Below are 69,920 nucleotides of genomic sequence, written 5' to 3' on the forward strand. Positions count from 1 at the left end.
GACACACCCACATATAATCAATGCATAACTGGACAATGACACAGCGAAGCATTCATCAATATGCTGCAGGTAGAAATGGGAAGGTCCCGGACTTCGTTTTCCTGGCACATGTGGTGGATTTCACGTCGGCGGTCCACGTCCCTTTCATTTTCCGGTCGTTCTCATCGATGCCATACACAATGAGACTCTTCATAGTAGGGTTTTTGCCTGGGGGATTTGTGATGATGCTAGCTATGTGGGCATGGGCTAAAGCTTTTTTGGTCAGTTTTTACAACCTCAGAGGTCGCTTGCACCAGACATGGGCTGTGCCTAGATATGGCTTTCAGGTCAGATTATGTTAACTCTTTGCTAATCACAACCCTCATTTTGTTGAAAATATAAGAACCCCCACATCCTGAAATCGTACATCACAGTATATAATATCTTGGGTCATTTTCACCAATTACTAATTGGTTTTAGACTAAATACTCTAATTTTTATCATGTTTAGCTGAAACCTGTGTTACATTTTTTTTTTTTTTTGCCGAAGCATCGGGCATATGAAAGTGTACATCGCAATATATAAACTGTGCATCACAATATATATAAAATTTTGTGTGTTGTGTAATAGCTGTTGATTGATTTTGAATTAGTTGTTCTAATAACTTGTGTTATATATATATATTTTAATAAACCAACAGTTTAATGAATTTTTTTTTTGTCATACTATGCAGTACTTTTTACCATTTGCTCTAAACGGCATCAATAAGCAAATAGAGCAGGCTATTCTTAGAGCTGACAAGATGGGGGTCAAGGTCATCAGCCTTGCTGCATTAAATAAGGTTGGTAACTTGGTATCCGTTTCTTCTTCTATTAATCAATATATTTTTTTTTTTGTGATATGCTTAAAATAAAATATTCTCCTTTCTTTTTATTTGAGTGACACATATACTATATATATATATATTTAATCCGGTTCTGGTGATTCTGATTTTGGTTGTTGGGCGTCCTAATAAATATTCTGAACATGAAATTTTGGTTGTTGTTCGATCATTTAAAAATCAATAATGAAAATAGAGACCTTTCATCTTAATTACAAAGAAAGACTCAGCTAGCCCAGCTGCTACGCGTAATCAATATGCATGTGATCTATGATTCTATATATCATATATGATCTGTCAAACACCCTCACCAATCAGCATTTAATAATCAGAGGAATGCTTTCATACTAAAAAGGCCTAGCTATGTTTATGTGGCACGATTAAGTGCAAGAAAAATTTAGTTAAAAGATAATGTCATGTTTAATTAAGAAATAAAAAATTACGTGTCATTTTTAATTTAGTTGTTCTACTACAAAATACTGTCACGTGTCATTTTTAGAGAGCTTAATTTCCAATGGGGTTGTGATCGAGGGCCTTGAGGCATGAGAGAGGGAAAATTAAAACTCTTGTTAGTGAAATGTATCTCTCCTGTGACTTGAGCATGCATTTTGTGTGTGACCCTATGCCACTGGTTTCATCAATAACTTGAGTATTTGCATCTCATACGCACTCTCGATCAGCATTATTTTTTTATTGTTATATTTGTTATTTTGCAAAACTTAAGGTCATTCATATATGTTCTTGACCTGAATTAGCTAGAGAGGTTATACCCTCCCACAGATTGTGGGCAATGTATCTGTTGTCTTGGAAGGCTTGGGACTAAGGTCCCCATTTCACCAAAAGAACAAAGATTGTGGGCAAGGCAGTGGGGAAATATTTTAAAGTTTTTTTTTTTTTTTTTTTGAGAAATATAAAACTAGAAAACTTAGGGATGTTGGGTATAAATTTAAAAACTGATTTCTGTTTTCTAAAAAAATGAATATAATTTAAAAACATAATTTTTGTTTAGTAGGATCGATATTTTCTAAAACTAAGAATCTCAAAACAACCCTTTTCATAAAATTCCAAAACATTATTTTTAAAGTTTTGAGAATTAAAGAAGCTCTCATCAATGAAAAAAGTTTGCTACAAAACAAAAACAGTTTTTAGAATTAATATCAATGCAGTTTTCAACTTTTGAAAAATTCAATCTGATGGGCATGCAGAACGAAGGATTGAATGGGGGTGGAACCCTGTTTGTGAACAAGCATCCAGACCTTAAAGTTCGAGTTGTCCATGGGAACACTTTAACTGCTGCTGTTATTCTCAATGAGATCCCAAAGGATGTCCAAGAGGTGTTCCTAACCGGAGCTACATCCAAGCTTGGAAGGGCCATCGCCCTCTACCTCTGCCGGAGGAGAGTACGAGTCCTCGTAAGTACATATTTTTCATTTTCAATTCACCACTTTAACAATGATGATTATAACCGATTATATTAATATGATATAGGAGGTCATATTTAATCGTCACATACTATAGTGGTAATGAAGCTATATATAAATTTATTCATTGCTATAGTTTTTGATGGGTTAATTATCAACGGATAAATGCTGCAGATGTTGACTCTATCAACAGAAAGATTTCAAAAAATTCAGAAGGAAGCACCAGCAGATTGTCAAAACTACCTTGTCCAAGTCACAAAGTACCAAGCCGCCCGAAATTGCAAGGTATGCCATTAGTTTCTGCGACTACTTAATTTAATTTAGACCATGGACCCCGGTAACTATGTACCTTGTCCTTAAACTTAAAGTAACATCTAATTAGCACATATAGTTTGTGCAAGTTTTGGTCTAATTAATACATGAGATCACGGCTATTTATAAGGCAATTGTTTGCTAGCTAAAAAAGGCAAGCACATGAGCTTTTTTTTTTTTTTTGATGAGCCAATTAAATATGTATTATTAATTTATTAGTACCTTATGGTAGACATGGATTGTCGGCAAATGGATCACACCGAGAGAGCAACGCTGGGCCCCAAGGGGAGCACATTTTCATCAGTTTGTTGTGCCACCCATCTTTCATTTTAGAAGAGACTGCACTTATGGTGATCTTGCAGCCATGAAATTACCTGATGACGTCCAAGGGCTTGGATCCTGTGAGGTAATTAAGCTCTTTTCTTAAGCTTGGTTTATAGTGTTAATTTAATATATACTGTGATGATTATCTAATATGAACTTAATATATACTACTAATTCGTCCATTTCTTAACTGTTTATTTTTAGGATATGATGATTATCTAACATGATATTAAAGCTTAGGTTGTAGGAGGTTGGGATCAAATTGAAACCTCCATTATTCATTCATCACTTATTTATTAATTTGTGTGGTGTGGTGTGGTTGTACGTTTATGTTTATCTGTTTGTAATTTTCCTGCTTAATTCCCCATGCATGATGAGATTGCATGTTAGGGAGATTGTTTACTTGATATATATATTGGAATAATATTAAGCACTAATTATTATCCTATGGCGCATGACTTATATACTTGCTTACTAGTTATAAATAAATGAGGTTTTAATTAAATAGATTCATATAAAAACAAATGAAGATCTGTCTCATTAGTTAAGATCTAGAATTTGTGATAAATAGTTGATAAATCGAATATTATTGTATATGCTATTGGTCTATTGCGCGCTTAGCAGATTTTTTTATTTTGGGATCTGGTGATTGTCTGACGTGTGGCTCTAATTAGTAATTTTCTAAATAAAAATCATATGCTATTCATGGTATATAGTATTATACATATTATATATTACATATATGGTACCCATCAATTATATAATCTAAGTAAATAAATTGTTTTATGATTAACTTCTGGTACTGTTGGAACATATATGCAGTACACCATGGACAGAGGAGTAGTGCATGCATGCCATGCTGGTGGCGTAGTTCATCTCCTAGAAGGTTGGACTCACCATGAAGTTGGGGCTATTGATGTTGACAGAATCGACCTAGTGTGGAATGCTGCTCTAAAACACGGTTTAAAGCCAGTTTCATCAATTACCACAAGTTAATTCACTGCGACATGCGACATATCTGGGACTGAGAGAAAGTGAATTGTATTGAAGCTCCTTTTGATTAATCGTGTGATATATATCAAGTACTACTGCATATTTATTTATACCTCAATGAAGCAAAGCGACCATTTATTCATATGTTGTGACAGATATATATTGGCTTTATTTTATTGTTTTAATTTTAGTTTATTATGGTTCCTACAAAATCCATTTTCCAATTTAAGTAAACAAAAATTTGTTACTGGCCAGTGGTATTGTGTCCCCACTTGGAGAAATCAGGCACTGCCTAGTGGTATTGTGATTTTGAGTTCTTCGACCGCTTTTACTGTCAAGAATATTTGGAATTTTGTTCCTGTTAAGCTTACGCGTTAGAATTCATTCTTCGACGATAGAAGCTGCTTGGCATCGTCCATGGCGATGAGGAGTGTCCACTGCAATTTCTTTCTGATGTGACTGGTGCTTTTACTGAGAATCTTCTCGATTTGATGTCTGGTACGAAAAGGACCAAAGTATGATAGTTTGGCTTAATTCCACAATCTCCGAGAGCTCTCACGAGTTTCGGCTGACGCTTGAGAAGAGGTTCGCTGGTGTTTCTTGCACCAATATTCATGCATACAGTGGCAGAATTCCTCCAGCCAAACTCACAGCTTATGGTTGTTACATCAGCTGCACCACCTCTTTCTAACTATATATTGGCTTGCTGATTGGTGCCAGCCAACTCCCATATCACTCCTGATCTGCAGAACTTGAGCGTTCACTGATCGAGGTTATGAAGATTTTGACAAATTGCTTGTTGGGAATGGTTAAGGTCTGTCTATTTCTCATTCTGGTTCCAATACTTTCCTTACTGAGATAATGCTCAATTTAAATTGCATGGCATCTTACATGTTGCTCATGCCTCGCATAATCTTTTGTCTGTCCATATATTTATCACTGATAATGATTGTTCTTCCACGTTTAATAGACGTTGTTAGGAAATCGATCAAGGACTTCGCTACCGGGAGGATGCTCTTCCATGGCCCAACTAGGAATGGACTATATCCTTTTCCTTGTTCTAAAGTTCCAAATTTCACTACTGCTGCATCAACCTTCATTCCTTCAGCTTTTCTAGTGACCAGAGCTGATTCCTCTACTTAGCACAGAAGGCTTGGACACTCTTCCCTTTCAGTTCTCAGACATATATTATTCATCACAATAAATTGCCTCTTACTGGTTCTTTTCTTTGTTCATATCCTTGTTCAAATTGTACCTTAGGGAAGTCAACTAGACTACGTACCTTTTCAAAGAGTAGAACATACTGTTTCTACTTCTCTTGCTGTGATTCACAGTGATGTATGGGGACCATAACCTGTACTTTCAGTTTCTAGCTATAAGTTCTATGTCATTTTCATTGATAATTGTATAAAGTATACGTGTTGGTTTTTCTTATTAAATACAAATCTGATGTGTTTTTTAATTTGTTTTCAAGATTTCAAATATAAAATTGAATATTTGTTTGACTCTAAAATCAAAGTTCTTAGAACAGACCCAAGGGGAGAATATCTTAGTTCTAAATTTCAATCATTTCTAATTAATGACTGTGGAATTACACATTAACTTAGTTGTCCACTTACAGAAAACAAAATGGTTGTGCTGAATGCAAACACAGACACATTGTTGAAATGTCTAGGACTTCGTTGCTCACTGCCTCCAATCCATATTCTTATTGGGTTGAGGCATTTCAAACTGTTGTCTACCTTATCAACAGGCTGCCCTCTTGCTCTACGTACTGTCTCTCTATGGCAATTGTTGTTTCATAAACCTCCCAATTATGTTTCTCTTAAAACCTTTGGTTGTGCTTGCTTTCCTTGGCTTAAACCTTATGTTACTCACAAACTTGAACCCAAAAGTAAGCCTTAATTGTGTCTTCCTGGGCTATAGCCTTAATTAATCGCAGTGGTTATAGGTGTCTAGAACTGGTGCAGTTATGAAGGCACTAAGTTTTCTGGAGCATTGGGATAGGAAGCATTGATTCAATACCTTTCACGTTTCAAGGCGTATATTAAATATGGGCGCATTGTTTTAGAAGTTATCTTGGGTTACTAAAGTTCCTATAATGGTGGGTTGACAAATACAATGTATGAGGGAGGAATTTTAGTCTATTAATATCTATAAGCCTAGACTTTTAAGGGGGTTTTTTGATAATTGAAATTAAATAACATATGAAGAGTTGTTCTCTTTCATGTTGCTCTTAGTCTGGGTATTTTGAGAATTAACAGATTTTGAGCTCTATCTTGTTGTTTTCCCTATTTTTGGAAATTCTTAGACTAAACGGGAATTGGAAAAAAAAAACTCGAAATACTTGTCTCCTTTCATCATTGTTCAACACCGCTACATCAATTGGTATCAGAGCGGGATTTCGATCGGCCGCCTAATTAAACCAAAAATCCTGGTGAACATATTCTCTATTTATCCTTGTATTATGGCACCAAGGGGAGGAGGACGTGGTAATCGGCGTGTTTCTATTGACGGGGTGTATGAACGTGAGGAAGCTGATAGAGTTGCTGATCATCTGGAGGAACGATTTCAATGATTTGAGAATTGATTTGACGCATTAGCCCAACAACTCATTTCTTTGATGCTTGAACAACCCCGCACAAATCAACCAAATCCACAAGTGGAAGAGGAAGATGGAAGCTTTGGTGGAGAGGATGAAAATCTAGTAAACCAAATCCACAAGGGGGTGGCAATTGTACCACTCCAGCCAACAAGCAATATCTAGTAAACCTCCCATGAACTCTCAACCAATGCATACAGCTCCTGCTAGTACGTACTAGTGAGGGTACACTACGTTGTTGTAAATGAGGAGAACAAGGGCATATAATGACTGATTGTAAGAAAGGAGATCGGTTTGGCAAGGGGTTATTTGTTCGAAGTGAAGAAATTCCCCCCGTTGAACAATATGATTTTGTGCAAGACCCCAAATTTGATGATTTCTAAGAAGAACATGTTCATGGTGATGAAGGTTTTTGCTAGTTGTTCGAAGAACATGTCTAGCACCACGAGCAACTGAGGAAGATACATGGCTTCGTAATAATATTTTCCAGTCAACCTGCAATATTGGCGGCAAGGTGTGCCGGCTTATGATTGATTTTGTTGAAAATTAATGCACATTATTGGAAAATACTACAAAATTCTAGAGACTTCCTCAAAGCCCATACAAATTAAAGATAGAATATTCCACATAGTTCTACATAATTCTAAAAGGCTAGAAGATAGCTTGATAAGAAGAAAGAGTATTCTAGATAAATCTATTAGTAACTATCTTAACTAGAGAAGTCTACATAATTCTACATAAAAGAAGAGTCTAGAATATTAAGTTTATATAAGAATGTACTATAACATAATTAAAAGTGTAGTATACTCTAGAACCTACTAGTAGCATGTGGCTAATAGATGTTCTAGAGAAGTCAAGAGGGTTCATCTACTCTCTATATATATAGCATGTACCCATATCTAAATGTAAGCAAGAGGCAATACTAAAAGCCACTAGTCCTAAAGTCCTATTGTCCTAGACATCTACATCTCCACTTGTATCCTCCTTTGTTCATCAATAAAAGATACTTTGTTTTATAGTTCAAACACTTCTCATATCAAGCATAGATAGCTAATAGAAGCTTACACAAGCCATTAGCTACGAGTGTCCTAAACACCCTCTAAATTTCTAACAGTGGTATCAGAGCTTTCTTATTGGGCGTAGGGTCATCCTAATTTACCACCATGTCTAATAACTCTAGCCAAAACTCTGTCCCTCTTCCAATATTCTCTGGTGAAAACTATGATTTTTGAAGCATCAAGATGAGAACCTATTTTATGTCTCAAGACTTATGGGACATTGTTATTAGTGGGTTCTCTGTTCCAGAAAGACCCACCGCTGAGCAACGAAAGCAGGCGAAGAAGGACGAGCAGAGAGACGCAAAGGCTCTTTATGCTCTACAACAAGCTTTGGATGACACGATATTTCCAAGGATCATGGGAGCTACAACTTCAAAGGAGGCTTGAGATACTTTGAAAGAAGAGTTTTAAGGAAATGAAAAGGTACGCAGTGTCAAACTACAAACTCTAAGAAGAGATTTAGAAAATCTTAAAATGAAAGATTCTGAGACCGCTAAAGATTACTATTCCAAAGTAAATGAAATAGTAAATCAATTGAGAGCTTATGGTGAAAAGATAACTGATACAAAAATTGTAGAAAAAATACTTATTAGTCTTACTGATAAGTATGACCCTATAGTCACTGCCATTGAAGAGTCAAAAGATATAACGGCTCTTTCAGTGACATAACTAATGGGTTCTCTAGAAGCATATGAACAAAGACTGAGTAGGCGAAATGAAAGTTCACTAGAAAGTGTCTTCCAGTCAAAAGTCAATTTAAGGTCTCAGAAATCTAGAGGAAACTGGAAATCAAAAGAAAATTCTAGACGAGGAGATAAACCCAATAACTGGAAAAATAAAAATGAAAATATGGAGAAGAAAAACTTCCCTTCATGTGGAACATGTAAAAAGACAAGCCACCTAGAAAAAAATTGTTGGTTTCGAGGAAAACCAAAATGCCGAAACTGCAAAAAGTTTGGACATATGGAAAAAGACTGTCAGCTTAAGAAGAATTATCAAGCCAATTATACAGAAGAAAAGAAGCAAGATGAAGAGCTTTTCTATGCTTGTCAAGTAGCAACTGAGGTGAACAACAGGAAATGGTACATCGACAGTGGCTGCAGCAACCACATGACAGGAGACAAAAGCATCTTCTCCGAAATAGATACATCCATAAAATCCTAAGTTAAATTGGGAAATGGCGTACTGGTGGAGACGAAAGGAAAAGGTACGATCTCTATCCATACAAACAAAGGAGCTAAATTAATTCATGATGTTCTTTTAGTTCCTAACTTGGAGCATAATCTATTGAGTGTTGGCCAAATGATTGAAAATTGATACTCTCTACACTTTTCTAGAGATTCCTGCACAATATATGACAAAAAAGATGAAAATCATATTATAGCTAAAATAATGATGGAAAATAGAAATTTTCCCATCCATTGGCAATATGTCAAAAATATGGCCATGAAAGTAGAACTAGAAGATTCATGGGTTTGGCATAAAAGATTTGGCCACTTCAACTTTCATGGACTACAATTACTTCACCAGAAAAATATGATGAAAGATCTGCCAAGCATAAAGGAGAGTGGTGATGTCTGCAAAGGCTGTCAACTTGGCAAACAACATCGACAAACATTTCCATCCGAAAAGGCTTGGAGAGCAAAAGCCTTGTTGGAGCTCATGCATACAGATGTCTGTGGACCAATGAGGACCCCATCTCTCGATCAAAGTAGGTACTTCATTCTTTTCATTGATGACTATTCTAGAATGACATGGGTTTATTTTCTACGTGAAAGATCAGAAGTCTTCTAAAGTTTTTAAGAAGTTCAAGGCTCATGTCGAAAAACAAAGTGGTCAATACATCAAAGCTCTTAGAAGCGATAGAGGTAAAGAGTACACCTCAAAAGAATTCAACAAGTTCTGCGAAGATGAAGGAGTAGAGCACCAATTGACAGTGGGCTATGCTCCTAAACAAAATGGAGTCTCGGAAAGGAAAAATAGAACTATAATGGAGATGGCTAGATCAATGCTATTTGAAAAAGGACTACCAAAGATATTTTGGGCTGAAGCAGTATACACAGCAGTATACTTGCTAAATAGATGTCCAACAAAAGCTCTACAAGACAAGACTCTTATTGAGGCGTGGAGTAACCATAAGCCATCAACAAAGCATCTCAAAGTTTTTGGATGTGTATGCTATGTGCACATTCCAGCTCCAAAAAGACATAAGCTAGAAGAAAAATCAGAAATTGGCATATTTATGGGATATAGTTCCCAATCTGAAGGCTATCGCGTCTACAATCCAAGAACTAAGAAGCTCGTGATCAGCCGAGATGTTGAGTTTAATGAATCTGCATCCTAGAATTGGGATGAAGGAAAAATAAAGAAGAAAGGTGTTGTCCTGTCAGGAGAACCAGAGACAACCCCAACACAACAGCCTGAAGAAGACACACATGAAAGAGAAATTTCAGAAACGCCAGGTACGCCTCCTGCATCTTCTTTAACTCCTCTATCAATAGAAGATGAATCTTCCTTTGAGTCATCACCTAGAAGAGTAAAATCACTCAGAGATATATATGAAACATGCAATTTCATAACTTTAGAACCTGAAAGTTTTGAAGTTGCAGTAAAACAAGAAGTATGGAGGAAGGCTATGGAAGAAGAAATTAAAACAATTAAGAAAAATGAAACATGAGAGCTTGTAGAATGCCCACCAAATAAAGAAATAATTGGCGTGAAATGGGTTTATAAGATCAAAATTAATCCTGATGGCTCAATACAAAAACATAAAGCAAGATTAGTAGCTAAAGACTACTCACAACAGCCATGCATGAATAGACTATAATGAAACTTTTGCGCCAGTGGCAAGACTTGATACAACAAGAGCACTTATAGCTCTTGCAGCTCAAAAGAAGTGGAAACTCTACCAACTGGATGTAAAATCAGCATTTCTAAATGGAGAGCTCGAAGAAAAAATCTATGTGGAGCAACCACAAGGATTCATCGAGGAAGGAGGAGAAGACAAAGTCCTAAGACTAAAGAAAGCCTTATATGGACTTAAACAAGCACCAAGAGCGTGGAACAGCCGCATCGACAAATACTTCATCAATGCTGGATTCAAGAGAAGCAAAAGCGAGCCAACACTCTATACCAAAACTCAAGGTAACTCCATTCTTATTGTCTCTTTATATGTTGATGATCTTATCTATACAGGAGACAATGAAAAATTAATTCAAGAATTTAAAGAAGATATGATGAAGACATTTGAGATGAGTGACCTCGGTAAATTACACTATTTTCTTGGCATTGAGATAAGCCAAGAAGAAAATGGAATCTTCGTATGTCAAAAGAAGTATACTGAAAATCTCTTGAAGAAGTTCAAGATGTCTGGGTGCAAGACTGTGGCTACACCGCTCATCACCAAAGAAAAGCTAAGAAATGACTATGGATTCGGAAAAGCGGAGGCATCAAAGTACAGAAGTCTCATTGGAAGCCTACTTTATCTAACAACAACTCGACCAGACATTATGTACGCGACCAGCCTACTTTCAAGGTTTATGCAAACTCCAAGTTAGATACACTATGGAGCAGCAAAAAAAATATTAAGGTACTTGCAAGGAACTATTGATTATGGTATATGGTATAGACCTTCTACAGATACAAGGCTATTTGGATTCATAGATAGCGACTGGGCTGGAGCGGACGACTTCAAAAGTACATCAGGCTATGCATTCACAATTGGGTTTGGCATATTCTCATGGTCTTCAAGAAAACAAGAGACAGTAGCACAATCATCAGCCGAAGCGGAGTATGTGTCAGCGTCAAGTTCAGCCTGCCAAGCTATATGGCTGAGAAGAATATTTGAAGACATGGGAGAACAACAAAATGAAGCTACTAAAATATTTTGTGACAACAAGTCTGCTATAGCGATGGCAAAAAATCCAGTGTTTCATGGTAGGACAAAACACATTGCCATTAAGCATCATTTTCTAGGTGAAGTCTCAGCAAACAAGGAGATAGAACTCAAGTATTGCAAGACGGAGAAGCAAATAGCAGACATCTTCACCAAGGCACTTCCAAGACCAAGATTTGAAATGCTACGAAGCATGCTTGGAGTATCCCAAATGTGCATTAAGGAGGAGTGTTGAAAATTAATGCACATTATTGGAAAATACTACAAAATTCTAGAGACTTCCTCAAAGCCCATACAAATTAAAGCTAGAATATTCCACATAGTTCTACATAATTTTAAAAGGCTAGAAGATAGCTTGATAAGAAGAAAGAGTATTCTAGATAAATCTATTAGTAACTATCTTAACTAGAGAAGTCTACATAATTCTACATAAAAGAAGAGTCTAGAATATTAAGCTTATATAAGAATGTACTATAACATAATTAAAAGTGTAGTATACTCTAGAACCTACTAGTAGCATGTGGCTAATAGATGTTCTAGAGAAGTCAAGAGGGTTCATCTACTCTTTATATATATAGCATGTACCCATATCTAAATGTAAGCAAGAGGCAATACTAAAAGCCACTAGTCCTAAAGTCCTATTGTCCTAGACATCTACATCTCCACTTGTATCCTCCTTTGTTCATCAATAAAAGATACTTTGTTTTATAGTTTAAACACTTCTCATATCAAGCATAGATAGCTAATAGAAGCTTACACAAGCCAATAGCTACGAGTATCCTAAACACCCTCTAAATTTCTAACAGATTCAAGTAGCTGTGAAAATGTGGTGGCAGAAGAGGCTGTTCAGATATTGGGGTTAGCTACAGAGAAACACCCACACCCCTACAAACTATCCTGGCTGAAGAAAGGCATTGATCGAGGTGACAATATTAAAGCGTTGTTTTGTTTCTTTCTCTATTGGTTCCAAATATAAGGATCAGGCGTGGTGCGATGTCATTGCTATGGATGCATGCCACCTTTTATTGGAGAGGGCGTGGCATTTTGATTCAGGTGCATGTGATGCATGATGGCAAAAGGAATACCTACAGTTTTTTGATTGACAACACTAGGATTGTGTTGTTTCCTAGTAAAGAGGCCGTTCCTAAACTTACAATTGTGGAAAGTAATAATATGTTAGCAAGAAAAGAATTTGGAGAAGAGATGAAAAACAATGGCTTGGTTTACTTGTTGATTGAGAAATAATGTGAGCAGGAGCATGCCATCCCAAAGACAGCCTGAATCTTGATTGAAGAATTCAATGACGTCTTTCCAAATGAGTTGTCGGGCATACTGCCACCACTTTGAGACATACAACACCAGATTGACATCGTTCTTGGATCAATTTTGTCTAATCGACCCCATTATCGCATGAGCCTCAAGGAGCATGAGGAATTACGCCGTCAAGTCGAGGAGCTGCTATATAAGGGCCAAATCCAGGAAAGTCTAAGTCATTGCGCGGTACTAGCTCTACTCACGCCAAAAAAGGATGGAACCTGGAGGATGTGAGTTGACAGCCGGGCAATTAATAAGATCACCATTCTCTACAGATTTCCTATTCCTTAAATTTTGGGTAGGGTCATTACATTAATACAAAAGGTATGTGTTACGTTAAAAACTAGAAAATTAAACGAAGTGAAACAATAGCCTACAATATCCAAGGAAGAAAATGGACGGTATGCCTCAACATGAAATGACTCGATCTCCACCAACGCTAGTACCATGGGGGGAACAATTTAAGACAAAATAGAGAAATTGTGAGATAAACTCAGTGAATGGACAATTTTATAGAAACGAAAATAAATGTTATTTATCTTTTCATAAATATTATAGAATCACGTTTAGCTCTAAGACCTCCCGTCACTCTTTGAAATCCCCCAGTTTTAAAACTATCTTACGATCTTTAAGAAATTTACAAAATTATTTAAACTCAACAAACTAAATAAAACAGTGTATAACTTCTCAAGAAAACAACTTTCTAAAATAAAAGAGTCATAAAAACATCGTAACGGAAACCTTGATAGAACTCAAAATAATTCCTCACTTAAATTCATATTTAAATAACTTTTGAAGACAACAATTTAATTCCACCTTGCTTATACTCTGAAAACCTGGCCATATACCTATGCAGAATTCCTGCATCGCACAGACAGACAGTATGCTGGCCATACACACGCGAAAAGTAAAATCCATACACGTGCAGGCAATCCTGGTCTGACGTGCACTCAGAGTAGCCCCCAAAGGGCTAAGCATCCCAACATATGGCCCAAAAGCCTAAATGTGTGCCATGATGGGTCTCAAAGACCTATCCAATTTGATAATCTGAAGGGTACTGCAAAGGGTGGATTTTGAAAGACAACAACAATTCAACAAATAACATAACTTTTACTTAGAATGTCAACTAGCTCCCCAAACCTTTTTCGAAACTTTTCAAAATGAAATAATCAATCAATATAAATCCCAATTCCACCTTTCTCACAATAGGCCCAAAATAAAATAAGTTATAAATCCCAATTCCATCTAGTGTAAGGACAACTTAGGAATTTCTTGAATGGACATGTGAGATCAGGCTAAGCTCTAGAATTCAGGTAGGGGGATCTGAGGAACCTTTGACTGTAAATTTGATTGTATTGAATCTTTGTTGAAAAATGCGATATATGTGTTAATACATGATTTATATGAATTATCAGAATTACTTGAGTATGATATGAATTAGTTAATTATTATATATAATTATGTGCATTTATTTGAATGTGAAACATAATTCATTGAGAATTGAAGTTACGGTGGTGAGAAGGGATTGAGGATTTAAATTCTGTTATTTAAAATTCGTAGTGTGCGCGGGGAGTGAAGCTCCTTCAATAGAGATTGATAAAACGATCTAACCTCCCCAAAACGCATTGGACCTTCGGCAGAGACCGAAGTTAGGATATCTTGCACTTTAGCTACGGTTAAAGTGAAGATGTGCATTGCAATTTATATTTCAATATGCATCAAGTGTTAATTCGTATAATAGAACATTTGGGGCCACAGTGGTAAAATGCATGGTATGTGCAAGCCTGTTTGTTTTATTATATGGATTAACTTTTTATCCATATTATGAGGCTTAAATCGAGGAAGTGTAGCATAACATTTATGCATTAATAAAATTATTATATTATATATTATCTCCTCTATGTTATATGTTTCAATGAGCTTCAGTATAATTGCATGATAAGGTTGAATGTCCCTACTGAGTCGTTGGTTTAAGCTCACCCCTTCATAGACTTTGCAGATACTATAGCGAGAGTTAGTGCGAAACTGACCGGGAGTAATTATGATAATTGAGCGTGAACCAAGTTGGAGCTTAATTATTTGAAGATTTTGAGACTGTGAGTGTTGTATTGTACAGAAGTATGACTTACGTTGTAAATTAAGCTTGAATCCAGTTTGTAGTATAATAATAGTACGAAGTTTATTTCCATTTATTTTATTTTCCTTCGAGAGTTGAATCACACTATAATTCTATAATTAGAGTGTGATTCACACCTTAATTCTAAATTAACTCTTAATCCGGTGGCGGGCTTTATATCACACCTTAAAAGGATTTTAGGCCAACGGCTCCTTCGTGGTTTTAGCAAATCCGGTGGCGGGCTTAAGCTAATAATGGTATATTTTCAATCCTCTTAACATTCTCTAGCTATTGGTGATGTCCTTGGAGCTTAATTGTTGCAGGATTGAATAGCGCAATTTGGGTCTCATGGCCACCGTGATCTTCGCCTCTGGTGGTGGTTCGTGGGACATGTCTTTCCTATTATTTTTAATGCCTCAGTTTAATTGATGGATTTGATCTCTCCCTGAATTCGAAACCTAGAGAATTGCTAAAGATCTTGTGATAACCGATCCCGGCAGCCATCGTGCGTGGTGGCCAACCCAATTTTCAGCTATTTAATTTCTGGCCTATCAATATATTTGTGAACTTTGGAAATAAATTGTGACACACTGTTATTGTGGACATGTTGCAATGGCTCAAAGATTTTTGTCCAGAACCCATTCAGTTGTTGAACCTTAATTCGAAATCGAAACTGTAATGATCAGTAGACAATTCTCAAGAAAGGTAAAAGCCAGTTTGAATGTTTAAATTGAGTTCTGTAGTGATCAGATTGTATTGATTATGGAAATTATTAGACCTCAGTTAGGTCATTATGGTAGTTTGGTCATTTCATGTATTCTAACAGAAACTTGTATCATTATTTAACGAAGAGTTTAATCCTACCCTAGATCCTTCACTACAAGAAAAACCTTAATATATATCAGTGATTAACCGATATCTATTTAGGTTTCCAACCGATATATTGAGTGCTGATATCTATTCTCTCATATTACATATCGGTTATGCACTGATGTCTATACTATATTAGATATCGTATTTGTTTGATAATCTGATATGATATACCACTATCGTTATCAGATATTAATCATTTCTGATATCTTAAAAACTGCATTCCGATATGTAAGATACTTATGATATCATTAGTAATTTTGAAACCGATATAAAAAATGTATTTAATATCGTCTTGGTACTTAAAATCAGATATAAAATGAGTATAACATATCGGTTTTGTAATTAACATTAGATATAAATGGTGTATCACATATCAATTTGATACTTTAAATCTAATATAAAAAGTGTATAACATATCGATCTGTACTTAAAATTGGATATAAAAGGTGTATAACATATTGGTTTGGTATTTAAAATCTGATATAAAAGTATGCTTTAGATATCGATTTTTTGTTTTTTAAATGATGTTGAAACTTCATTCATTATCGTTGCATTTTTACATAATCTGATATGCAATAGCTTCTTATATTGATAAAAATTAATTGGTAAATATGTATCCACACAACAATTACTAAGCTTCTAAAGTAATCCAACTTAAATTCTTCCATTCATATAAATGAATCAAACATCCAAACTCAGTAATGAAGTTAACAAAATAAGATTACAAATCCATATAAAAATATAGATAGCCCTCATCATGTATACCCCAAAATCACTATCCTATCTCCATAACCTTCACAAAATCCATCTCTATCTGGCTAGATCCTAATTAAACACATGCCAACATGTACAAAAATAATGAAGGCATGACAGTGCAATTCAGCTAGGCCTAAATTCTGCCTATACAAAAGATTTAAATGTGAACTAACTAGTATATATCTTCATATCTAAAACAAAATGCTCAAAAAGGTACCAAAAACATGCATGTTAGTCTAAATAAAATTCATGGAAACATAATCTCCCCATTCAACCCGGACTTCATCTATTTGTTCCTGTGTGTAACTGCTTCTCTTGTTCTTCAGGTGACTCCACTGAAAACAAGAAAGAAAAGTGCATTAATTAATAAGATTGCAGCAAGGATCCCAAAGTATTAAAAAGTGTATTCAGCAAGGATCCCAAAGGGCATTAAGAAAATATAGGCCAAAAGCATTAATAAGATTGCATCAAGTATTGAATTTAGATGGCTGCACATATATATATATATGATTCAGATGGCTTTCAGATGGCCTACATTTCGTGCATTCAGCAAGGGCTTTCAAATGGCTGCACATATATATGATTCAAAAAACATAGAGCCTCACTACCCTCCTAACCCTTACGTACAACCACCTATATATTCTCCATTTCTGGTTGCTTATCCCCTCCTCACCTATGATGGATACTTGGTTTCAGACTACAAGATAACCACTTACTTCTTACCCAAATTCATCTCTCCATCCCACAGACAGACACACAAATTTGAAGGCAAACTGAAGAATCAATCCCAGAAAGACCTGTGCATGGAATTACAGAAGTGCCTCCAAGAAGACGTCAATGATTAAGTGGCCCAGAAATGTATCTTTTATTTTCTTGTTTCAGTTACACTACATTTTTGGCCTCTGTAGTTTTACCAGATTGCCACTTAAAAGAAAGAGGGGAGAGAGAGAGGTGCAAGAGATTAAGAAATAGATAAAAGTTTAAACAGTACACCCATCACTCTTAACTCAAACTGCAGAATATTGAATGTAATAGCAATCCATCACATATAGTTCAAAAGAAAGTGAATTATGCAAGCAATGATGTTAGGAGTTAATGGTATACCAGCTGAAGCAGCTCCCTAACTTTCTTCACACGTTTTTGTTTCAACTTCGCCTCTTCCTGCTCCAAAATACATCAACAAATAAGAGAACAAGATTAAAAGCTACCTAGAACTTTGTTGTAATCAATCTTACAAATCCTAATGCATCAAAAGTAGCTCATAGGATGAAATAAATCACCTTATAGAGACAAAATACGAAATTCCAAAAGCATTCTGATATAGTGCAAGAAAACTCATACCTATCAGACACAAAATTTGAAAAATTTAAGTTTGCAGACAAATAATCACTACAACAAATCTGGGCAACACTCACCATTTTTTTCCTACATCTATTGCTCCATTAGCAACTAAATTGAGTTGGCTAGACCAATTGCCACTATACAGTCACTAAAATGTTGATGGTTGTACAGAATGGGGTGGCTATTGGTCTTCGATCAGCACCCCAAAAAATAGTATGGTTGGCTAACTTCATCAAACCTGACATTGATGTAGACAGCTAGCAAGCCAACTAATGTGGCAGTCCAATGCTAAGTGAATCAAACCATTACTGTTTTGTGGAAGCGTTAGTGGCTGAATCGAGTCACCTTAGAGAATGGTTTCTGAAGTAGTTGCACAATTCATTACTAATGTGGCTTAGGAACTGCATTTTGCAATGGATCTAGCTACTAATATTTGCAAGCCTCACCCTCATTTTATAGTTGCATAAAAGCTGCCTTTTGCAATGGATTCAACCACTAATATATAAGAGCCTTACTTTCATTTTATAGTTGCATGAAAACATATATTGGAATAGAAATTAATTTGAAATTTATGAATTTGTAAATTAAGCACGTTCTGCAGTACATGATGTAGAGCATCTCTTTTATGCTATTCTTGGAAAATACAGTATTTACTGCATGATTTTCAACCTGTATCATGTGCATTTCCAAAGGATTGGATGCATATATACTAAGAACACTTGACACACAAGCAAGTTTACAAACAAAATTGGAAATTAAAATGGAACCAATTGTACCAGATAACCAAATTGAAGCCAACTGCATATTTATATATTGTAAGTCAACCATCACATACCATAAAATACTTTTAAGTGTTCCAAACTTGTTGACCAAAACATACTAGACCTATCAGCCTGCCATCTCCATTACATCACATATTAAAAATCATTCCCCTAAACAAAAGGTCCAAACGGAACCAAGTAGACAGATCAAAACATTGAACACATCATCTTTAACCAAACTTGCTGTTATATATATACCAAGACCATCACCTTCACCTAAGTATAAAGCAGCAAGTTCACTCAATTTCACCTCAAGGGGACTATGTTCACTGAACTAAAATACCAATCAAAATACTAGAAATAGCTTTCTTACTATGATCATATCACCCTGCTCATGGATTAGCTGACATCTCTTCTCCATTGTCAGAAGTGGTCCTCATTTCAAATGTAAATTAACTGTATACAAGCTGCTGTGATAATTAGCATATAACAAATACAGAAATCTGCAAGAGAACCAAAAAATCATATTTCAGAGTTAGAAACATGCCATTATTAAAGTTAGAATTAATAGAAGTGAAAACATACCTTTTGATCATTACCATAAAAAATGGATGGAAAATCATCAACAGCCTCTCATGCTAGTCCTAGATCTTCAACCTTATTTCATAGTTTTGATTCAATCTATATGAATAAGGAAAACATTCAATCTAAAAACAGAAAAGTAATAAAGCATAACAGGGTTAACATGCAAAGTAGACCTTGTAAGTACATTAAAACATATATAGAATCAATTATAACACCTAAATTCTCAAATTACTTACACAATAATAAAGAAAATCATTGGACACCTAGAATTAATTATAAAGGACTAGTTAACTACGTCAACATTCCAACTAATTGGACACATTAGATGAAAATCGATAAGATAATAGAGGAAGAAGACAAACATACAAAATGCAAAAGCATGAAGCATGTAAACAGAAAATTAAACTACCTGGGAGGTCCCAAGCCTCACACTTTCTGAGATAAACAACTGCTACAACTTTTGACATGAAACTAACCAGAAACCCTTCAACATAGATAACACTTTCTTCATATGTAGGATGAAATTTGAATTCTGGAGGAAGATTCTCCTGCATTGAATTTTTATTAGTTTGATCGATTAGAATCTCAAACCAAGTACTGAATCGTTAAATAAATTGGGCAAAGCAGCACCTCCAGATCAAAAAAATAAATAACCAAATAATCAATTTATAATCAAAGAACAAGAAGCATCAGCCTGACAGAATACCTACAAAAGTCAACCAGAACAAGTGAGAAATACAGTTGAAAACTTGAAAAAGCATACCCCACAAGATAAAGTCCCAACATTTATCCTTATTAACATGTTGTTGGGTAAAATAATTTTATTATTCTTCTAATTTGCACGCAGAATATAATGGTTTTTTCCTAACAGTATACATACAGATCATAAATAATGATGGTATATATGCATATCACACAACTCTTGTTATGATTTCCCCTAGCAACTGCCCTTGCATACATGTGCATTCCAGCCTATGTGAACAAGAAAGAGTAGTTAGAAAAAGGAAATTAATCACATTAGTGCAGACGAATGGCGTACTTTATCATAATATTGAAGGTTCAAAGCTAAACACATGAAAACCTATGAGTGGAAAAACTGAAATCAAGCGGACCTACTAAATGTCTGAATTGCAGGAACATGTAAGATTTCAACGTAGAAAACTAATCAGAGATACTAAGATTGCGCAAGGAATAAAATCAGTGGGCAGACTAATGAAAGTATTCACCTCACAAGGAAAATCACATAAACACATTTAATTGTATAATGACTATGAGTCCTTCACCATGTGAAGATGTAGCAAAGCCCAAAAAGGTTATATGCGAGTATAATAAAGTGTTGAGTGCATCTGAACTTAAAATCATATCTTCAGGCATTGCATAGATATATCAAGAATCATGAAGCATTGAACTGAAAATTAACTTACTGTATTTGAGCCAACAAGCTATACAGCTTTTTTATCAGCATCATCATCATCATCACAGATATAGTTAACAATGTCCTGCTAACATTGATTTCAGGAAAAAAAAATGTCAGTGATAAAGGTATTATAGAAAATGTACCACAGATTTCTTAGCGAGCTACCCCATATCTTAAAACTTTCATCAAACATTTAAGTCAGTATAAAAACTATAAGATTCTGAAGTGGTTATGGGTTAGAAAGGAAAAGGAAAAAACTAAGATAATGTCTCTCAATCAAGAATGTATCCACCCATAAAACATGGGCCAATCTGGGGAAGAGTGGGAAAATTAGCAGCTAACATAGCACCATCAGAATCTACAACAGGTGTCACTACACATCACTTGTAAATCAAATACTGATACAAAAATAATAATAAAAAAGATTAGAGATTTGCAAAGAAGAAATTAACTTGTAACATGAACATATACCCTTTTTCAGAAAACAAAACATCCCATCATAAATCTAACATCCAGGCATTAAGCGAAAAAAAAAAACTGCAAAGAACAAAAGTTACCTTTTCCTGCGTTTGGGCATTAAGGCTTCCAGGGCATCTTCGATTCTTTGGGAGAGGAAATCGAGAGGTAGGGACGATAGAGAGGGAGCTGAGCGAGTGGATGAGTGAATTTGGGGGTTTTGCAATTTTGGATGAGTGAATCGTGTTTAGGAGGAAGAGAAAAGAGAGACAGAGAGATCGAAGGAGAGTTTGGTTGATCTGAGTTTGGTCTCAATGATGGGTGATAGATCTCGTATCATTGGTCCTGAGGTCTCGTCGTTGCCTTCCATCAGTGAGAGAAAGTGAAACCCTAGAATTTGGGGGTTTTGCAATTTTGGATGAGTGAATCGTGTTTAGGAGGAAGAGAAAAGAGAGATAGAGAGATCGAAGGAGAGTTTGGTCGATCTGAGTTTGGTCTCAATGAGCGAGGGTGAGAGGGAAGGAGCTGAGTTTGGTCTGATGGAGTCTGAGAGAATGTGCCTGCGAGTGAAGAGTTGTCAAGCCTTTGGGAATTTTTGAGAAGCAGGATCGATGAGGTAGAGACCTCATGGATTCTGGTCTGGGGATTCAGTGAGGGTTTGTGGTTGAGTGAGAGTGTTAAGGGATAAATGGGGTATGAAGTTAGAAGGTACGTGGGAAAAAAATAAACTTAAGTGAGTGAACAGTAACGAGCGCTTTTTTCTTTATATTAGTTTAGGGTTTAGATATCAGATATGACAATTAGATATCAGTTTTTTACATAATAGTAATTTATACCCAAAATTTTAGATATCAGATTTGGAATATGACGATATATAAATGTGTTTAAATATCAATTTTAAAAAACTAAAAATCTAACTGATATTAAAAATTTTTACAATATCGATTACGTTAAAACTGATATCTATGTAGTGATGTCTATTTAAGGTTTTTCTTGTAGTGCTTATTTTGGTCTAGGGGCATTTAGGTCATTTTATTTCTTTATTCAAAATTCGTAGAATTAATTCCCAATTCTTAAACTGAGCAGTGTTTTCGTAATACGTCAATGAAGCTTTGTCGCTAGGCTTCATTTAGTAACGAACAAGTGTTGAATCCTGAGACTCGAAACATTAATCCTAGGAAGGATCGGGTATAGCTCGACGTATAATGTGAGTTGGCCTTTTTTTTGGTGAACGTTTTAAAGGATCGGGTATACTTACTTTATATTCAATCATGAAAAAGGATAAATGTTTTAGGATTATTGTTTTGGGAAAGCATGATTTACTCTACTGAAATGGTTTCGGGGAAATTATGATCGAAATTTATCTTGCACACTTGACTTTTATACTGATACCTCGTTAAAGGAAATTGAATTCATGATCTTTTGTACTATATATGCTAAATTAATAGAGTGGAAAGCATCTGAGAGTTACCATTAAATTCCATTTGTTGCATATATAAGTCCATTTTATCAAGAGCTTGGTGGTGAGAGATAATTAAATTTAATGTTTTGATACAAATTTATTCGAAAATTAAGTTGCATTAACTCATCCACATCTAGCGTTGAGTAATTACTGGTCACACACTTAAGTGACTCAAAGGACCAACTGGCGGAAGCTAGGCACGTGGATTCACACCTTAATTGGTTTTCAAACTAGACAACAAGGTATGAATTCTCCATGACTCTTTTTATTATTTTGTATCATATATAAACCCGAAGTATGATCATATAAATTTTAGTATCCGCTATGTTTGTATGATTGTTTCCTAACAGTTTTGGCAGGAAAAAGTTCATTCAATTCTCCATCTTCCATTATGGACCCTCCTAAGGAAACTCATTCCTTCAATATTAAGAATCTCATTTTTGATTTCACGTGAGCCCCAATCGTTGTTCATTCCCTCATGTTCATTTTGGACCCTCTTAAACCCTTCAACCCTAAACCCTCAACACAAGAATAAGCAAAAATGGCCGGGAATCATTCCCTTATTCTCATTCATGATTAGTAAACAAGTAATGATAGGGTACTATATATCTTCAGAAAAAATTTTCGTTATAGGGATAACTGCTGACTTGGTATCTAAGAGAGAAAAACTTCTTTAAAATTGGAGAAGTATTTATGTGATAAGGTATAAAAACATAGATGTCATGATGTTATTAAATTAAGATACCAAGTAATACTTCTCTATTGTAACGAAGTTTTTCTCAACCATCTCCGGGTATCAGTGGTATGAAAATTAATATTTTTTAAAAAAATAGTAACTAATGAAATACCTTAGATAAAATTAATAGTGCCTAATTTTAAACACCCTACTCACTAAAAAAATTTGTCTAAACCCCCACCCATCTAGAAACTCTTTCAAAACCCCCTAAAATTTATAATCCTAAATTACCCTTCTGACGCATGCTGACGCGCGCTGACGCATGCTGACGTCACTATAACTGTATTTTGGTGAAACTGTTTTTTTTTTTTTTTTGGAATTGAAGTTTTTGCTAAAACTCAATATTTCACTAAAACTAAAATCAAACACTGAAATTGAATTTCATTACACTAAAACTGAATTTCAAAAATTCAGTTACACTAAAACTGAATTTCAAGAATTCAATTACACTGAAACTGAATTTCAGAAATTCAGTTACACTAAATTGAAGAATTCAGTTATGAATTCACTTACTGAAACTGAATTAAATGATGAAACAATTACACCTCGACTAAAATGCAATTACACCTTAATTAAAAAACAATTACACCTTTACTAAAACAATTGCAATTCACTAAAACAGTTACATCTTTACTGAATTCTGTTTCACTAAAAAGAACACAGCAACCTTATCAAAAAAAAAAAACAACAATACAACAAGCATTGAGATGATAGGAGTAGCCAACAATACAACGTCGTCCGATCACCTCACGCGCGACGAGTACACGACAGTCGCCACTGCCTCGATCTGTTTCAACCTGCAAATTTGATTCATCATATTTCAGAACCATAATTTCATTCAAAATTCATTTAAAACTCATGTTTCACGAACTGAAACTGTTTCACGAACTGAAACTGTTTCACTGAAACTGTTTCACGAACTGAAATTGTTTCATCAATAAATGTTTAAATGCTCCTTAGCCATCAATAAAAAGATGGCTAAGGAGCATTTAAATAACATTTTAATCTTTAATTAAATAAGCATGACATTTACTGCACCACCACCACCACAATCAACCAACCTGCAACAATTACCATACCAACAAACTTTCACACCCAGCTCTAAAGACCAACAAACTTTCACACCTAGCTCTAAAGACCAAAAGAATCTACCAACAGACATTTCCCCATTCGTTTAGTATGCAACAAAGAGCAGGAGGGGTAAAAAACGAAGAAAACTGAAGTCAAACTTTGACCTTATGGAAGTCAGTGATCAGCATTGATTCCAAATATACGAACCTTGTGCATGTTTGGAAACTTTGCTACTACCAGCACAAAAACTGCAAGTGTGTTAAAGAACAGCATTGGATTTTGATAGTCTGTTGTGTGAGAGGCTATCAAATACCTGCCAAATGATGGATGGGTAAGAAAAATGAACAAAACCAGGTCTTAATCGCCACCACTTGCGGCGGAGCCGCCGCAGTGGCTGTGAGGTATCAATTTGGGGTTTTTTGATTCATTAACAATTGGACTAATCCAAACACATAGAATTGAAGAGCACAACGAGAAGAAGAAGATGGCTACCTGACTCGACGGAAATGGTCGCCGGAACATAGAGATCGCCGACAATGATGTCGCCGGCTTCTCTCCTTCGAAACGGCGGGCCTAGGGGTCGTCCAAATCTTCTGATGGCACCAGTGGACTCGGGACGACGAGAGGAAGCCATCCATGGCGGTCCGGCACCTCGTCGTCGCCGGAACTGGCAGATCTCCGGCGGGGAGCTCGGGTCTGCCTAGACCCGATCCGGTGTCGACGTTCAGTTTCGCGGAGAGTGGAGGGCAGGGAGAGGATGAGGGGGGAGAGGTGAGCGTGATGGGACTGGTATCGCTGGCAACCGTCGCCGGACGGCGGCGCACGAGAGAGAGAGAGAGAGAGAGAGAGAGAGAGAGAGAGAGAGAGAGAGAGAGAGAGAGAGAGAGATAGATAGAGCACGCACAGAGAGAGAAATTTCAGAAATGTGGGCTTGATATTTTTTTCGAGGGTTATAATTGGAAAAAAAATGGTAAAACTGGAAAATTAAAAGATGGGGAGTCAAACTTGACTGGGTATTAGTTGACTAGGGGGTTTAGAAAAATATTAAGTGTAAGATTGGGGGTTATAGGAGAGGTAGATTTTGGGTGGAGGTTATGAAAGATTTTATCTCTAACTAGGGGGTTTATAATTATTAACATTAAAATTAATATTGTAAGGAAATTAATATTTTTTTAAAATTATAGCTAATGAAATACTTTAGATAAAATTATATAAATAAACTCGATACAGCTCAAATTCGTATTGAGTTCCATTTTTTTTGGCTCGTATAAGATATAAGATATAAGCTAAGCCAAGCTCAAACTCGAAAAATTTAAAATAAGCCAAGCTTGAGTACGGTGGTATTCGATTTGGCTCAGCTCGTTTACACTACCACATTTTGGATACCACTTGCATCCAAGTTGGCTATGCCCCATCATGTAGCGTAATGACATCATAACTATTATATCTGACGAGATTTAATTTAATTTGTTATTTATTAATTTATCTTTCTTTTTTTTTTTTGCGATAAAAGGCTGTAATCTTATTAATTTATCTTGAATTAATCAACTGTAATTAATACATTAGTAATTGATGCACTGTAATTAATGCACCAAGTACCAAAAGATGTTACTCGTAGGCTCTAGGAATTTGTAAACATGCTAGATGTAGTTTACCAAAAGTTGACCAAAAAAATAAAGGTGACTTCTATTTAAATCCTTTAATTTTATAATTTATTAACTAAAACCTTATAATTTTAAAAGTTTGACTAAATTCCAATACTATTGTAACTATTACATATTACATAATATTGTTCCATAAATTTCTATTTTTTTTTTTCACACATACTAAGTGTCAAGCTTTTGGTGGTCATTTTCGAGTATTTGGTAGTGCATTTTTACTTTTTTCTCAAACTCTTGTTTGTCGGCTTTATATTAGGTTTTAACTCAGTTTCTACAAATCTTATTATCTACCTTAAGAAAGTATGAGGTGAACCCATACTCTTATACACTCAAAAAATAAAAAAAATAATAACATATTTCTTTAACAAGGCAACGATCAAAGGGTTTTGTTTAAAAAAAAAACAAACAAGAGCTTTATTTAGAAAAAATAAAGCCATAAGATTTTTGTTCAAATAAGAAAAATAAGAAATGTAAAAAGGAATAAACTCTAAGGGCTCATCTGGTAACATTTTACAGAACAATTTTCTAAAAACTGTATTGTAAAATGAAAATGACAAATTAAATTTTGCATTCTCAAAATATGAGAAGGCGTCTGGTAGCATAATTGAAAAACAATTATATAAAACAAAAATAATGAAAACACATTTGATATTAATCAATTATTACAACCAAATAATTATATTCACAAAAGATATTAATTATAAATTATTACTAACCAATTTCATAAAATATATAATTAAAAAAAAAAAAAGATAAGTTTCATAAAACCCAACCCACCTCGGCCGGCGCGACTACCTTGGAGGTGGAAGAGTTGTTGGTGACCGTATTATTAATGAAGATAAAACTGCAAACACTTATGATCTAGTTGAACGGATGTATTTTCCTTATGTAAGGTTTGTTAAGGCTTGTGAGCTTCCTGTCATGGAATGTTATGACGAGTTTTGATCCGTTTATTGAAGTGAGAATTGGAAACTATAGAGGGATTATAAAGTAAATATTTTGAAAAATGGGTGAGGTAGGCAGCGGCAGGGGGTAAGGCTGCCGCCGAAGGTGGGTCTGGCTAGGTGAGGAGGAGGTGCATATCACATGTTTTTTCATTTTTTTTCAGTTGTAAATTTTTTTTTATTTGTATGTGTGTTCACTATATTTTCTAAATTGACTGAAAACATCATTTAGTCGTTTTCTGAATTTACACTGTAAACTATAAATTATATTTTGTGTTTTTCAAAAACCGTTTTCTCAATACGGTAACCAAATATATTTTTATTATTTTTAAAATTTATAAAATGAAAAATCCTTTTGTAAAACGTTATCAAATGCACCCTAATTTTCTGAAGAAATAATCATGCTAGATAGCCTAGAAGTAACCCACCACACACCGTTTGGCCGTTTCTAAAGGAAGCGCCAGCAGATACAAAAGTCTTTCTGGTTGCCACACGTCGCAGTTTCTTTCCCCAACGAGCCCACAACGACACGCCGAGGCTCTCACTATCAGACACCTGTTCACAACCATCCCAACCGCCACAAAACAAGGCCAACCCCTTCAGTCCCTCACCAGGAGAGAGTGTCTTCCGTGACTTGCCCAAGAACTCAAGCATTTTGACCGTTTTTGTTCCCCAACGACGAAAACCAGAGAAAGGAATTATGGCGAGGAGGGTTTTGTTAGGAGTCCAAAAGAAAAGACCCATTCGGCGTAACAAGAAGAAGCTGCTGAAGAAAGTCATAGACTATCTCATCTCTGACTCTTACATGTTTGCTCCTCTAATCTCTCTCCCACCTTCTGGTTTTAGCTCACCCATGAAGTCACCTGCTTCTGTTACAGGTTTACTTTCTTTTTTATTTTTTTCAACCCTTTTAATTTCTGGGTTTTCTTCCAATTTTACTGTTTTTACAGCTTCGTTATCATATTTATGTTGATGGGTTCTGAAGGATTTGACTCAATAGAGTGGTTTTTATAGGCTTAGGAGTGGAAGGGAAGCAACCCATTAAAGAAAACAAGAGGTTGCTCAAGAAGGTTGGGGACTATCTCAAGTCTGACTCTTACATGTATGCTTCTTTGCTTGTTCCACCTCAATCAATCAGTAGCCCTCCCAAAGGTACTGTTCCTCCTACTACGTTTTTTCGTTTTTCAACGTTTGCACCATCATATTCTTGGCAGTTCTATACGGGTCTTTTGAATTGTTAGTCCCTATGTTTGCCTAATTTTGGTGTCATGCTTTCTCTTAACTTTTATTGATGCTCTGTTATGAAACCTTACATGGACACCTTTGCTCATAATATTTACTGTCATGGTGGCAATTGCACAATGCCCATAAATAAAATATCTCAGCTTAGTTTCTCTCCCTCTATGCTCACTGCTCAAGCGTTGGTACCATTATCCTTCCACATTTTGCATTTTATTTTCCTTGAACACTCTGCACAATCAAAATTTAATAGAATGCATGGCAAAATTTCTAAATTAAAGTGAAGAGAAGAAGGATGTTTCATAATTTTGCTATGTCTTATGTGTATTGATGCTTAAATCCTTTAGCCATGTTTCCAACTGTTCCAAAGACTGTTGAAAAGGAAAATAGGGGTCTGTGAGCTATGCATAAGATTAAAGCATATTGACATTTTGATCCCATGAATATATAAGTAAGAGATCTAGTCGGTGAAATAGATGAGAAATTAGATTTTCAGAAGTATGGATTGTATTTGGCATTTGAAAATTTTATAAGTTGCACAGAAGTGAGATGTGAAAGGAAACAAGGTGTAGTGAGTTAAGCACATCAATTAACTGTTTCCCATTACATCAAGAAGTTGTTGGTTTTTTGAATCACTGATTATGAATTATACAGTCAAAAGTAGTGACTGGTGGGCATTTGTAATGCTTATCATGTGCAACGATGCAAAAGATAAATCTCAGCTGTGCTCTAAAAGCTGGAGAAATGAGTAGAAAATGTAGGAGGAGGCATGGATAACCCATAATAAACTAGTAGTGATCACTTTATTTCTAAAATACAAATTCTATAACACAATCAATTAAACATTTGAGTGGGAGGGTTGCTCTGCCAATTAAGGTCTTCTGTCGCCAAATGCAATGATGCTTATTAATTAATTACATAAGTTGTGGTGAAATCTTTATACCAAATACTTCTGCAAACTCAACACTGATATGCAATATTATATGCTGCTAAACAATGTCGTTATTCAGAATGTGGGCAAAGAGATTTCTCTTCTATTGCATTGGAAAAGGGCTGGTGGAAGTGTTGATTTGGTCTTTATAAATTAGTTGGCATTGGACAGCAACTTAGAGTTCCATTGTGAAGCTACAAGACATAAATTTATTATCAGGAAAGGAAATATGACTATGAAATCTAGAAAATGAAAATAAAGGGTTATGGATCCGACATTCCAAATTGGTTGTGTTCTAGGCAATAATTGATATCTCTGTCAAAAATACAAATGCGCAATCATATATGCAATTCGGTGGGTTCTTGGACCTGGTAATGTTTGTTTTCGAATATCATGTTTTTGTACTGAAAAATCTATTTGAGATCCAAAGCATCGATGTTGCTATTTAATGCCAGATATCACCAGTACGTTCCTACCAAAAGGCACCACAATATGGAAGTATGTTACTTTGTGTTGCTAAATTTATGGTACTAGCGTTGCTGTTAATTCTATTGCTTGGATGAGTGGTGCAGTCATAATGTTCAGTACTATGAAGTGAAGCTTTGTTATTTTACCACCAAGTTGTAGAAGGGAAAAAAAAAATGATCACCAAGTTCTTGTTTCTACCTAAGTTGGGTCATCTAGGAGGGGAATTTTCTGTATCTAAGTATGCTGTACCATTTACTTAATAAAATGAAAGATGTCCAGCAATCTCTTTTTCTTTTCTTAATAAAAGAAGATATGCGTGCATATATGTGTGTAATTGAGGTTGGAAAATATACATCTGCAAAATTGATTTGGTGTCCACATGTATTTAGAATGCTACTATAACAGATGTCCACTACTCAATGTTTGCTTTTCTTGTGCTTTATTTTGTTCTTTTCACTGTTTTCGCCCCTTTATTTTGTAGTTCTTATGGGTTCTCTGTGTTATTGACTTGGTAAATCACAATTAGGGTCGTTATGAAATTTTTCAGTTTTTACACTAATTTTCTTAATTTTCTTGTTCCAATGTATGGAATTTCAGGGTCTTCACAGTACCTTGAGAGGGTCACCAGCATGGCAGTTCTCAAAAGAAAATTAATTTTGAAAGACAACAAACCAAATGAACAGTTGGCAAATGTAGTAACAGAGGATCAAGCCTCAAAAGGCTATCTTCCTGAGAAAATCATTTCAGAGCAAGAATCTTTAGTGCACGAGGAAACAGTGAAGCATGTGGTTCACCATTGCTGTCGCTCATCATTGATGTCAGGTCACATCTTTTAGCACATGATATGCTGATAGTCCCTCAGGCAGTTCATTCATTTTTGTAACTCTTTGTTTTTTTTATGGATTTTATAACTATTTTAGCTACGGAACATTGCTGCAATTTGGAAGGCTAGGAGCTAGATTTTCAGGTTTCTGTATCTGTCATAGCTTTGTATGTTTTCTTATGTCAAGGATCACATGTCAAGTAAATTTAATCTCACAGTGAATATTATGAACTCTGATTTTTGAGTCTTTCTATAATTTGTAATCGAGGAGTTTGTATTAGGTTGTTAGTTTATCAATGGTGTGCATTGATCTGACATTACACTGTATAATGTGTCACTGGAATCTCTGGAAAAGATGGGCCACTAGAATGATGTTTCAATGAGTTCTGAATCATTTTTTAGTGTTCTCGAGACTACATGGTATTCACATGATCTGTGAGGTGCTTGTTTTCTTCTGTGGTACAGGGAAAAGAATGCTTCGCTCGCAGCTAAGGAAGCTTGTTGACTGAAAGGATGAGGCATGCACTTAATAGTAATGCACACAAACCGTTGTTATACCGTATACGTGGTTTGATTAGACTTTGTCATGTTTACTGGTGTATGTTTGAATGAAATAATAATGACACTGTTGGCATGAACTTATATGATGAGTGTTTACAATTAGGGAATTTCCATACTTCAAGTTACTGTAGAGGAAGTGAACTTTTGCATGACCTCATGCGCGGTGGAAGAACAATGTCTTTATCATCCAGACTAATATATATATGATTAGACTTAAAGCATGTTGATCATTCGACTGTTACAAGCTTGTATGATGCTGTTATGTAAGCCTATATTGTCGGAACCGATGTGGGATCCTATGATATTTATGCAGAAAATGGTACTAGCTTGTCAGGGATTGAATATCTTTTTCTTTTCTTTTTTTTTTCTTTTTCTTTTTCTTTTTTTAATTTTGAATGTAACATTTATCTTTTTGTTGAGTTTTTGTTCGACTTGAAATAATGGTCAGATAATTTGTAAGTTACCTATCTGTGCAAGTCTAGTTTTGATTTCTTACTTCGCATAAATTAATTTGAGCTTTAGGGTTGTTTTATTGAGTATTAGAGCATGAGCTGAAGTTCTTGATGTCATAACCAGATTGTATTATCACTTAAGTAGAGTTGTCTCATGCTTGTGAAAAGAGCAACAGTTTGTTCTCCGTCCAAATAACCATTTCAAATGGGGAGAGCTAATTGAATACAGACCATAAAAATGGGTTGGCCCTCCATACAGGGAGCCACACCACAACCCATCCGTCTAGGTAAATGAGTCGTATTCGTACCTCTATAAGGGATGTGACTATATATAGATCGAATAACAGACACTTCATTTAATTCATTTAATAGAGGAAGCTTTCATTTTAACGGGACACAGACTCGCTCGGCTTGAACTCAAATCGTGAATTCTTATTTGCTAATGTGTTTCACATTAGCCTCAATGATAAGTTAGGCGTTCATGAAAATATTATTGCAGTGTCGGAAACAACATCAATAGCATAAAATTTGTAGTTCCGTAAAACCTATTAAAATTTATAGTAAATTAGATACAAATACCAAATCACTAATAAATTTGGTAAGGACATTGGGATACTAACTTAGCCTAAAGGATAATCCTTGCACACTGCATCAGTGAGCAGAAATTAGGCTGCCGAACACTCGGCAAGTGCATTTATATATTTGAGATGTATCTGTATTTTTTGAACTGCATTTGCTCGACAGGTGCATCTGTATGTTGAAGTGCATCTACATTTTCTTAGTTGCATCTGCTCGGCAAGTATTAAAGTACATCTGCATTTTTTGAGTTGTATCAACACTTTTTGAGCTGCATATGCACAAATTTTGCATATGCACCAATTTTCGCAGATGCACTTGCCGAGCGCTTGGTCTTTTTACCTAGTGCTCGACAAAAGTTTTTAGCCTAGAACTCAGGTGATTAAGCCAATTATCTTTTTTAACAACATTTTTAGTGATCGAGCCCTAGAATCTAATGCACCCTAAAATTTAAGGATGGAGCATCCTAGGCATTTCAAGAAATACAATTATATGAATGTGATTGCGCCATCATGACTTTTAATATGATACCATGTTACCATAGAAAGGAATAGAAGGGGGTTTAGACGGCTTACTTTGTCGGTTTAAACTTTACTTGCTCCAGCAGGCCCTCCCCCTTATTTTCTTTGTGGAAAACGGGGGACTTTCAGCGTAGTATCGATAAGTAGGCGGCTACTCTATAAGGAAATAATCAAAGTTTATATGTTGTGCATGTTTGACGTTCTCATAGATCTTAATGACTCTTGCATGGGTAACAGTTGTCTTAGCTTAGCACTAGGGAACATATAAGTTAACTGATTAGGGGAGGCCTAAGAAGCTCTTAGTTTATGTCTTAGGAGAACAATTGCGAGAAAGTAACTAATCAAACCTTTTTAGCAGTCAAACTTTAATACATTGTGTTTGAATTAATTGTCATTAGCCTTGGATGGTTAGAATATGCATATCTGATGTGAAACTGAAAACTTATATTGCAAGATAGGATAATAGGTGTGTGCGTGTGAGGATGTGTGCATGAGTTCCATCTTTCTAAACCCCTCCCATTTAGTTATTCTTTTGATTATTTGAACTGATTTGTTGTTTATTAACCATTCCTTGTGGGACCGACCTTGTGCTTGTATGCTTTGCTACTGATGCGATTTGTGCACTTGCGAGTATACTTGAAATGAAATATATGTTTATTATGTTATAAGAAAACATTCAACAATATCAAATCATAAATTAAGTTGACTGATCAGCTTGTGCACTTACTTTATTGAATAAACTTGCTCAACATTGGTTTTCACTTTCCTTGTCATTGTTTTCTCCTAGGAAGAGTCTTGATTGCTTACCATGACCTCCCTATATCCCAAATGTGCTCATTTGATCGTAAAATCTTGCAAGTTTTTCTTTTTCATATCAGTTGGAGTGGGATAGATGTGTTTCAAATCCTTTCATGAAAATTTCATACAATTGAATTGAAACCAAATGTATGAAGATCTCATACATTTGGTTTCAATTCAATTGTCATGTTTTAGTTCTAAATTTCAATAAAACAATGAAGCACAAGTGTTTGGAAGTAAGATATTTGATTTCTAAGTTCTCTTTGTTATGTCAATTGTCATGGTTTTAATTTCCTCAAAGATTCCTCTATCCTTCTGTCAAACCATATGGCTGCTTTATGTTCCAGTTTTGTTACGTACGAATTTTGTTCATTTTGATTGGTCTGCAATTGTTACATACAGTCATTTTAACATGCCTATTCAGCTCTTTGGGTTACTGTTCATTAAAGGGCATTTCAGACTTTTCTGCATGCCTATTTCTTCTCTAACTATATTCTTCTACAAAACCTAAGTAAAAAGAGTACATAAATGAGTATATTTATGGACTTATCAAATACCCACAACTTAGATTTTGCTAGTACTCGAGCAAAACAAAACGAAAAATAAAAACAAAATAACAAAGACTCAACGCAAACAAGCGATTGACTAACTTCCCAATATTGATCTCAGAGATAATCACAAACCGTTAGCTAACTTCCAAGAAATAAGCAACAATAACTCAAGACATTATCAAAGGATTAACCAATCTTGAATTGAAAAACTTGGATGTAGTGTGTGAAATAGCCAACATTAATACAACCCACGACTTAAGCTTCACAGAAGTTAAATAACCAAATAAGAACAAGCTTCAACTTCAAATCTCATCAAGGATATTCACTCCAATAAAAGCACTCGAAATTTGACTAGTTATTGTCACTCATAAATATGTGAGAGGAATCAAAGCAATAGGATATACTCACATAATTGAAATAAAGACACATGACAAATATAAAAGATCTCATGAAAAGATATAGCATACTAGAAAACATTTAAACCATCCGACCATAGTACTTCCACACCTATTCTCCACATAAGGAACCACACTTCTCCTTTGATCAAGTAGGACTTTCACTAAATTTGTAATGGGGCTTAGGGTGATGGGTGAAACAAGAAAAAGATATGGATGAACAAATTTTAAGGAATTCATAGAGCTTTCCATGAAAATTATAACATCTTGCACTCTGATACTGTCTTGAATCTTTTTTTTTTTTTTTTTTTTCTAACTCCATTAGTTGTCTAATCAACCCATGTAACAAGTGTTAGGCCAATAACTCTCAAGCTAGATAGCTTTAGGGTATTAAGTGTAAAACACTCATCGGGCTTAAAAACTCGAGTTGAAAAGGCTTCGAAATTAGTTTTATTTTTTTATTTTTTTTAGATAGTATCCTTTACTTTCCACATGATTGAATAATTTGTGCAATTTTTCCTTAACAACGAAAATACTCTACAAAACTCCTTAGAAGGGTGTATGATAAACATATGATAGATTAAGGTGAGGAGAATTGGGTAAAGAATGAAAAAGGCTTACATAAAAGGCACAAGGGGGTTAACTAGGGATAAAAGTGATATGTGTTGGCTAGAAGGGCTCAAATGAAAAAAACAAGGCCTATATCACTTCCTTGGATCCATGTGGTTCATGAAATATGCCTCAAATAGATAATGAAAGTAGTTCTAGCAAACAATTTAAACATCCTCAAGTACTTGACCAAAACAAAGAATAATGAGATCACAACGACTTGTAGACAAGAAAATTATCGAATAGTATATAACACTCAAGAACGAAAGGCATAGGCTCAAAAGCTTACATAATAAGGGTTATATAAGTCTACACTAGCCTTATTTGGGAATTTAAATCATATGAACTCCCCAATCGAACATCATATTAATATGGCTATGTGCAAAAATATTTACCAAGTTAAATCACAAAATTATGGTTAACACAAAGATAATGTGAAGAATTAATGTCATGCTCACAATTCCTTGAAAGTTAATTGCAAATAAAATTCAATCGCATCATAGAATTGGGAAGTGACTGCCACAAACAATTAAAAACAAGACTCAAAGTAAAAGAAAATACGTTTGGGTTTTATGACATTTTTCAGATTTTTTTTTTTTTTTATAGAGGAAAACAAAACGAAAACAAAACAAAACAACAAAATAAAAACTAATTAAATAAAAACCAAAAGTTGAAAGGAATTGAAAATCAATAAACAAACTGCAGTTCTGACCCAGGCGCAAAGAATTACACGTATCTCACAAAATACTTGGCCAAACTTCAAGTTCTTTATATGGTTGGATTCATAACGAAAAAACAAAGAACGCAACGCGAGCCAAAATACAAAAACAGCAGCAGACAAAAACATAATTGGAAACAAAGACAGAGGACTGTTGCATGCGTTATGAAACCAAAGAACTCAATCACCCACAACTTAAAACAAACATTGTCCTCAATGTTTAAAAAAAAGAAAACTAAGTCATGCAAAATCAATTAAAGAGAGAGAGGGTGTGAGAACTTCCCGGGTTTGTGTAGGTGTATGGATGAGCAAAGCATAGAATATGTCGAAGTGAGAAAGGATGGACAACGTGAAGAACTTAAACACCCACAACTTGCTTCTTGGAATGTCAACGGACCCGTAATAGCTCCTAAAAGTCTTGGAATGCGATGAAATTGGAACAAAATTGAGCTGGATATGGAATCATAAAAAAAATCTGGAAATCTGACTTTTAGAGACGAAAAATCTGATGAACACCGCTGCTAAAACCTCTTTGGTGACGAAAAATCTTCAAAATCTGGGCAAAACTGCAGCTGCCTTTTTTTTGTGTTTTAGGTCCTTTTTTTGAGGTTCAAATCATCCTAAAACATAATGTAGGCCACCGGAGACCCTCAAACCTGGTCCAAAACATCATAATAACCATTCTAAACACGTCGGTGGCTTCAGATTGACCTGAAAAACAACAAAAAATACATTAGGCAGAAATTTTTATTTTGACCAAAATAAGAATCTACTTAGCTAAGTTGCCAGTTTCCGACATTTAAACTCAACCAATGACCAAAAAAACTTCTGTAACACATCTGCAATGTGCTGCAGACATCCTAGGGCTAGAAAAATGCGAAAATTTGTCTTTGGAACACAAAATCTATTATTTGATGATGCAAAACTTAACAAAAACAAAAACATGAAAATTGTACGAGAAATCACACATAAACTAAAAAAAAAACTTAAGAATGCTTGGGTTGCTTCCCAAGAAGCGCTAAGTTTAAAGTCTTCAGCTAGACGCGGTTCTTTAGATGATTAAACAATAGATGGGGGTGGTGCATCCACGTGCATGCTCTCTTTTCCAAGCTCAAAAGATTCATAGTATGGCTTCAAGCGATGTCCGTTCACTTTGAATATGTTTCCCGTCTTGTCATTTTGAATCTCATCTGCACCATGAGGGAAAACATTAGTAACAACAAAAGAACCGTACCATCTAGAACGTAACTTACCTGGGAATAGCCAGAGGCGTGAATTGAAGAGCAAGACTTTCTGCCCAATTTCAAAGTTCTTCCTTTGAATGGATTTGTCATGAAATGCCTTAGTCCTTTCCTTGTAAATCTGCGCACTCTCATAGGCATCATTCCTCATCTCATCTAACTCATTCAATTGGAGTCGCCTTGCATCTCCAGCCTCTTTCATATCGAAATTGAATTTCTTGATTGCCCAAAATGTTCTATGTTCAAGTTCAACCGGAAGGTGACATGCTTTACCATAAACTAAACGAAAAGGAGACATACCAATGGGGGTTTTGTAGGCTGTCCTATATGCCCATAATGCATCATTAAGTCGCAAGCTCTAATCCTTCCTCGTAGGGCTCACGGTTTTGTCCAGGATTTGGCGGTTACTAATCTCCACTTGTCCACTTGTTTGGGGATAATAAGGTGTTGAGACCCTATGTGTAATTCCATACCGCTTTAAAAGTGCCTCAAATGACCTATTACAAAAGTGACTGCCTCCATCACTGATAATGGCTCTTGGTGTTCCAAACCTAGAAAAGATGTTGTCCTTCACAAAGCTCAAAACAACTTTTGAATCATTAGTCCGGGTAGGAATTGCTTCCACCCATTTAGAGACATAGTCAACAGCAAGGAGAATGTAAATAAAGCCATAAGAGGAAGGGAATGGTCCCATAAAATCAATGCCCATACATCAAATATTTCAACAATAAAGATAGGCGTTAAAGGCATTTGATTCCTAGAGCTAATGTTACCGGTTCTTTGACATCTATCACATGTGGAACAATAAGTATATGCATTTTTTGAACAAGTTAGGCCAATAAAAACCACATTGTAATACTTTAATGGCTGTTTTCTTAGTACCAAAATGTCCACCACATGCAGATGAATGACAAAAGGTAAGTATAGAATTAAATTCAGATTCGGACACGCACCTTCTAACAATCTGATATGGACAATATTTCCATAAGTATGGATCATCCCAAACATAATACTTACTTGTTTTGACAAGCTTATCCTTTTGAGCTCGAGTGAGATCCTTCGGAATCAGTTTTGAAGCCTTGTAATTGATAATGTCAGCATACCAAGGGTCCTTGGCTTCGAGGGTAAAGAGTTGCTCATCGGGGAAACTTTCATGTAGAGGAAGCATGTCCTCTTCTTCATTGGATCCATGCACCAGTCTACTCAAATGGTCATCCACCACGTTTTCACTCCCTTTCTTGTCTTTAATCACCAAATCGAATTCTTGAAGCAAGAGAGTCCACCTAATCAGTCGCGGCTTGACGTCCTTCTTGTGGAGGAGGTACCTAAGTGCTGCATGATTAGAGAATACAATTACTTTAGTGCCAATAAGATATTATCTAAATTTCTCTAAAGCAAAAATAACAGCAAGCAACTCATTTTCCGTAGTTGAATAATTCAACTGAGCATCATTCAAAGTCCGGGAGGCATAATAGATGGCATGTGGTACATTGTACACTCTTTGTCCAAGCACGGCCCCCACTGCATAATCCGAGGCGTCACACATCAACTCAAAGTGAAAATTCCAATCTGGAGGCTGCATGATAGGGACAGATGTCAAAAGATCCTTAAGCTTGTTAAATGCAGCCAAACAATCTTCATTAAACTCGAATTCCACATCTTTGCCAAGCAACCGACATAGGGGCCTTGATATCTTTGAAAAGTCCTTGATGAAATGCCTATAGAACCCTGCATGTCCTAGGAATGACCTAATCTTCTTCACGGTTTTTGGGGGCTGCAAGCTTCTCACAATGTCGATTTTTGCCTTGTCCACTTCAATTCCCCTACAAGAGATAATGTGACCTAATACAATACCATGTTGTACCATGAAGTGGCACTTCTCCCAGTTGAGCACTAAATTGCATTCCTGACACCTTTTTAACACTAAAGAGAGGTTGTGAAGACAAATATCAAATGAATCACCAAAAATAGAAAAATCATCCATAAATACCTCTATTATCTCCTCCACCATATCAGAAAAAATTGACATCATGCAACGTTGAAAAGTGGCAGGTGCGTTACATAAACCAAAAGGCATACGCCCATAAGCAAACGTACCAAATGGACAGGTGAAGGTGGTCTTTTCTTGATCTTTCGGAGCAATAGCAATTTGATTGTATCCAGAGTATCCATCCAAGAAGCAATAATGACTATGACCTGCAAGACGCTCAAGCATTTGATCAATAAATGGTAATGGAAAGTGATCCTTACGTGTCGTGGTATTGAGCTTTCTATAATCTATGCATACTCTCCAACCCGTTTGAATTCTTTGAGGCACCAACTCATTGTCTTCATTCTTCACAACGGCAATTCCGGATTTCTTGGGAACAACTTGAACGGGACTCACCCACTTGCTATCCGAAATAGGGTATATAATTCCCACGTCCAAAAGCTTCAAAACTTCCTTCTTAACGACTTCTTTCATCACCGGATTCAGCCTCCTTTGGGCTTCCTTTGTAGGTTTCGATTCTCCTTCTAAAAGGATCCTATGCATGCACTTTGTAGGGCTTATTCCTTTGATGTCTGCAATAGTCCAACCTAGGGCAGTCTTGTGCTCCCTTAGAACTCGAATTAGTTTGTCTTCTTCGGATGCACTCAAATTAGAAGCAATGATCACAGGCAGCGTCTTTTCGTCACCTAAATATGCATATTTCAAGTTCTCCGGAAGGGGTTTTAGCTCAACCTGTGGTGCCTTCACAATAGAGGGAACAAGCTTATTAGTAGATAACGGAAGCGGCTCAAAAATAGAGTTAGACTTACCTCTTTGGGGAGGCAAGGCCTCAAGCATATTCACAACTTCAAGTACAGCTGTATATATTCCCTTATTTGTTCACAGTTTTAGGGCTTTGGATGAGTACCCTTTCCAATGGCGTCTCTCCGTGTGATACATTAAACGTTTCTTGTACCATATGCTCAAGTACATCTATGGAAAAAACAAGCATGATCATCATTAGGATATTTTAAAGCATCAAATACCTTAAACTCCACGGTTTCCTCATCAAATGCCATTGTGAGAGTGCCTGATGTTTTGGTTAAGGTGAATGAGCTAATTTTTCCAGCCGACTTTCTAGTGCTCAAGATGGAGGAAGTTCCTATTCTTGGAAAAGACCTTCCATTGATTCTAGGACATCCATTCATGAGAACAGCAAGGACAAAAATTGATGTGTAGCCTAATGCTTAAAATTAGGATATTTGATTGATCGATCAGCCAATTGTATGCTCAGGGAAGTCTTCTTAAGCTCACCTAAATTTAAGGATTCAAAAAAAGATAAAGGCATCAAATTAATTGAAACACCTAAGTCTAATAAAGCATGTTCAAACCTTTGATTTCCAATGAGACAAGGTATAGTAAAACTCCCTGGATCCTTTAGTTTAGGAGGCAATTTACGCAATAGCACGGCTGAAACTTCTTCACTTAAGGCCACGGTTTCATGCTTCTTGAACTTCCTTTTATTTGTACAAAGATCTTTGAGAAATTTTGCATAGCTTGGAATTTGCTAGATCGCATCGAGCAAGGGAATGTTCACTTGCACTTTTCGAAAAGTCTCTAGTATATCCTTTGAAACTTGCTCCTTCTTTGAATTCAAAAACCTACGAGGAAAAGGAACCTTTGAAGTAATCGAATGATCCAAAAGAGAACTTACCTTAGAGTTGTCACTTGGAACCGTAATCTTGGGAAAGGGGGCAGCCAGAGTTTTTGTTGAATTTCTCTCCTTATTGTCATCCTTTCCCACTTCCTTTCCACTTCGAAGAGTAATCGCCTTTGCGGTTTCATAGCCTCCAATAGGATTTGGAATTACTTGGCTTGGAAGCTGTCCTGGCTCTCTTTGACTCAAGGAGGCTATAATTTGTCTAACTTGGTTTTCAAGGCTCTTGATTGCTGTAGACATTTGTGCATGTGTTTGCCTTGTTTCCTGCATAAAACCTTGAGTTCTTAGTGCCAAAGAATTAACTAACTCTTCTAAAGACTTAGCTTGCCTAGGAGGTGGTGGTGGTGGTGCAATTTGTTGAGGAACAAACTGATTTTGTTGAACCGGGGTTGTTTGCACGTTTTGGTTGTTCTTCCATCCAAAGTTAGGGTGTTGCCGCCATCCCGAATTATAGGTGTTAGAAAATGGATCGTTTCTTGGCTTTTGTTGCTGCATATATTGTGCTTGAGCCATCTCTTCTCCATCACCATACAAACTTGGACAGGACTTTGTAGGATGTCCGGGATTAGCACACACAGCACACACTTGTGCTTAAGGGATTAACTACTTAACAAGATTAGTCAAATTAGCTATTTGAGGACCAATATCACTAGCACTTACCTCATAAACACCTGCTTTCTTTGGGGAAGCTCTCCGGTAATTAAACAGTTGAGAGTTTGCTGCAATGTTCTCAAACATCTCCTTAGCTTGAGTAGCACTCTTGTTCATCAAGCCTCCTCCACTAGTAGCATCAACCATCATCCTCTCTGAATCGAGTAATCCCTTATAAAAGTATTGCATCAGTAGCTAATCTTCAATTTGCTGATGAGGGCACGAAGCTAGGAGTCTCTGAAACCGATCCCAATACTCATGAAATGATTCTCCATCTAGTTGCTGCACTCCCATGATCTCCTTCCTAATATGGTTTGTGTTTTTAGCTGGAAAGAACTTTGCAAGGAACTTGGAAGCCAATGATGTCCATGTGGTGATTGATGCACTAGGTAAAGAATAGAGCCACTCCTTGGCTCGTTCCTTGAGTGAGAATGGAAACAAACACAATCGGATTGCCTCATCACTAATCCCTCCATTGTGCATAGTCACGCACATGGCAAAGAAATCCTTGATGTGTATGTGAGGATCATCCCCAGGCTTGCCATAGAATTGCGGCAAAAGGTGAATGGTGCCACTCTTGATCTCAAAGGTGGTTGTAGTGGCTGGATACGCAATGCATGACGGCTGGTCTAATGCTTTAGGAACCATGAAATCCTTCAAAGGTCGGGTGAGGTTGTTGAGTGCCAACTCGTCTCCCATCTTGATTGGAAGTGTAGCTTGCGTATTTTTATCTCGGCGGAGATAACGAAGTGTGTTCTCTAGTTCAGGGTCGTATGGTATAAGCTTGTAACCTTGCGAATGACGACCCAGCATATACATGAAATTGAAAACAAAACTTAATTAGATAAACAATCCCCGGCAACGGCGCCAAAAACTTGTTGGTAATTTTTAACAACAATATTAAAACTTTGCAAGTGCACAAATCAAATGATAGTATAGTAAGCAAGCAAGGGTCATTCCCATAGAGATTGTAATCTAAAGAGATGTTTATCAATGTCACACAAAGAAAACTAGAACACAATTAAACACGAAAACAAAATAAAGATTGAAATCACAAGGACTTCCACACACACGCCAACACCAAAGAGGTTTTGATTTGATTTTGTAAATAAAACAAAACAAGGAAAAGAAAACAAAACAAGGAAAAGAAAACAAAACAGAATTAAAATTAGAGTTTAAGAGAAATTGGTTTAAAATCAATCAAGGACAATAGCTAGGACTCACTATCCACCTCCAAACAATCAATCAATCCATAAACAACAATAGATAATCAATTTCTAGCAAGCATATGATGATAAACAAGATCATGGCATTTGACTCAAGTTGTATGATTCTCTCTTAAGTGTATGTAAGATGTATGGCATTTACATCAATACGTGTATTCTTAATTGAAATCCAGTATGGCATTTACTCAAATTAACAATCAAGAATCCATTAAGATCAAAGAGAATATGAGTGTCACAAAAACCCTAAGACATGCATTTGTTATTAGGAATTCAAGAATCGATTTCTCATAACTAATTCTTAACCCAATTATTCGGTGCAAACAAGAATACATTCAATATGGCAATTGACCTATGTTCTACAACAATTTAATTCCGATACATGCTTCAAAGTTAGCTACTCAAAGAAACAAAATATCAGAATTCACATAATACAGAGAAATCGAAATCATCACGCTTGTAGAAACTGAAAAAATCCATTCAAACTTGTTTATAGAATTGAAATCATGTTTATGGCTTCAAGATTAAGCCCTAACTAACAAGAAATTAGTTACTCATGTTCTTGGATGATCTCAAAAATAAATACATAAGAACTGAAAATTAAAAGAATAAAGGAAAAGAAAGAACTTGCTGGCAACTTTCTCGATCCTCTTGCGCAGTTGATCTCCTTAGGACGTGAATCCTTTGTATGGGGCCTTGGCTAGCCTTTTATATGACTTACCTCAAAGTCCTAAACCCTAAAATTGACTGAAAAGTCGTCCAAGAAGTCTTGGTAAACAAGGAATCCAAATAGGAAAGTAAAGATAACAATTCCTAACTCCACAGGGAAATACAGCTCAGCCCAATTGTCACACGATTTGGGGATCTTCGGCCTTCTAGAAAAATCAGTAAAAATATATTTTAGAAAGATAAATGTCTTATCTTTCCAACCATATATAGCACATAACTTGGAAAATTCGGGAAGGCTTTCGTTTCTTCATAGTCACGTAACATGTACGAAAATGTCCTGTCTGCACGTGGGCTAACTTTACTTGTAATACTGTACCAATTGGCTTGGTAAAAAATTCTAGAAAAATCACAGATTATTGAACTTCAAGGTGTTAACTTTCATCTCCAATTGGCCTTGCACTAAAATTCCTCCGAAAAGTTGATTGTCCCTTAAAAACCTTCTAAGAGCGCAGAAAAGCTGAAAATCAGAAAAGTGAAGTAATAAGCCCTTTTTTAAATCTAATTCTTCTACAAAACCTAAGTAAAAAGAGTACATAAATGAGTATATTTATGGACTTATCAAAATTCTCAGAGCAAGAGATCATTTTTATATGTATATATAGATAATACACTTCCTCCAGCTACATGTAGCTAATTCATTACCATTAATAAATTTACTGCAGAGCATATAACATTTACATTGCATATTTTTCTCGATTGACCACTTTACCCAATGACGGCAATTTAGGATAAAGAACTCAATTTGTAAAAAATAAAAATAGTAGGGTAGCAAAGTCCGAGTTAATTACACTTACACCCCCCCTGAGGTTTATCATCTTTTCACATACACCCCTTGGGGTTTCAATAATTACACATACACCCCCTGAGGTTTTAAATCTGTTAAATATAACCCCCTATAAAAGAAAAAAAATAAATAAATAAATAAAAAATATTTGTATTCAGGTTGGACCTTACACCTTGAATAATCTTATTAGGCTATTTAATCCCTTAGCATGCTTTTTTGCATAATTTTTCATCATTTTTGTCTCACTATAGAGGGTTATCTGTAACAGTTTTAAAACTTCAGGAGGTGTATGTGTAATTATTGAAACCCCAGGAGGTGTATGTAAAAAAATAATAAACTTCAGGGGGTGTAAGTGTAATTAACTCAACAAAGTCCAGTGCTCGTGTCCATTAGTAGCAGAAGGATACCTAGTACCTTCCCCACAGGAAGTATGGCCTTATGCAATAACACTACGTGTCGTCACATCGACAGTTCACGTGTGGTGTTTTGATCTAACATAGTGACATGGAATTAATGCTAGCTCATTGAGCAGGTCCATCTCACAAGATCCACATGCGATGATGACATGTACAACTCTGTAAGCATGCAGTGCGTATATAGACCATGATGGGGTGCATATAATTACTTCCTAATTGAAGACATGTTACGGTATATCAGTCCACATGACATGCGGATGATGGATTGAACAATTCAAAAAACTATACCCTATGTACGGATTAAAATAGGTGAACCCATCGATCGATACAAAAGCGTTTACACTATATGATCGTTTGCATGTTAAAAAAATCCTCCTACTTATTCAATTTTTGAGTGTGGAGTTTTATCGATCTAAAAGATTTAAATGCATTGTACTCAATATACTTGATGATGTACAATTAAATTCTACTTGATCTACATAATTCCTAAATGAATAGTCTCTTATTTGTTTCTTAGTGTAAATGAGAGTATGAAATTAAGGGAAGGTAATGATAATAATAAATTGATAATCTAACACGTGTTTATGTAGGAAGGAGGGTAGCTGTTGAGTAAAACTTATATGTATCAAGTTTGTACATTTATTATATTGTTACTCTCATCATGTGTTAGTTCACATGATGACATAAAGTATATACACTCAGAATAGAGAACTTTTTTCACAGCGATGTGATGGTGACATGTACAGCTTATGGCAAGTAGTGCATAGACGATGTTGGGGTGCACGAAGTTCATTCTCTTACCACACTAATATTATTTCCAACTTAGCCAATCGTTTGGGCCACAGGTCTCTTGGGAATGTTGTACCCACTGTCATTCTATGAGAGGAAAATGAATATATAATTCTCATTCTAATTAATGTTTGAAAATGCTAAAATTGATAACGATGAAGTCATTCCAATATTTGGTTTGTGAAGTAATAGAAATAAATTTGCTCAACTTTCTAGTAATACCTTTGTCTCTTATATTTAAAAATTATTCATACTTGAATGCAAAAATTGGCATTCAATTTATAGTGGAATAGTTTAGTCATGAAATCAGCATTAAATGCATTCCAATGGGAATAACAATCTCAAAAGGAACCATAAGTTTCAAAAGCCCCCCTTCTTGAGTATCTCATCTCCATATGTAAAATGCAATACATATTCAAAAGTGTGCTTATCAAACAAGAAAATATAATCTAATACTCATTTCCAAGCTTCAAATTCACGAATCAAATTGAATCTAAATGTGTTCATGTATAGAATATTACTTGAAAAGTTTTTATACAATTGAAGAAGATATCTCACTTTATATGATCAATAGCAGGCAATCACTTATTTGACAATTGTATTTGATTTATATACATGCACATGCAATTTCAAACTAAACACTCTAATTTGTTTTTGTAGAAAAATGAACGTTTGTAGTACTGTCACTGTATTTGACATATTTAAATTTAATGGTGGTAAACTATACTATAGTAGAAGAAAAATAAAGTTTATCAACATCTAAAGGTCAATAGTATGTTTATATCACATGCAAATAGTAGAATTTTCGTGGTAGAAAGAAGATTGCAGGTTGCTGTGGTAAGTATAAAACTGTATGGTCCACCACGGTCCAACTATAATAATGCAAGTGATGGGCAAGGAGGAGAAGCGATTGGGCCTAAAAGGGAGAAATATAGTGACCACATGTTTCAAACCAAAGACACAGAGAAGTCTGTTTGAACTCCCCAATGAAAACAGCCTTGCCATCTAGATTGTTAGGACTAGGGGTACCCTTACCAAAGTAGAGAGAGAGAGTCTATCAACCTCTGCACGTGTGTGGCATTAAATTGGGAACCCCCACACATGCACATATGGATGATAATGAGAATAATAATGGTATTGCCATATCAAGTCCATCAATCTTTATCTGGTCTAAGCTGTTTTGTTGGCTTCTATCATGAACCCCACGTTAGGAAAAAGACCTTTGGTGTCGATTATACAAATATGCACGGCACTTTGGCAATACTGACAGTACTAGCTCTCTGATACTTGGAGCAACAAGTCAATGAAGCAATGTGTCCATGCATGCATGGTGGCTAATATTTCCACCACATTATTATGGATGAATGATTGGGGTTCACTGCTTTGATTGGGTCACTGGGTTATCCCGGCTTTACAAATATTTGGTTGCTAAATGAGTCATTTTACTCTATCCACGGATCACAATCTTTAATATTATTTTTTTCAGACCTGGGAAATTTTGTAGTGTGACAGAGTAGCGAGTAATTTTTTAATATGACCGTAAATCGTAATAATTCATATATATTAAAATATATATAAATATTATATTTCAAAATTATATATGAATTTGTTATTTAATAATATTATAACACGCAGATTACTAACAACATAATAATATTACGGTCACACTCAAAAAACTTTCAAAGTTGACACACGTACATATTTTTCTTCTAATACGATATTTATATATATATATATATATACACACTTACGTCGATCTGTAATTTGCTGTTAATTTAAAAAAAAAAAAATGACTCCTTACATGTGAGCTAGAGTTGAATGGTACTGTTTTAAAATTCTTATGTACATACAATTGTACAAAGGCTAATTATCAAATCACTAAGCTTAATGTCCATGAATAGTGACAGATGTACATAAAAGCGAGTGGGATCTATCATCTTCACGTAACAAAAAATTTCCATGAATTTGTTACAACAATTCAGCATATTCTTTATATTTTCTTAATATTGACAAAATGTTCAATGAAATATCTAAAAAAACAAAAACATAAACAGATAGCTTATTATATTTTCTTATGTTACGAAGAAAAAATCATAGCCCGTGCATGCACATATATTAATTTTCGAGGACAAAGCACAGCAGTAAAATTGCAGAGGACATGCATGCACTTGCAAAAGTGAATATGAAATACTTGAATTGACAACATTCATGTCGATCGGTAGGTGCAGTCTATTCAATGAGTTAAATCTTTAATTATAGAGGAGTTGACCCATCACCCAATCGATCGTGAAATACGTACCCTCAGTTTATATATCAGTAAACTATTGTTTGATGCTTGTTCTATCAGCTATGTATCAATATCTTTAAAAGTGGAAGCAAACTTCATACTTCTCCACCCTTTTGATAGTTGAAATTACCAAAACAAGACGTGTCCACCTCACCTTTCCCAGGATATATTAGAGAATGTTTGAGCTTTCGGAGATTATAAAGAGTCTTCGAAAAAGATTTTGGTTTTTTAAATTACCAGAAATAACGTTCATTCTGTTTTGTTTTTGATTGATTGAATGGCTAATTGATTGGTTGATTGATTGATTGTTTCTCTCTCCAACAATGGAGATTGTTTTGTTATATATATGGGTACGTTTTCCCTTTCATTGTGAAAATGTGTGGTCATTCGTCACAGTACGTAGCTAGAGTTACTGGCCGGGTTAGAATAATTACGACCATGTAACACATTAAAGTTCTCTTATCAAACAACTTAGCAACATACGATGCTTAATATATTTTCATATCGTAAATTGGATATAGTTGATTAAGTTAGTTCTTTATTGATTGTGTGGTTGCAATATAGTTACACTAATATCTTATATATATTATCCTTAAGATAACCTTATATAAAAATATATAGCAAAAATGAGACCTATGATGCTTGCATCAATATATGCATAGAAAAGATTTATAAATGTCTTAACCAAGAAAAACAAAGATTTATAAATGCATACCATGAATCTTATTTATCCAAACTCTTTCTATGTCATTTTTTATAGAACTTTCATTTATGATTGAAAGTGAAAAAAAGATTTTGATTCGCCTGCGATAAGGTTCATTCAAGAAAGAATCATATATTTGGGGTAATGCCATGTCACCATGTTAAGAACATATTGCTTATTGACTGCATAACCATAATAAAAAAAAAAAAAAACATTTGATTTTGATAGCAGGATAAGATTTTTTCTGAAAATAGATGGATCTACTTGTTTTTGACACTTTAACCTCATATTAATTTTAAAAATTTCCGTGATTCATGGTTAAATTAATACAGCAATTTTTTTTTTTTTTTTTTTGTCACACAGAGTAAAACTCAGATATATAGGATAACCATTGGATTTGTAATGCAAATCTCACATCAAAAGTTAAGCATTACTACCATGTCAAGATAGCAAATTAAGGACCCAAATCTAATATCATTTTTAAGAACCAAGCAAATTAAAATTAATAAGGTAGAGTGAAATGGGTCAGCGAATTGAATTAGGAAGATGGAAGAAAATTGGATAAAATATTTGAAAATTTGAGAAATTCTTAAATACAACAAGTGTATACAGTGTGTTTTTCACATTCATTCTAACATGATGATTGAATATTCAATTATTTTGAGATGGACACTGTATCTAAGAATTGCATCTCTTAACCAAATATACAAAAGTTGGAGGATGCATGAAAATGAGCTTGCAGTACAATTAAATCATTTGATAAAGCTCCCCCACAACTCTTTATGAAAATAATTAGAAGGGTTAGAATTCATTCGCCTATATAAACATCCACTTCACCCCTGATGAATGCATCTCTCTCTCTCTCTCTCTCTCTCTCTCTCTCTCTCTCTCTCTCTCTCAAACATACACTCAAAAAATGAGAAGAAGGAGATCAATATTTCGAAGGAAAATTGGGTCTAAGAAGAGAAGGCTTAAACTTTCTTTGGTTAGGAGCTCCAAGGCCGCCAAATCCCCCATAGAAAGGAATCTCATGCAGCTCCAGAGGATCATCCCAGGGTGCATTATTGACAGGAATAACCCTGAAACCATGTTCCAAGAAATTGCTAATTACATCTTTCTCTTAGAAATTAAAGTGAAGATTCTCAGAATCCTCTCCACTTCATATAATATGTAGTGCAAAAAATGCTCCCTCTCTTTGTTCAACAATATTAAAAAGAAAGCTTGCGCAAGAGAGGAGATGCAAATATGTATTCTAAGTTCTTAAAATTCAAATTATATGATGGTTGCAGCTAGCAGTGAGTCAATTAATTAAGGGATAATTTTAGCAATAGTATTCTAACTATATCTCTTGTCGCAATTGAGGATGTCACATTCAATTTGTTCTAATTAAGAATCTCAAACTTTCTATTTGGCTCAATTAAAAGTTTTAGGTAAAAATATTAATTTTGAGGGGAAAAAGCGTCTTTATATTTAAAAAAAATAAAAAAATTTGTTTGCAAAATAAACTAAAAGAAACTAAAAAAAATCCACTAAATAAACTAGAATTTTAAAAAGTATAAAAAAAAAAGGCCTCCTCCTTCCCCTACCAAGCCTCACCCACCATTCCCCCCCACCACCTAGCCCCGACCCTCCCCCTTCCTCTACCCGGCCAGCCCCACCCCTCTCCTCTCTATCTGCCTCACTTTATCTCGCATCTCTCTCCACTTCTCTCTTTCGCTTTCTCCCCCTGCCAGATCCCCCCTGCCCTCCCCCCCACCCCACCCTTCCCCCATCCTCGTCGCAACCCCAACCTCTCCCCCCCTCCCTGCCCCACCCTCCCCCATCCTTGTCTCAACCCCCCCCCCCACCCAGTTTTGTTTTGTTTAATAATTTAACTTTATATTTTTTTTAATTGTTTTATTTTTTTTATAATTTTTAGGTAAAGAGATGTTTTTGCCCCTCAAAATTGGTATTTTTTGATCGAAAACCCTTAATTGAGCTAAAAAGAATGTTTGAGATCCTTAATTAGAACAAAGTGAATGTTGCATCCTCAACTACGACAATGGGTATAGTATGAGTCCTTTTTTTAAAATTATCCCATTAATTAATGTATCAAGTGGTTAAGCATGAGTCTATGTTGTGTACGTACGTACTTTGATACTATGCAAAATTAACCTTGTTTTTCTTCAAGATTTTCATTATTTAATGAGATCAATTATCTTTAATATCTTCATAATTAGATGCCTGAAAATATGGACAACAAAATTATCCATCACAAGGGCATTATAAGAAGAGGGATACCAAAATAATTATTACAAAATAAGAATATGATGTGGAATATGAATGTTGACATGGATATAGGGTAAAAGGACTAAAGTCAATTTTTGATCTTACATGAGGCATTAATCAAAACTTAAACTTATCCAAGGACTAGAATCTAGTTTCCCGTAATGTTATTGTATAACTGTGCATTCCAAACAAGTGCACATCACAAAAAAATTTAGATTAACTAATGCCTAATCTGAGTGTGACATTTTTTTAATTTCACGGGTAAAGTAAGTTTATAACTTGGATAGGAGAGAAAATGATGAGGGAACAATAGCATGGTGAAGGACAGAGAAGGGTGAAGCGAAGATTTGAAGGGAGCAAATTTTTTCTTTTTTAAGATTTTTGTTTAATTAAATTGGATAAGGATATAATTTTGACATAGACGCTTAGAAATTGAAAAGATTAAATAAAAACATTGCAGTCATAAGATCTATTATTAAAACATTGCATTTGGATGAGAAAGTTTGGAAGTGTTAGAGAATTTCAAATGACAAAATTCTTAAAGATGAAATTTAAGTTTTACAACATTTCTCGTTTAGCTAACCAATTAAGTATGGTGAAATTCAAAAACAATCCGAGTAATGATGATATTGGTGGAGATGGGGTGGTGATGTTAGTGGCAGCAGCAAAGCGATGATGGTGACGACAATAGTACAACGGTGGTGTAGCTAAGGTAGTATAGTAGCGAAGATAGCGATAGAGGCATAGATGATGATGGTGGTAGCAACAAGTGTTGGTTGTAGAGGTAATGGTAGTGGTGGTGGCAACAATGGCTGTGGTAGTAACAGCGATGGTGGTAGTGAGATGGTGGTGATGATGGTAGTGAGATGGTGGCAACAAGGATGTATGTATTTTTTTTTTCAGATGTAATTATGGTGAAATTTTGGAAATAACTTCTATTTATGTAGAATTTAAAGTTACAATTTATGACCTTCAAATTTTAGATTTTTCTCACACATAATTATAAAATTTTCTTGTTAATGATACTAAATTAAAAAATTGGAGATTATCATTTTTCAAATTCAATAAATATTCAATTTAATTTCTTTATTCAAACACACTATATTTTATGATTATAGTTAAAAATTTTATGTAATAATTTTAATGGTAATTAAACTCACCTAAAAGGTTGCAATGTCAAATAGGTCTACTTTGTAATAAATAAATCTATGTTTTAATTACTTCTGTATTTTTTGTGCCAAGCGCTTGTTGGTTTTTTTTTTTTTTTTAACTGAATAAATTGCCACTACCTGATAGTGGCAATAATGACTGTCACTAATTGCCACTGTCTAACAATGACAATTAGTGACAGTTATTATTATGCTATAACACGGATGTATATAACTTTATAAGCTTGAATTGTATGTTTTATGGTGTTTTTATTAGTTTTTGACATGTTTATAAAGAAAAGACATAAGATATATCAACAAGTATAATTTTTATGCAGTTTCAAAGAGTTATTGTCGCACAGTGACAATAATTGTCATTGCCTGACAGTGGTAGTTGCTAAGCATTCGGTGAACAATACTGTTCACCAAATGCTCAATAAATTTCGTGTCGCACACATTTCATTAAAAAAAAAAACCTAAAAATTTGATTATATTAAGAGAGGACAATGTACTTTTAATTATAGTTGGGTTAAATTTTTAATATAATAAACTTCATAAAAGCTAAAGATAATATCCCTCATTTACTCTTTATTCAATTCACCCTTAAAGTACAACCAGACATTCTAGGGATATGGATGTGGTTGAGCCACACAGGCCTTCCTCTAGGCTCTATCCACATTGCAAAGCTATGTAAGAACTTATTTTGTAGTTTTCATAATTGCAAAGGAATTAGGAAGTACTCAAAGAAATGACAGTGAGACTAGAATGGTATTAATAAAAGTCTTTTCCCCTGTGTCGTACGCCTGGTATTTCAAAAAAAGCCATCAATCAAATCCAATTAGTGACATGACAATTGGTCCCCTTACTCTTGTCCTCTATTTGATTCAGAGTTCGTTTTTATTTAGGGTTCTTTAATTTTCATATCAAATTACTAAATTACTTGCCAAGCAGCACAGTCGGTTGTATTATTAAGCTTCAAAACAAAACTTACTATTGAGCGGTCAGTAACTGTATTTGCGTTTGTTAACTACTTCGGCAATTTTAGATTTTTTTTTTTTTTATCACAAATATTCTCTTAATTTTGATCAAAATTTTAATTTTATCATTAAAGTGTATTTTGACTCGATGTGATCCTCCATATTTACAACCACACATCAATATTGTCATTCCGTCCAATTCTATTAGAATTGCCATAAAAAAATGTCACGACGAAACCCTTTTTAGGGGTAAAAATGACTTAACACATTCAGAATGTGTTAAGACTCAGGTTAAAGATGACTTTTTTTGTTTCGTCTTTTTTAATTATTTTATTTTTAATATTTTTAGTATTTTTTAAGGGTCAATGTGAAATTAAATAATGATAAAAAATTAACTTTTTATCACAAATAGTTCATTAACTTTCACCAAACCATCAATTTGATCTCTAAAGTGCATTTTCTCTCAATGTCATCCATTATTTTTGTCATCGAACATCAATTTGGTCTCTAGACAGTTTGAAAATTTTTCAAAAATAGCTCGGAATACGAAAATTTTTTTTGAAATTTCCTACAGATGCATCTTAACTACTACTATTTTTATATAGGGTCAAATTATCAAATTGAAGTTTAGTATTTTCCAGAAAATTTGGAGAATTAGTTTGGGAATTCCAAATTTTCTAGAAAATCAATTTGATAATTTGACCCCATATAAAAAAGTAATAAGTCAAGATAAGTCGATAAAAATTTTCGGAGAATTTTTTGTATCATGAGCTATATTTGGTGAATTTTCAAAGTTCGTCTAGGGACCAAATTGATATTCGATGACAAAGATGAGACATGAAATTGATTGAAAATGCACTTTAGGGACCAATTTGATGTTTGAGTGAAAGTAAAAGGATTATTGGTGATAAAAAAACCTAAAAAATTTGTAGACTTTTTCGGTGGTTATGAGATATGTGAAGACCATTTTGCCCCTGAAAAAATGGTCAAGTGCATTGCATTTGACAAATTTTGACATAATACAACGGAAGAACAACATTAATGTGCGGTGGTGGTGAAGATGAAGGACCACATTGAGTGAAAATTCACTTTAAGGACAAATTGATATTTGAGTCAAAGTTGATGGGTCATTTGTGTTAAAAAAAAAAAAAAAAGTTTTTTATCAAAAATAATCCTTCAACTTTCACTAAAACATCAATTTGATCCCTCAAGTGCATTTTTACTTAATGTCATCTCTCATCTTTGCCATCGAACATCAATTTGGTCCTTAAACATACTTTCAAAATTCACCCAAAATAGTTTGGATACGAAAAAATTCCCCGAAAATTCCTACGGACTCGTCTTAACTACTACTATTTTTATATGCGGTAAAATTATCAAATTGAAGTTTTGTATGTTCTAGAAAATTTGGAATTCCCAAACTAATTCCTCGAATTTTCTGGAAAATAATAAACATTAATTTGATAATTTGACCCCATATAAAAATAGTAGTAGTCAAAATGAGTTTGTAAGAATTTTTGAAGAATTTTTTCGTATCCTGAACTATTTTTGGCAAATTTTCAAAGTATGTCTAGGGACCATATTGATGTTTTGGTGAAAGTTGATGGACTATTTATGATAAAAAGCCACAACTTTATTGCATGTGTAATTACAACATTGCAACTACATTATATATTTTCAATAAAAATACTAATTTTAAATCATCAACCAATATATCCCCTAAAACACTGTAAAAAAAACACTTAATCAACAACACAAATATTAAGATTCAAGTAGAAAATCAAGAAAAAAAATTGAGTAGTAAATGCAGATATAGATGTAGTTGTCGAGCACTAAGCAACCTAATTTACATTGACGGACGCACTTGACACAAACAGATTATCATTTAACTTAATTATAATATTGACTGTATTTATGTCTAATATTTTTAATTTTCTAGTAGTATAATGTAATAAACTTTTAAAATAAAGATATATTACCTATAGTTACTGTGGGGGAAATAATTCACAGCCCATTTTAGAGAATAGCCCGTTAGGAGATGAACCCAAGCCTGGGTCCATTCACGAGATAGCCTAAAAAGTGGGCGACAAGTAAAGGCACGATGATAATTGGAACGTGGGACGTGGGAAGCAAGAAGTCTCATGCGAAGTACGAGATGCACGACACGTAGAGATAAACTATTTGGACTCCAAGCAACAACCTTGAGCTCCAAGCAGACTCCGATATGAGTAATGAAACCCATTTTGGGATAAGGTACGCAATGTATCCATTTTTGAGCATATAACAACTAAAACAAACACTGACTTTTGCATCAAATTATCTTTTGCAAGTACCCCACCCCACTGTTCAAAATAAACTAAGATCAAGATCTGACGAGCGCAATTCCTCACTACGATCCAGAGTTCAATTCCTCAATCAACACTACATGTCGGCCAAAATATTCTTCTTTGGAGATTTTTTGGTCGAAAATGTTCTTCTTTGGAGATTTTTGCTTCCGAGCCTTGCAACCACACTTAGTTGGCCGAAGTGTCCAAACACTATAAAGCCCAAATGAGCAGTATGGACAGCAGGATTGTGAACATGCCTACGGCGATCCAAACTATTAAGAAAAGAAAGTAAGAAAAGAAAGTGAAGTTGTTGAACAAAGAAGAATTTGAATGGCCGAACGAGCATAATGAAATACTAGGAGCACGAATGAGACCAGGTTGGCCAAGGGTTCAATAAAAGAACCTAAACACATGAATAAAGGACTTATAGTTGGTCAGGGTTCGAGAAAAGAACTCAAGCTCATGAATAAACGAGCTATATAAATTTGCCCAATGGTTTGAGAAAAGAGCCCAAGCTCACGAAAGAGCTATGGAAATTTGGCCAATGGGATGGAAAAAAAAAAAAAAAAACTCAAGCTCGTGAAAGAGCTAAAGAAATTAGGCCAAAGGTTCAAAGAAAGAACTCGAACTCATGAAAGAGTTATAAACAATTGATCAAGGTTTGACCAAAGAACGACCATTGATACATAATCACAGGTTCAACAAAGGAACTGGACTCATGAAAGAGTAATTGAACATTAGAACCTCACTTTGTAGAAGCTCACTCAATATTGGCCATGAATTCTCAGGAAAATCATCTTATGCTGATGAAGTGCATTCCACTTGGAAAAGCAGTAATTTTACATGTCACTACATATATATAGAGCAAATTACAATTTAGTTCCTTAATTTTACATGTTGTTTCAACTTAATACCTCAACTTTGAAAACTTGCAAAAAAGTACCTCAACTTTCGTTTTGTGTCAAAATAGTACCTTCGTTAGTTTTTCTGTCAAATAAACTGTTATCTACTGACATAGCGGGGGTATTTTCGTCTTTTTCCCACATTTAAAAAATAATGTATTTTTAAAAACTTTTGAATAAAAAAAATTTTAAAATTTTTTTAAATAAATATTAAAATAAAACTTTTAAAAAATACTAAAACTTTTTCCCCCTCCCCATTCCCCCTTTCCCCCTTCCCCAGCCTTCCCCACGCAACCCCAGCCCCATCTCATCCCATCCCCGGCCCAACCCCAGCCCTCCCCTCACCCATCCCTCCCCTTCCCGCCCCCACCCAGCCCCACCCATTCCCCTCCCCTATCCTCCCCCCTCCCCCTCCCCCTCCCCACCCCCACCTTCCACCCAGCCCTCCCCTCACCTACCCATTCCCTACCCATCCCTTCCATATATCCCCCTCCCCTCCTCGTCCCCACCCATCCCTTCCCCAGCCCGCCCCCAGCCAGCCAGCCCCTCCCCAACCTACCCACACCCAGCCAGCCCCCAACTAGCCCCTCTCCCTACCTGACCCACTCTCTCCCCCCACCCCAGTCTCGTCGCACCCCCCAGCCCCAGCCCCCGTCGCACCCCCTCCCCCCAGCCTCTGCCCCCGTCGCACCCCCCACCCAGCATCAGCACCCTCGCTCTCTTTCTTCTTCCCCACCCAGAACCACCCCCTGCCTCTCTCCCCCTAACCCAACCCAACCCAGCCCCAGCCCCCGTCGCACCCCCTCCCCCCAGCCTCTGCCCCCGTCGCACCCCCCACCCAGCATCAGCACCCTCGCCCTCTTTCTTTTTCCCCACCCAGAACCACCCCCTGCCTCTCTCCCCCTAACCCAACCCAACCCAGCCCCTCCCCGACCACCCCCCTCCAACCCAACCCCCGACCCTCCCTGCCCATATCCCCCCAAATTTTTTTAAAATTTTTAAATGTTTTAATTTTTTTTATTCACAAGTTTTTAAAAATATTATTATTATTTTAATGTGGGGAAAAAGACGAAAATACCCATGCCACATCAGCAGTTAATGATTTATTTGACAGAAAAATTAACGGAGGTATTATTTTGATACAAAATGAAAGTTGAGGTACTTTTTTGCAAGTTTTCAAAGTTAAGGTGCTAAGTTGAAACAACATGTAAACTTAGGTACCTAAATTATAATTTGCTCATATATATGTATGTATGTGTATATATATATATATGTATGTATGTATATAAATAAACAAAACAAAACAAAAAAACTAGGATAAGTCGCTTTTTTTTTTAGGCTCGGCAAGAGCTCGGCTTCCATGGCAATCGCTCGGCAACGGGGTATAGCGCAACTCAGCAAGGTGACGTCACGACCTGGGCTTGGAAAAGGTATCTTGGTTTGGCCGTGAGGTCACGCTCAACTGTACTTGAACTCAGTGCAATGCACGCAACTGAACTAGGTAGAAACAACTCGACAAAGCAACTTGGCTCAGCGGTGCTACGGCTTTAGCTAGGTTCGACTTGGAGGAAAGACGTGCTAGTTATGCTATGTAAACAAGACGCACGCTACTGGATTGGATGAGGACGTGCAAGCGGAATGTACGAACTTGCAGCATAACTTGGCTCACGCGCGACGACGCTGGGCTAAGCTTAGCGTTGCGAGTGTCGAATGAGGTCCGCGAATCTATTTGCCTTTGCAGACAATGCGAGCGAAAAAGTTGGCTCTGTGAGCTTACAAGCTAAATGGGTAAGGCTAAGATAAACGTCTGAACTTGATTTGATTTTTTAATTTTAAAAGGGCAGTTTAAAAAAAAAAAAAAAAAAAAAAGAGCTTAGCCCATTGATGGTAGGAAAGTCTGTGGTCTCACGAAGAGCTAGAATACTCTTGAACGACTAAATTCTCTTGAAAAATTTTGAGCCAGGAAACACATTTTTCTTCCACGAAATCCGAGCTAGGATCTAGAGGAAGAAAATGGGGCATTGTGGGGAAAGTAATTCATAGCCCATCTTCACAACCCATTTTAGAGAATAGCCCATTAGGGGATGAACTCAGGAAGAAGTGATGAACCCAAGCGTGGGTCCATTTATGAGATAGCCTAAAAAGTTGGTGAGAATTAAAGGCACAAGGATAATTGGATCGTGGGACGTGGGAAACAAGAAGTCTTACTTGAAGCAAGGGATGCACGACACATGGAAACTATTTGGGACCCAAGCAACAACCTTGAGCTCCAAGCAGGCTCTGGTATAAGTAATGAAACCCTTTATGGGATAAGGTACGCAATGTATCTATTTTTTAGCATACAACAACGAAAACAAAGAATGACTTGATCGAGCATCAAAGTATCTTTTGTTAGGTACACCACATACCTAGTACCGTTGAAAATAAATCAAGACCAAGATTTAACGAGCACAATTCCTTACTAAGATCCAGAGTTTGATTCCTAAGTCAACACTACCTATTGGCCAAAATATTCTTTGGAGATTTTTAGGTCCAACAATTACCGAACAACTTTATTAATTGATCATAAAGACATTAGTTTGTAAAGTTGATGAGAAAGGCAGTAAATAGTCCATTAATTAGCAATCAGGCCTATTCCTGTTCCACTTGGCTTTTTTGTCCCACGTTTTCTAATTTTTGGCCTATTGGTGTTCCTATTGGTTCTTCATGGGCGTGATAGTGTTAAGTAGTTTTGGTCTCCACCCCCTGCTGACTTGTGGAAGCTCAATATTGATGTTTGTGTGGCTCGACATTTTCATGAAGTTGGCGTAGTCATTAGGAACAGCCAAGTCGATGGAGGTGTGTGATGTGGGTGTGGGTATGTGTTAAGTGATGGAGGTGTGTAACGTGGGTGTAGATGTTAATTGGTGGAGGTGTGTGTGTGTGTGTGTGTGTGTGTGTGTGTGTGTGTGTTGGGGGATATATACGATTGGGTTTAGTTAGCAAACCCAGGAAACCAAAGAAGAAACTCGAGGGAAAAAGAGAGAGAGAGAGAGAGAGAGAGAGAAGGTAAGCTTGAATCTTTGTTTTTGAATTCCTTGTTTTTATTTGGAATTAAACTTGGGTCGGTTTCAGTTGTTGGTAAAATTCAAAGTAAGGTTAGAAAGGCTTATAAGATCAAACACAACTTAGGAATTGGAGGGAAAAAGGAAGTGAAATTAGGATGGGTGTCCTTAGCAAATTTTGGGGTTTATGTTGAATAAGATTTTGAATTCTATGTCATTTCGAGATTGGGTTTTGATCTGGAAACCTTTAAATATTTTTTTATAAGCTTAAGAAACTGATTTGTGATATTGAATTTCAAGGGAATCAGACCTTGGGTAAGTTTTCAAAAATTCTGCAACGTTTCTTGAAATTTTACAGTTTTCGGGTAGTTTACTTTGAGGTCAATGATCTAGAGTTTTAACCGTCTATTTTGAATGATCTTTATATGGTTGTAAAGAGGACATACATAACTGTAAAACAAGTATAAGATTACAGAATTTGGTGGAGATGGGATAGGTTGAAGGTCGAGCCAAAGTTGAGATAAAAACTGAAAATTTTTTGGAAAACATGGGTTGTTTTGAAGAAAATGATGAACAGTGACCGGCCAGCCACCTCCACTCGCACCGCCAACTCGGTGCTGTGCGTGCGCCTATTTACGGCGACTTTCGTCGCTCAATTTTGACCCTCTCAACTTTGTTTTTCGATACTAGTTTCAAGTTCATCTGACACCTACAAGTTAGAGTGTAAGTTACACTTTCCTTTTAAGAAGAGTGAAAAAAAATTAAATTTTGTTAAATTGTATCTAAACTATAAAATGTTGAATTGTTATAAACTCAAGCACGTGGGGACGTATCGAGGGAGAACCTGTGTTCAAGAAATTAAGGTAGGTCATGTCCAATGATTGGACTACATATATTTTTCTTTGGTATGATCTTTGTGTTATATATTCTACTTTATTCAATCCAAAGTGTTCTCGTTCTTGTCAGTTTAATTTGGTATGGTTATTCTCTTATTATCATTGTATGTTTTACTAGAACATTATTATTATAATTGTTCAACCTCTATCATTGTTTACAAAACTTAATTGTGGAATTATAAAGTCTTAATGTTGATTATTTATGTCATTATTAATCATGATATTGTAGATAGATTTGTGGTTATGATTATTTAATTTTCATTATTGATTATAGCATTGCATACATAATCATATGTGCATGAGGAAAGTATGGTTGTGAACAGTGTAAATAAAACGATTAATTGAGACACCAAGAAGAGAGGGAAATGAACTTGGTGATCTCGTGATTAATTGAGACACCAAGAAGAGAGAGAGAGGAACTTGGTGATCTCATGATCATTGAAGACACCAAGAAGAGAGGGAGATGGACTTGGTGGTCTCGTGAATTGTGGAAGAACTGTTGTAACTGGAGGAAAAGTGGAAAGAATAATAATAAAATATTTGGGGTTAAGGGATGAACGGGTGTTGACTCATATTATAGGGCATTCAGAGGCACAGTGGTAAGATGCATGGTATGGGACGTGCAGGCTTGTTTGCCTTAAATATGGTAAACAAGAATAGATAAGGAGTAAGTACATGCATTGTTCATCTTAGCACTCATGTGATAAGACAATGATTATTTACTATTTAACTAAATATTGGTTAAACGTAATAATTGTCCATGAGGAAATAAAAGTTCTTAGTGAGCTTTAAAGCTCACGCTATTAACAGATATGTGCAATGTCAATCCCGAGGTGAAAACAACAAGTGAATATGCCAGAAATGTCGTGCTTGCTATCTTGTTATCATAATATAGTGTAATTTAATAAACAAGTTATGCCCAATTTTAAATTAAAAGTTTATGTTTTCTTATTATGGAATAAAGTTTAAATTTATAGGCCGAATTATTTTTAATTTATGCTAGTAGTTTATCACGTTGTGATTGGAGAAATTTTATTTACTTTAATCAGAATGTGATTCATACCTCAATTTGAGATATTTGGATATATTTCAGATTCTGGGCGTGACATTCTTCTTTTTCCCTCCTTTTTGGTCTTTAGATCCTCAAATTTAAAATAATAAATAAATAAACAAAACAATAGAGCATCACACACCCACCACACCATGGTGTCTGATCCCTCCCACACCACACTCACCCTCTTGTTTTTTTTCTTCTTATGCCGTTCATTTCATTTTTATATTTAATTAATTTAATTATTTATTTATTCATGAAAAAACTAAATTACTCATACTTCTGTTAAGTTCATTAACGGAATTAGGACTTGGTACTTATTAGATACAAAATAAAAATTTTGATATATAATTTAAACAAATTAAAGTTCAGATATCAAATTGAGACAAAACCCAAAGTTCAGGTACCAAATTTGAAAAAGAAACCCTTTATAGATTCATAATTCTTGAGATAATGTATGACTAAAATTTATCCATAATCCCCAATACCTCAAATTAACAAGAATTGCATCCAAATATATGAAAAGATCACTATCACTTCTAAAAGCGAGAATGACTACCCTTCTTGTGTAATCCTACACAGAATTTGTATATGCATTTGGTATGCAAATGTTTATTTATCGAGCATAATTTAATCTTACTTTCAAACTTCGCTTGTAGAAGATGATACTAGCTAGGGTGTCCTCCATTAAGGGTAAGAGTGCGTGAGAAGCAACCAAACCCTTGATTAAGGGCCACATTTATATCACTAAGGATATCATATTGCTGAATTGATGGACCCTTAATAAAAAATAATAATGGATGGCCGTTAAATGGAATTTCAGCTGTAAAGTTGGTGCCATAAGATAAATTAAATACCTCTTTGACTATAGTGTACTTGCGCTATGTATAGTGTAATGATATTACTTCATTAATTAAAATTAATATATAGAATTCTTTATTAATAAGCCACATCATATAATATTTTTTAGTCATAAACTCAAACTTTTAATCTATATATTTTTAAGCCATAAAAAATATTTCTAAACCCAAATTCAAGAAAAATCAAGTATGAAGCATTCATATTTAAACTTAAGCATACCTAAGTAAGGTATTAGCATACCCAAATTTTAGTTAAATTAATTTTTGAATTTTTTTGAAAGTTTAGGGTTTATGGTATAGTTTTTAGAATTTAGGGCTAAAGCCTCAAAATCCGAAATATGAATTCATAAAACCTAAACTTTAAATGCTTAAACCTTAAAACAATACTACATCATTCAACAAACTATAATCCTACGAAATTATAAAGTGTAACTCTACAAAATTTACATACTACATCATAAAAAAATAAAGTGTAACATTTTACATACGACATTATAACAAGATAAAGTATAACTCTATTAGAGTTATATACAGCGTCTAGAAAAAAGTTTAATTTTAAGCCACTTCTTGTGGCTTAAAATAAATAAATCTTTTATATGGGGTTTTTAGTGAAACTTACAATTTTTTATGACTTTTTGCTAATTTATTTTTTTAATAAAGTTAAAACTCTTTAATGGAAACAAAAATGAGTTAATTTTTCAAATTTCTCTAAAATAAAATGGTTATTAGCACTAAAAAGTGATAAAAAAATTTCTAAATTTTTTAAGACGGCTGCAAATGTTTAATATAAAATGAAGGTTTGAATTACGAATCCTAAAATAAAAAGGTACAAGTCAAAATTTCGCAGAAATTTTTAAAATTTCATTCCTTAGTACAACATTAAACAAAATTAAGAATATTTTAATTAATCCCATGTCTAATGGTCTTGCTCTTAATTTGGTTGTCAAGGAGGGCTAGGATTTTGGACCTATAGAAAGAGTAAAAAGGGGTTGTTTTACTTTATGGGATGGTACTGGTGTATACCACGATACCCCCCATCATTGAAGCTTTAAGGGCTGTAAACCTTTGCTAGGACACACGTGGGTCCCATCCATGTGTACACATGTGATTGTTACCGTGTGTGCGCTCGTGCACGAGCACGCCCACTTATTTGCACTCAATCTTATGTTGATGTGGGCCTGTGGTCACAACGGTGTGTGCCTCATGGCCAACAAATTACGATTTGGCTTCTATGCCTTTGAAAGCAAAGCAGCAGCGTGGCAGCGAGCGTGAGAAGTGAAACGAGCCCCTCCAAGCCTCCAACTCATGGAGCCCACGTGGTTGAACGTCCCACACCAAACTCCTACGGCCTATATCATCACATTGCTGCTCATTGATTAGAATTCTAGTTATTTGTGAATTGTGCTTTCTTTTCCAAGAATATTAGCCACATTTTTTTTTGTCCGAATTTTTTTCTTATTATTTTTATTCTATAATATATTTTAATAACATGAGTGTCATGAACCATTCATTTTTTAGATTATCTTTTAAAAAACATGTGCAAAAAATCAACTAAATCAAAAAGTATTTAATCATTTAACAGTTATCAAATAAACAGTCACTATTACCAAATCCGTTTGTTTATTTGATAACAATTACATAATCAAATAATTTTTGATTTAGTTGATTTTTAACAGAGATAATCTTGAAAGGTTGATTTAAAAAATGAACAGTTTTAATCATGAGACTACACTGCAAAATAATAAGAATAAAAGAGAAAGTCGAAGGGGAATGTAGATTAGGAAAAGTAGCTAGCATTCCTCTTTTCTTTGTAAATTCTCTTTGATTATTCTTTCTTCTCCTATCCAATATGTAGTATGATTTTATAATCAAAATCATTCATTTTCTAGATCACCCTTTAAAGATTATTTTTGTAAAAATTAACCAAATTAAAAATCTTTTAGTCATGTAAATATTATTTAGTAAATAAATAAATTTAACTATTACAAACCCGTCTATTTGCAACAAATTACAACAATTAATCGGCTATTTCTTATTTTGTTCTTGTGTTTTTTTTCCTAAAATTATTATCATATTGTACTTCTAGTATATCTATACGAAATGATTGCATCTATTTCTGAAGCCCATACATTGATGATCTCAAAAAAACTAATTTTATATATTTTAATAACATTTTGAACAGCATATTAATGAATTTGATTTGAAATTATTCTCAAAACTCTATTATTTTTCTCAGTTATTTTATACATGGATACTCAACCAATATGGTTCATATATTGTCACATCTACTCACCGAGAAAACAAACCATGCAAACCTTAATTTGATCTATTATTTGTATATAAGATGTGCAATATACTTTTAGCAATAATGTATTTTACTAATTATTAAAGATTTCATAAGAAAATAATGAAAGATTTCATAAGAAAATAATGAGCCACTCATTATATATAGAGTCCTCTTGAACAACCACAATTTTTTTCTCGATGGATTTCAGATGACGAGTGATCGGAAACTACCTTCTAGTGCTAGACACTGTATTTTTTATGTTTCTTCGAGCTTTCAGCATTGGTTTGTCGCTTTTATATTTAGTTTTGACTCTAAAATTTTGGACATAATTAAAATCTAACATGCAATCTCTATAAGTTATTTTACACTTTATAGAAATGAACCTGTCAGACAACAAAGTAAAAAATGACCAAGGAAGCGACACCTATCACTGAAAAAAAGATCAGCAATTTAAAAAAATAATTTCAAAAAAAAAAAAAAAAAAAAAACAGTGTCGATCGCACAACACCTAATATCCAAAAAAGCAAGTGCGGACAACAGAATTTATATAGCAAACTCCTCACCTTTTCTAACGTTTGCAAATGCATGCATATGCAATTGTTTTCCCCCGACAGAGCTACATGCATGTTTGGGTACACGATCAATTATATGCATATATTTCATGCGTGAAAAAAATAATTGAGTAGTCGGATATTAAGGGGCATGCATGCAAATGCAAGATTGCAAGATCGATCGAGATCAGACTCGGGATCCTAATTAATTCTAAGCGTCGACAAACGGTCCCACCATTAATATTCCTCATGATCGAGAGACCACTGCCATATGCCACAGACTAAGCTAAGCTGCCTGACATATAGAAAAAGAGTGGTTCTATAAGTACCAAATGTTGCAAGAAGGTGGAGAAAATAGCAAAAATTTGGGCCACATATCCACGTTTACATCTACCACCCTAATTTTCCTAGACAACCATGAAAAAGTGACCGTCCAATCCATCCTATTTGATCCCACCCAAATTTTTTCCATGTAGACCATATTTCTCTGGATAACCATATATTTTATTTTGGATTATATAATTTTGAGAAAAAGAGATTAGTTCAAGAGGTTATAACCGGGACCTTAATTTAATTTTATAAAAAAAAAAATTAGCTATTTGATTTTCTATTATTTACCTCCAGCTTTTATGATATTTGAGATATTTTAAGTTCGAATTTCTTTTTTTATAGGAAAAAAATTGATATGGTTGAAAGTTATATATATTTTTTTATTTTGGATAATTTTACTAATAGAAATAAAAATTATAATGTATCACACTACAAAAGTAGTTGATGCTGAATATATTAGTGATTTTAATTCTTTAATTCATTGTGAGCTGTAAGATATGTAGAATATTAATGATGTATTGGTTTTGAGACTTTTGTCCAAATAGTACCACAATTGTTCGACACTAAAAATAATATGAATAAATTGACAAGCATCCTACTTAATCTCTAGTATAATTATTGTTACAATGTAACAATAAGGTAACATTTGTAACATTTAGGTCACTTAGCTTATTTAGTTTAGTTTCGATCAGTTCCTTTTTTTTTAGTTTTGTTCGTTTTGAATTTTCTTCTCTCAAATTCTCTTAATTTCTTTGAAATATAAAACTTATATTTATCCAAAGTGTAATGAAAATATGTCTACAGTCGCAGTTTCAGTTTACAATTTTAGTTTGCAATTTCAGTTTGGTGTTTGTTGAAGCTATGTTGGGTGGGTTGGGCTTCTGTTACTTTCAGTTTTATTTTAAACTTTTTAGAAGGTTAATTATCTACAAGTTAAATTTGTGTTTTAGGTGGTTTTGGTTAAAATTTTAGTTTGTCAAGTACCTTGAAATTACGGCACTCAATAATAATATATCTTCCCTACTTGATTATTTTAATGACTGATACGTAATTTAAGAAAATGAATTTATATATACTATGTTTTTCATAGGAATATCTTGATAGAAGTGACAAATTCATTAAATAAATTGTATGGATTTATACACTGCATCTCACTCTATCCATCCTACTATTGATCTTATTCAGTAGTGGATTAAGTAAAGTGTTCAAGCACTTAACATGTTCTAAGCTGTTAAATGAAAATATGAATTCGACTAATAGCAAAAACGGTAAAAGCTTATAAGTAAATGATATGTCTGACTAATAGTTATATATATTCATTTATCATATCAGGCCTCTTCCGTTAAAAGATGTTTCGAATAATTTTATTTAAGGTATTCCTTGTGGGGCCCATTTTATATTATTTTTCATCGATTCAAGCCATTTATCTTTTAGGTCTTTATTCGAAAATCATTTATGCAAAAATTAGATAAATTAAAAATCATTAAGATATCTAATTTTGATAACATAAATTGATGAATATAATGTTTTCGATAAGATTTTATCACACATGATCCCTGAACTTTCACCTAAGTATCAATTTAGTCATTAAAGTTCATTTTCACTCAATGTGGTCCTCTATCTTTACTACCGCACATTAATGTTGTCCTTCTGTTGTGTTTCATCTGAATTTTAGTAAAAAATTGTCATGTGTAGTATACTTGACCTTTTCTCAAGGCCAAAATGCTCTCCACACGTCCTATAACCACCCAAAAACCTACAAATTTTTTAGTTCCAAGTTTACCAATAATAAAGATTAAAAATAAAATAATTAAAAAAAACAAAAGAAAAAAAATGATCCCCAACCCAAGTCTTCTGAGGGTGTGTTAACACATTTTTACCCCTTAACAAAGGTTTCGTGTAGTGTATGTGACCATTTTTTACGGCAATTCAAATGAAATTGAACGGAATGACAACATTGATGTGCGTTGGTAAATATGGAGGATCACATTGAGTAAAAATGCACTTTAAGGACCGAATTGATATTTTGGTCAAAGTTGAGGATCATTTGTGATAAAAAAAAATTTTCGATAAACACTTAAAATGATGACCACTTAATGAAATAGTTAAATGATTTCCGATTTATCTAACTTTTCGCAAGATCGATCCTTAAATTAAGACTTAAAAAATAAACAGCTTTGATCGTCGAATTGTAAAGTAAAATACCCCACAAGAGATATCTTATCTACCCTTAAATGAGGAATCTCACATTAGAAAGGACTATTTATTATATTAATATAATGCTTATTAAATAGTCTCAAGTGCTCCTCTATAATCAATAGAGAAATGCTAGTTAATTACCTTCCCCAATCTACTTTCTATTTTGTTCTTTTCTTTTATTATTTTTATTACGCAGTGTAATCTCATAATCAAATATATTCATTTTTATATATCACAATTTAAAGATCAACTGCATGTGAAAAAAAAATCAACCAAATATAAAATTGTTTGATTAAGTAACTATTATGAAGTAAACAGACGGTTTTAGTACATAATAGTTATACTCATTATCTATATATTTGATAACAGTTATATGAATAAACAATTTTTGATTTGGTTGAGTTTTTAAAGATATGATATTTAAAGAGTGATCTAAAAAATAAACGGTGTTGATTATGAGAATAATAAAAGGAAAGGTCAATAGAAAAGACAAATTTGAAAATGTAACTAGCATTCCTCTAATCAAAATTGCAAAAATGTATAAATAATTATTTATCATTTTTGTTGTTACAATGTTAATTATATGCATTTTATTATAGAAGAATATATATATATATGTATAATTGGCGACAAGGCTTCCATCTTTTCATATTCTAGAGTCAAACTCAAATCCTAGCCCTACTGGCTACTGCAAATTCTCCCTTTTTTTAGCATGCAGAAAGCTCGAGATTTAAAATATATCTTTCTTCAAATAAAATATGAAAAATTAAAAAAATTAACCCATCTTAGTTTTCAATAAAGACTTTTAAAATTTTTTTAAAATTTTTAAAATTTTAACCCTCGAGCAATACTCGAGCTTCTCTCAAGAAGTGCTCGAACTCCCTTCGAGTAGTGCTAGCTTGAACCCTATCAAGTAGTTCTCGAGAGATTTTCGAGCATTTTTCGAGGGAAACTCAAACACTACTTGAGAGTCAAATTTCAAAAAAAAAAAAAAATAAAGTTTTTAATTGAATTAAATTTGGATTAGTTTTCCAAATTTCTCTAAAATTAATGGAATGTACAAACTTAAAATCCTCATTCATAACCAATTAGTTTGTGTTTCCTTCATAATATTAGAGATGTTATATGTTCAAATCTAAAAACAATCCTAATTTATAATCCCCATGCCAGGTGTTTGCCACCTTATTTGTTGAAAATGGTTTACAAGCAAGATTAAAAAAAAAATGAAGGTAAAGAAACTTATAAGTTATAAGTCTCTCTCTCTCTCTACGCAGGATTGATGGAGATCTGTACTTTGAGAGCAAATGGCCAAAATTAACCTCCATGTGGAGTACTATATTTTCTCCATTCTCATAGGCAAAGCCAAATTCCATGGCCTCATATTTTTCTACTAATGGGACCCATTTGCCCTTACAGCATCACCATGTTTTCCGGATCCTGCCAAGTCCCACCTTTCTTTCTTTTCCATCTACATTTTTTCTTTTTGAGAAAGAATTTGATCCATCTCCTTTCTTTTTTTTTTTCTTTTTTTTTAATTTGATCCATTTCCATATATTTGTTTTTTTTTTTTTCTTAATTTGATCCATCTCTTTCTTATATAAGGTAGCTAGCAAGAGAGTTATATATCTCAGGCTAAATGAATTCTTATGAGTAATTCTGTTTTGACCACATATTACTTTCTTGAACTCTTTTCAAAAATTTTATTTATATCATCTTAATATAATATAACACTACAAGATAAAAAAAAAAATAACAAAAACCCAATTAGCCACCCCACCCACTCGACCCAGCCAGCCAGCCACCCTAACTTACGCTTATCCGGATGACTCTCTGTCTTTCTGTCTCTCTTATTCTTTCCTTTCTTTTTTCCCCTATCACTATGGTGGCTGACAACCTCTAATTTGGAGGTAGTTGGGATCGCCGGCCACCATGGTGGTTCGATGAGGGAGGGAGGAAGAGAAAGAAAGAGAATAGAGAAAGAAAGAGAGAGAGACATACACACTAAGAGGGAGGGAGGGAGGGAGGGAGGGAGCTGGCGATCAGTGTGAGTTGTGGTGGCTGGCAATTGAGTTTTTTCTTTTCGTATATTATTATTATTTTTCATTAAGGGTATAATAGGAAAGTTACGAAAAAAATTGAATAGGGGGTCAAGAAAGTGGTACGAGGAGATCAAAAAACAAGCACTCAATTCTTCTATGTAAACGATTTTGAACAATTTGAATTGGCTAAACTACTCTACTATGTGAGTTTGGAGTAATTCTATTAATATCCTACAATTAATTACTCACTAAACCATACAACAAATTTGCGATTCAAAATTTTAATTCACCTTTAATATAAAAGCAAAAAAATAAAATTTAGAACAAAAAAATCCACAGATCACACACCATTTGTCGGCTCGACCCACCGAGCAGCTTTAACCAGCTCCTGGCACAATGTTTGTCTTCACCTTTTCTTTTTGTAGCCTGTCCTCCGCCATGATCTCTTTTTAATTTAATTGGGCATCCAAATCATGTTGGCCATATGCTTGTGAGTTTGATGAGACCATCTTATGTTACACCTTATTACAACTTATCCTTAGCATAGACCCTTTACTACTATCTTTTCTTTTCTTTTATTTAGAGTTATTACTGGATGAGTGGCCTTAGACATGTGTACGGTGGGGATTGCATCTTCTTGCTTTCTATCCTTTAAATATCATGCTTTGTAAACCCTAGTCAAGAAATGAATATGAAATGAATTTACTTTTCTGAATATTGCCTTTCATTTGCAAAAGTCTTTCCTTTCACTGTGCAGTCGCATTACCTTGGTATTAGAGCATGGTTTCGACCATGGACAACACGTGTACTACTGTGTTGGGGGCCCCGTCAGCCTCTAATCCACCAAATTCCACTTCTCCTATTGACACTCAAATTGTAGAGGCTCAGGAAACTATTGTCTATCTCTTGAGTCAGCAAGAGGCCCATCAT

At 34.8% G+C, this 69,920-nt stretch overlaps 3 protein-coding genes, 1 long non-coding RNA gene and 2 pseudogenes across 11 annotated transcripts in view; 2 read left to right on the forward strand and 4 right to left on the reverse strand.

Annotated features, from left to right (window-relative positions):
• The window catches only part of CER3 (Fatty acid hydroxylase superfamily), a 7,094-nt gene extending 3,031 nt beyond the window's left edge, over positions 1-4,063 (forward strand). Inside the window, exons 6-11 of the mRNA XM_086232964.1 lie at positions 70-326; positions 713-820; positions 2,065-2,271; positions 2,455-2,565; positions 2,825-2,998; positions 3,739-4,063. Coding sequence (XP_086089090.1) covers positions 70-326; positions 713-820; positions 2,065-2,271; positions 2,455-2,565; positions 2,825-2,998; positions 3,739-3,912 — 1,031 coding nt within the window. The 3' untranslated portion in view covers positions 3,913-4,063. The remainder of the gene's footprint in view (positions 1-69; positions 327-712; positions 821-2,064; positions 2,272-2,454; positions 2,566-2,824; positions 2,999-3,738) is intronic.
• Positions 4,064-16,422: 12,359 nt separating this feature from the next.
• LOC147293404 (uncharacterized) lies at positions 16,423-21,746 on the reverse strand. 7 transcript variants are annotated; one of them, XR_015120551.1, is made up of 8 exons: positions 21,185-21,746; positions 20,635-20,709; positions 19,841-19,916; positions 19,620-19,758; positions 19,211-19,306; positions 18,999-19,128; positions 17,628-17,684; positions 16,423-16,858 (listed from the first exon to the last, which is right to left on the reverse strand). It is a non-coding gene; the product is annotated as an uncharacterized LOC147293404 (long non-coding RNA). The 7 variants fall into 7 exon arrangements; XR_015120549.1 differs by having other exon boundaries at positions 19,841-20,182; XR_015120550.1 differs by lacking the exon at positions 19,841-19,916.
• A 5,680-nt stretch (positions 21,747-27,426) lies between these two features.
• Positions 27,427-31,333, forward strand: LOC147293405 (uncharacterized). Of its 2 annotated transcripts, none has more exons than XM_086232798.1 (4): positions 27,427-27,835; positions 27,972-28,109; positions 30,193-30,412; positions 30,884-31,333. In XM_086232798.1, the coding sequence occupies exons 1-4, from the start codon at positions 27,658-27,660 to the stop codon at positions 30,921-30,923; spliced, it is 576 nt and encodes a 191-aa protein (XP_086088924.1). In that variant the 5' UTR covers positions 27,427-27,657; the 3' UTR covers positions 30,924-31,333. The 2 variants fall into 2 exon arrangements, with proteins under 2 accessions (XP_086088924.1, XP_086088923.1); XM_086232797.1 differs by having other exon boundaries at positions 27,429-27,835; positions 30,193-30,417; positions 30,884-31,327.
• Positions 31,334-36,658: 5,325 nt separating this feature from the next.
• On the reverse strand, positions 36,659-39,667 carry LOC147293406 (uncharacterized). The gene is made up of 5 exons (XM_086231063.1): positions 38,283-39,667; positions 37,858-38,165; positions 37,314-37,458; positions 36,853-37,163; positions 36,659-36,789 (listed from the first exon to the last, which is right to left on the reverse strand). The coding sequence occupies exons 1-5, from the start codon at positions 39,665-39,667 to the stop codon at positions 36,659-36,661; spliced, it is 2,280 nt and encodes a 759-aa protein (XP_086087189.1).
• Positions 39,668-39,709: 42 nt separating this feature from the next.
• On the reverse strand, positions 39,710-41,042 carry LOC147293407 (uncharacterized; annotated as a pseudogene).
• A 90-nt stretch (positions 41,043-41,132) lies between these two features.
• On the reverse strand, positions 41,133-41,993 carry LOC147293408 (uncharacterized; annotated as a pseudogene).
• Between the last annotated feature and the right edge of the window lie 27,927 nt (positions 41,994-69,920).

Source organism: Dryas octopetala, chromosome 2 (assembly GCF_963921425.1).
Source record: "Dryas octopetala chromosome 2, drDryOcto1.1, whole genome shotgun sequence".
Classification (NCBI taxonomy): domain Eukaryota; kingdom Viridiplantae; phylum Streptophyta; class Magnoliopsida; order Rosales; family Rosaceae; genus Dryas; species Dryas octopetala.

What these genes read in the sequence shown, in the direction of transcription:
- LOC147293405 (XM_086232797.1), top strand. Translation starts at nt 27,658, where the DNA reads ATGGCGAGGAGGGTTTTGTTAGGAGTCCAAAAGAAAAGACCCATTCGG. An exon ending in GTCACCTGCTTCTGTTACAG is followed by an intron (nt 27,836 to 27,971) that starts GTTTACTTTCTT and finishes TGGTTTTTATAG; the next exon opens with GCTTAGGAGTGGAAGGGAAG. An exon ending in TCGCTCATCATTGATGTCAG is followed by an intron (nt 30,418 to 30,883) that starts GTCACATCTTTT and finishes TCTGTGGTACAG; the next exon opens with GGAAAAGAATGCTTCGCTCG.
- LOC147293406 (XM_086231063.1), bottom strand. Translation starts at nt 39,667, where the DNA reads ATGCTTGAGGCCTTGCCTCCCCAAAGAGGTAAGTCTAACTCTATTTTT. An exon ending in GGATAAGCTTGTCAAAACAA is followed by an intron (nt 37,459 to 37,857) that starts GTAAGTATTATG and finishes AATGGGTGGAAG; the next exon opens with CAATTCCTACCCGGACTAAT. An exon ending in TTTGAGGCACTTTTAAAGCG is followed by an intron (nt 37,164 to 37,313) that starts GTATGGAATTAC and finishes ATGGGCATATAG; the next exon opens with GACAGCCTACAAAACCCCCA.